Genomic DNA, 53515 nt, shown 5'->3' with positions numbered 1-53515 from the left:
GGTATTAAACAGTAACAGAAAAGAATAAAACCAAAAATTTTTGTAAAATTCAACAAATAATTTATTTCCCTAGAATAAAAAGTGAAAATTTAAAAAGAACTAACAGTATTGTGAATCAAATCCCAAACAGTCCTAAAAGTTCTATCACAAGCTGAAATGTATAGAGTTCCAAATCTATTCCAGTGATGTTCAAAATAAGTTCAATATTTTGAATGTACTGATGTGCCTGTAGTCTCAAATGTAATAATGTGCCAGTGGCCTGGGATGTGGCCATGTGTTAACAGCCTCACAATAATATAAGCCAAAAAGTCCTTGATTGAATTCACTATAATTCAAAATTAATGACTTAGTCAAATAAGTATTAATGACCACTTTGTAATTCCAGTGAATAATTTAAATAAATAAATTCATCCAAACTAAAAACTGAACTCAACAATAAGGCTGATTCTGCTTTGGATGTTTATGATTGGAATGAATAATTTTTCAAGTAAACAACATTGATTAATAAAGCTAAGGTACAATAAGAGAACCAGGATGAAAGTCAGACCTAACACATTCAAAGTTAAGTTTAGGAATTTCCAAGTGAAAAACTAATGGCCTAGAACGAGATTCAAATAAACATGATTACCTCCAATTATAATGATCTCAATATTTAATCTATAATCAAAGAGAGTGTGTGTGTGTGTGTGATTTGGATTTTTAATGTAGCTTTAACAATTTTTCAGTCATATTTCTACGATGTCTGCAATGTGACAGTTTATAGTATTGTCTAATAATGGGGCATCATTCTGCAGACATGTAGCATGATGTCTCACCTAGACCCATTATCCTGACACCAGGCTGACCAGTCCTAACACTAACCTATTACTGCTAAGCACCAAGCAAGGCAGCTGTTAGGACCAGCTTTGCAAGTCATTGGTATGACTCGGCCGTGGATCGAACCCACAACCTCCTGCATCCGAGGCAGACACACTAACCACTAGGCCACCAGAGTGGTGACAAAAAGATTATAATCATAAAGAAATATCAGCAATGTATCATGTTGTTTACAAAATAAATGTCACTAGTTCTGTAGACCATTAACTTAATTTTGGACTAAGGTCAATTACAAATTACAGATATCCACAACATATAACCAGCAAGAAATGCAGCAAACAATACAGATCAAAAATATCTAACACCAACTAGGCACTATAAAAAGTCTTTTGATGAAAAACCCCATGTCAAAATGACATACCATTTAAGAGAAATAGAGAAAACAAGACTTTCAAAATGGCCACATATTGGACATCAGATCAGCAGCATTTTAATTCAAGATAAAACAAAACATTATAAATGGTCTTTCAGTGAAAACCCCCATGCTGATATGGGCATTCATTCAGAGGTAGTGATAATAAGATTTTCAAAATAGTCAATGTGGCAGCCATAGTAGCAATCAGAGTGGCACCATTTTCATTTAGATCTAACTAGGCATCGCGAAAAATCATCTGGAAAAACATTATGTAAATATGTGTTTCTATTCAGGAGTAGCTGTCATAAGATTTTTAAGATCATGACTGTGGTGGCCATTTTGTACCTCACATTGGCAACATTTTATTTGAGGCCAAGAAATTGTCATAAGAAGTTATGTGGTGAAAATCTCATGTCAATTTGACTTTCTATTCTGGAAGAGTAGCAACAAGATTTTCAAGCAGGCTTCTGTGGTAGCCATATTGGATGTCAGATCAACACCATTTTCATTTAGGACCTTTTAGACATAAGAAGCCTTTTAGTGAAAAGCCAATGTTTGGTGGCCATACTGGATGTCAGTTTGGCACCATTTTCATTTAAGATCAACTAGACATCATAAAAAGTCTTTTGTGAAAACCGCATGTCAATATGACTTTCTACTCTGGTGTTGAAATAACAAGATTTTAAATGTGGCTGCTGTGGTAGCATATTGATATCAGATCAACACCATCATAATCAGTCTATCAGTGGAAACCCAATGTTAATATGCCCATCATAAAGATATTTAAGATGCCAGTATGGTGGCCATATTAAACGTTGGATCAGCACCATTTTAATTTTGGGCCAACCAGACATCATAAGAAGTGTTTCAATGCCAATCCCCATATTGATATGACACCAGGTGAAATAGCAATGAAAAGATTTTTAAAATGGCTACTGTGGTGACCATATTGAATGTCTGTGCAGCACAATTTTCATTTAGGACAAACTAGACCATGGATGAATGTGTGTACAGTTTTCATTTAGGACCAACTAGACCATGGGATGAATGTGTACAGTTTTCATTTAGGACCACTAAACCATGGGATGAATATGTGTACAGTTTTCATTTAGGACCAACTAGACCATGGGATGAATATGTGTACAGTTTTCATTTAGGACCAACTAGACCATGAGATGTCTGTGCAGCACAATTTTCATTTAGTACCAACAAGACCATGGGATGAATGTGTACAGTTTCATGGCAAGTAGTTTAAGAAGAGTAGCTACAACAAACTTGTGCCAACAGATGGATGTACAATGGACAAAAGACCATTATGACTTCTGGTCTATAACCAACAGAGCTAATAAAAACTTGACAGAACTGAACATTTACCATAACAAAGTCTTGTGATACCAAATAAGGTACTTGTAACAAGGATGAACAAATAAGCCTCAATCAGACCATCCTGGAGCAAGGTCAGCTATTACAATAGGGAATAGCTGTTTGTATCAGCCAGAATCGGCTTAGCAGAGATGTGCCAATCAAACACAAAATAATGGTAAGGTTAGAGAACAAATCTGCCATATGCTTTCAAGTGCACACAAAATTCCTTAAGCTGGTGCATGATCAAATTTTTCACAACATTCTATTTAAAGTAATTTTCATCTGCATCTTCTAAGGATTTTCTTGCAAAAATATGCTTGGTCGAGACCAACTGCAAACTGCACAGACCCTGATCTGCAATTGAATAATGTGCCAACAGATCTGGATCCATGCTGTTTTTAGGAGTAATCAGTAATCAGTATAACAGACAATATAGACTTTGATATGCTAGCACATTATGCCAAAAAAGATCAGTAAGAATGCTTTCTGACTTATAATTGAGCACATACAGTAGCTCAGGCTACATGGCATATTATAAATTGCAAGCTTTAAACTTTGAATGTCTTGCATAGCCCCAAGTTGCACAAATTTTACAGCCTTTAAGTCAGTTTGCTTTCTCTGAAATATAGACACATTCTGTTCAGCAGTATGAGAAGTACTTTCAACGTTGTTTGAATGTTCTTCTTATTTTAGTAATGCTGACTATATTTTACGGTGGACTGTTATGAGTTGAACAAAGTTGAAACTCTTACACATCTGCTATGTTTGGGTTAAACTGATCCATAGATTTTGAGATGATGAAAACAACAATTGCTGACAGACAATACAGACCACACATATATCTATATCTTAGGCTCAAATGGCCTTATAGCGAGGTGACGTAAAAATTGTTCAAGGTTTCTTTATTTTTTGGTATCTTCATACATATTTGATGTTATAGGACATCACTTGTCAAATACTGAAAGGCCTTTATGCTAAGATGCTTCCTGTCAAAATTCCAACAATGTTTTTGGGGTACATTAGCTACAATATCAAATATGAAGTTATTCTGTACCTTGCAATGGAGCAAATAAAACAACTGCAAAAGTCAAAAGGAGAATCAAGTCAAAATCTCGTACCAATGTAGAGCTGTATTTTTCTGGCATTTTGGCTTATTAAAATGATATTCAGCTATAACAAGGTAAAATATTTAGCATGTTTACATCAACCGTACTTTATCTTCCATGACAGACAACACAGCTAGGTCAGCTAATGAACACCAAAAATTTATTTGTAACCAGAGCTTCTCCTTAGATATATTTCAGAAATCTCATTTATCAATTGATAACAGTGAACAAATGGTGTGGTTTCACCAATTTTTATGGATTTTATTGTTTGTCCTCAACCATGAATTATAGACCCCATGAACAATTAGCCACATATGATAAAGTCCCTACCCATCTCTTCTAACTGTATTTCATACCTAAATATCAACAAGGCTACTTAATAAATCAATATCTGGTAGTAAATTAGCTTATAAACGTTTTGTTTATCCCTTTAAAAAATGCACTGACTTAATATGATCTGTTGTGAGATAAGTAAGCATAGAAAGAAGTAAGAAAAAAGCATAATGCATTGAAACACTAGTATTGCTGAAAATGAAAGAAAGAACAAATGACACTAATATCTGAAAATAAAATTTAATACTTATTTAAATTGATTTTTCATTCAAGTAAACTGTTGTCAAAAAATTAAAAACCTAAAGAAATTACAATTCATATTATTCACACATGCTTAATTCCAATGAACAGCATAACTATAAAATACCAGAACTATTGCTTGAAGCACAGTTACTAAAGAAACACTATACACTGTATACACTATACACTGTACACTATATACACTAATTGCAGCAGAGTAATGAAGCTCATACTTCCATGATTTTTGGAGAAAACCACTAAATAATCATCATGTCAATCTAGTCTGTGAGTGCACATAAATGTTTGTGAGGTATATAATCCTGAAAATGTTTAAACTAAACAGCTTTCTCAATGCCATGGATAATTTGGTCTGGTCTTTCACATTTTTGCTTGAGCTGTATCTATCCATTCAGCATGAACTGGCTTGACATTTCAAGGTCCAATAATAGGGTATACTGATCTTCACCTGACATCTTCCTTTTCCTGATGGTCTCCATGATCTGTTTAACATACCAGCTGTAAAATGTCATTTTAACTCTTCTTTGTAGTCTTTGTTTGTTGCAAATTCTAATGACTGAAGCTGGTTTGTACACGAGGCAGGCTTAAACAAAGGAGTGAGTCTATGGTTTTTCAATTTAGTTAGCATCTTTGCACTTTGATGGGCCCTGAAAACATCAAATGTTCACCTTACTTACCTGAGCAAAAGGCAGCTGGTCACATGTTTGGATTATGTGTGGAATGATGACATTATCCAAACGGACTGGATCTAAGTTAGACTGTATCACTTTTAAGCCAGTATATTAATACCATGGTCACCTAAAAGTACTGGTGGCGACACTTTATTGCTTCATACAAAGTTGTTGACTACATCAGCTCCCACTGATGTTGAGTGTAAGTGAATTATCTGGACAAGTGTTTGATCCATGCTCACACAGGTAAAATAATTGTTTCAACTACTGAAACAACTAAAGATGTTGGCATAAATTTGTTCTTTTGTATTTGTTTAGATTAATCCATGAAATGAAATACCTACAAATACACAAACTCTTATGAGCAAAAGTACAAAATATATAGCAAATATACAGTTTATTGCAATAACTTGAAACATCAAAAACATAACACAAAACAATGTTTTCAGGACTGTAATGTTTCAGTTACAATTTTCATAATTTTATTGAGAATTATTTCCAAACTTAACAATTACCAATAGGAAGAAACAGTCCAGCAGGAAAATAAAAGAATGTACAAATTACCTCTCACTAATTGTTTTGAAATCCTTAATTTCTTTATATAAATTGACATCATATAATATGAAATACTGTCACTGGTCTTGAAATAATTCTATTCAATCTTTGTTAGTTCACTCTTACTTTCCAAAATGCCCCATCAATATTATTTAAAATTAAAGACAATTTTTGAAATGTCAAAATCATATGACATAAATATGTAATATTTTCTCAGAAAAAAAGTGAAATCAAAATTGTCCAAAGCCTCACATTAAATTTGTTTTCAGCCCATAAGTCCTTCAAAAATTAACAGAAAATTCAAATGCAGTTAACGAGCAAAGTTTTAAGTCAAAAGGGTTTCCTTACCAAATTAAACTTTGTTGACTATGATTTTAAAAAATCCCCAGTAAAGCTTTGTCTCAAGTATAGTAAGCATTCATTAAGTAATTCAAAAGCTAGTAGCCAGAAATGAAATTCAATTCATAGGAAATGACATGCAGGGTAGTCAGGCACAAGACTATAGGCCCATCCACAGATATGGTAAAGGACAAATAAATACAACAAATTATAACTTTCAGATTAAATATAATTCATGAAACATTACACTGCCATGCATGAGTCATTAAAGAACTTGATCCAAAAACAAGATATCCGTAAAACTTGGGCATGGCAAAATCTGTCATGGTCTATTTTTCATTTGTGATCTGTTTACTCTTTAAAATATTATTCATGTCAAGTTTTATTTTACATGCAGGTAAGTGATTCCTCCAAGCAACTCGCCCTTCATCTGTCAAAACATTTTTGTCCTTCTCCACTACTGTTTTAAATCTGCAGTCATTTCTTTCTGATGTAATCCAAAACTTTTGCCTGTTATTGGTGAGATGATGGGATATACTTTTAAGTAATGCAGTTCATAACTGTTATAAAATAGATTTACCTTGAGTAAATCTGCAAGCCAAAACTGAAGGAAGAGACTATCTGAAGTCTTAAAATTTTACAACAATCCCTAAATTACACACAACCATCCCTCACTTATCCTTCCTGCATGCCATAGTTTTACTGCTGTATCATGGTAACTGGTGATAATAATTGTTCTGAACCATACAAATATACATCCATTAGTCTTCTATGGAGTGTTATTCAAGATAATCAAAATCAGCTGGAATCTCAAACTGTTTATCTATCACTTCTTCCTCAAATGCAAACTTGGTCTTGATCCATGACTTGATAGAGAACACATTGTCTAAAAAAAGAAGAACAAAATTACCACTTTACATACTGCATATACCTGCATGTAAATCCAGACCAACTGCAATCATATAATGCACTGGTATATCATGGTCTATTTTGTTTAGTCTCAACAAACTGCATAGACCCAGATCTGCCTGACACATTATGATATCAAATCTGTGCAGGCTACACTTGAATCAGTCTTATAAGCAAGTATATAGGGTAGGTGCATTATGCTGAATGCAGTATGCACTGCTTCCTGAGTAAGTAATTGGAAACGGGGGTATCTGTTTATCTGTTATCTACATGAACCAACTTTCATTAAAGAAATTCTTTTTTGGAATCAATTTTTCAGGCAATTGTCACAGCTCTTATTTAAAAAATTCATCATATAAGTTTACCATTCAGAAAAATGTTTGAAAAGGGTTTCACTCATCACTTTCTTCAAACTTTCCCCCCATCCATCTTGTACCGTATGTAGTATGTTTGACTTAATCATTCAGCAATTATAGGCTACTGCATTTGTATGGGAAAATACAAACAGGTTTTTCGGATGGATATATGACACGACCTTGGAGTGAAGTATATCTATCTAACAAAATGAGCTTATATTTCCCATACAATTGCAGTAACATTTTTATTATATGCTCATTTTTAAAAATTCTACCTAAGGCTTAATTATATAAACAAAACTACACAACAGGAAACAAAGTAACCGAATTTATGCTGTATTCCAAACTAAATACACAAGCACAGATTCATCAGTACACAACAACAACACTTAATGCAAACATAACTCCGCCCAGATGAATGTGAACTTAGTCGCATGCTAGACATCACTTTCAAAAGAAAATGACATTTTGGTCAACTTAAAATTGAAATTTAGATTCACATTGTGAATGAGTGCACATTGCAACAACTTTTCCATTTATTCTGGAATGAATAGATTTTGGTATTTTTGTCTGTTCTACGAAAATTCATGATTACAGACTGGATTTATATGTGCCAATTCTACATGAAGTACATCTGATTTCAGCAGAATGCTAACACCTGCAAGTGTGTTTCTGTTCTGTCATTGAATGTTTGAAATCACAATGTGGGAAAAATATGAAGTCTTTCAATTGCAATTATCAAAAAGATGCTATGGAATATAATGTTTATTTCATTTTGAGTGCAGTAAGGAGGATGTAATTGCACTTGGAATATAGTCGAAATTACAGACAATTTCGAAATGTGTAATCACGCATGAGAACCCATGAAATGGCTCATGTAATTCAGTGTGTGTGTGTGATTTGGATTTTTAACATATTTTTAACAATTTTTCAGTCATATCACTACGATGTCTGCAGTGTGGCAGTTTATAGTGATGTCTAGCACTGGGGCACCATGCTGCAGACATGTGGCACGATATCCCACCCAGTCACATTATCCTGACACTAGGCCGACCAGTCCTAACACTAACCTCTTAATGCTGAGCGCCAAGCGAGGTAGCTGTTAGTACCATTTTTGTAAGTCTTTGGTATAACTCAGCCGGGGATCAAACCCACGACCGCCTGCATCCATGGCGGATCTCATGTAATTCGGATTTGCAAAGCAAAGAAAGTACATTTTGAGGAAATTCAGGATGTAAAACTATAAGTATATTTTTTGACATTATTAGTACCAGCTAAAGAAAACAGTTTATGCCTTGTCACTTGCATGTTATTTGTAGGGACACAGCAATTTTATGACCTGTCTGGTATCTCTTGCTAGCCTAAATCCCAAACATTATACAAAACATTTTAACGCAGAATGTGGCAAAGCAGTGTGTATGTGGCAGTCCACAAAACATCTGCTTTACTTCATTCAAAAACACACTTAATCAACCAAAATGTAAAGCGTCTACTACGTGGGTGTACATGATTTGTAAACAAAGTAGTTCCTAACACAATAATGGGCACACAAGTTGTGCACGTGAGTGCAATATGAAGTGCATGTGAGTGCAATATCATAAAATACTGCACAATTCTAACAATGTAATGTTAACGGAGAAAAAAATGAGCACATACTAATAAGGTAGACAGTTCAGCTGCTCATGCAGACCCAGGTCAAATATGTCAACCCAATGACTGACAGGTCACCTTTGTTTAAATACTTGTGATGTCTTTTAACCTGAAACACTCATACCATCATGTATTTATGTCTTGATTCCCCAAATATTGTGCTGGAACACTGAAAAAACTTAAATTTGTCAAACTTGATAAATGAAAGTATATTCTGTTAAATTAGGTCTCTATTAAAATTTCCTGATGAATACATTTAGTACAAGTTACAAGTGCATCCACAATAACGGGGGAGGGGGGTGCACCATGAGAACATAAAATTACTCTGATCAACAATTAACTTACTTCAAAGCAATATTATGTCTCAATTCCTAAAATAACAATGAAGCGATGAGCAACTGAAAGCAACACTAACAGAAGTTCATATCTGCATGCTGAATTGACAGAGTACTACAGCAGAAAAACAATTTTGTGATACACATTTCATTTGAGCAATATAATAAGATATGTGCTGTGAAGAAGAGAATGACAAAGTAGTGAAGAAAAGAGAACTAAAAAAGGTAAGATGAATATTATTTCTGAACTGAATTAGTCAAATATCTGTTTTACACATATTTAATCAAGTTCCCACAATCATGAATAAGGCTTCAGTGAATGGCATATTATATACCTTCCCTGTATTTAACAGTCATCTGTGCAGACACTAGTAGTGTATGACTGACTAACAAGATTTTCTATCAATCAAATTCAATAACCTGTACTTCTGGCATGTGGTCTTGTACTGAACTTACTGTGCAGAAACCAGTATTTTCTAACTAGACTTACCACGCCAATGACCACTGAACTTTTAGACCCTAAAATCATAGTTTTCTTTATTAATCTAAGTGTAAGCCATCCACAAAATCTGGTCACAGTACATGATCTAGAATAAAGTTTGGTTATGGTACATACTCTAGAACAAAAGTTATGCTGCAAAATCCCATTTTACTTTGAGCAATAATGGCCCCAAATCAATAGGCCTTTTCCAAACTTAAGTTCAAGCCCTACACAAACTTTGGTCAAGGTACTTGGTCTTGAACTAAAGTTATGTAAAAACCATTTAGCTTTTTTGGTCAGTGATCAACAGGCTACTTCCTTACTCAACATGAAAGTAATCCATAAACTTTGGTGAAGGCAAATGGTCAATAACTGAAATTTGTGTGCAAAAACCATATACTTTCTTTTACTCAGTAAGTAGGACCAAGACAATTGACACCTGAATCAACAGTTCTTATTCTAACCCAATGTGCAAGGCATACACAAAAGTACATGGTCAAGAACTTAAAATCTTTGTGCAGAAACCATTTTTCTCCTTTCAGTCACAATGACTGAAATATTATGAAATATTATGTTTTTTTTTACTTTATGGAACATAAATTAAATATAGTGATGAGGAAAAGTAGTGAGAAAAACTCTTCTAAAGCCAAAAAATACAGAATGCTTATCTAACATGAATATTTAAATTTAAATTCCTGTAACTATTTATCTTTTTTAATTTAGTTTTTGAAAAACAGAGAAAAAGTTCAGATCTCTAAGTTTAATGTAAACATTTTAAAATCATTTTTTAAATATTTTGTTTGATTATTTGACAGGCAGGTGCAGCTTCAGGAAGCAACCTAGCGACAACCTGTGTTTAGGTAACATCATATATCAGCCAGTTCACTTTAAAACTACCTGTCCAGCGGTTGGCTGCCTCTTTTGCTGTCTGTGACTCTGACTTCACCTGCTCGATCACCTCTGGATCACACTCCTTGTAGCGAGCAATCTCTGCTAGAAGAGCTGCCTTCTCCTCTTGTTTTCTGCTCAACTCTACCAGCAATTCTGTTCTAGCATCCTACAAGAATTTTATATCATTATGCACAACAAATCTGTTAACACAACAAATCTGTTAACAATCAAAAGTTTTCTTATCTTTTATATATTTGTTTAAAAGCTGACACTTAATCTGAATTCTCTTAACCCAGGCAATCATCCCTGAGAAGGGCTACAATTCCATTTGGTGGACATAAATACCATCCACAGTCTCCAGCTTTCCAAATAATAGGGCCCTTATTGACCTCATAATATGGTTTATACACCCTTACTTTTTTCCTGGTAGCCAAAGCAATTATTTCATCATTTACTATGGAATTAATACTTCCTTATTACATGACCATTATGGTGAATAATACTAGTATTTCAAGGTGACACTATGTTAAATTTTCACCTGTTCATATTCAGTATTAAAAAAAATGAGCCCTGACATGAATTGCATGCAAACTGTGATGTGAGTACCTGGATATGTCTGCATTCATGTACATCATTCAACACTGTTGTACACAAAAGTTTTATGTAAGAATTTTAAGTTTTATGCTACATTCTGAGTATTCCTTCTGATGACTGCTGAAATATTGGGACATACAGGAATTTGTATGGTTCATATTTTGGACTAAGTTTGATCCTGTTTGTATTTTGAAAGTTCTTCCATTTAGCTGGTACCTCTGCATTTTTCAATTTTTCTAATCATATTTTTTGACATTCCTTTCTGAAAAAGCTACAGAAAAAGAGATAAGATATTTAACAAGAAAATTTTCTGAACAAACTCTTAGGTATAACAAATTATGGGTCAGATCCTTTTTGCACTCTTGTCTTTTTTTCTCTACCTATATGACCTTTTGTTGTTGTAATAAGAACAATAACATGTACGTCTAAGGTAACTTATGAATACTTGCTGTTTCTTCCTTGCCAATCAGGGCTTTCATTTTGGCATCAGTGAGTGACTTTTTCTTGTTTTCCAATTCATTCAATTTCTCTGTCAAATCAGCAAGTTTTCTTTTTCTCTGAAAAAGAGGAATGCATACACAGCTGAAATAAAAATTGAATTCTCCTGCAAAAATAAATGAACAAATATCATAAAATAACAAAATCTTTAAACCTTAACATTTGCCCTGATAAATTCCACTGTTTTTGAGTATCACCAATTCAATGATGCATTAGGTAATACTGAAGAAATTAAAGCATTAACATAAGAAATATGAGCCAACACACAGTGGTCTGAAATACTAGCTCCCAATTTAAAAACAATAAACTTTTATCAAACATAATACAGATTAGACACAAGATGGGGGGGGGGGGGAGGTGCTTTTAATATCAGCTTGGTACATATTTTATTGTGACTTCAAATTCACGGACTAGCTTTATCTATCACAACAATAAAAACTGATACCACATAAGTTTACAGTGATTCACTGTAGCATTTATTAATTGTACCAGAACATGTGTCATTTTTGTTTTGCTGCTGTTTGAGTATTGGTATCATCATTCCATGTAGTTACAATGCTTATTTTAAAAAGCATTTTTTTTTTGCAAAAAATATCTTGTTATGTATATTTAATTTATATTATGTACTCGGATCAGTATACAAGTTTTATTTGACTGTTCACACTTCAAATGATTGTCACGACAAAAGTCACATCAGTAGAGGTATCCTAGCACTTGTTGCAAAATCTGTTTTCTTCAGGTAGACAACTATTTACAAATCTGGATTATTCAGCTTCACATGAATGGTTTTAAACTAAATCTGATTGGCATATTGGGCCCTGGAACAAGCATTATGTTGTAGTTTAAACCTTGCATCAAGGAGTTTTACAAAGTATTCTTTAAAATACAGACTATCTAGTACACTCAAAATAGCTGATTCCCAGCATTGTTTATTTTCAGATGACGATTTCATTCAACCCATACTGGCTGTTCATAGTGATGATGACAACATTTTTTAAAGTTATGAAGTATATCAGATTAGTGAAGCTGGGAAAGTGTTATTGGAGAAACCACTGAATGATTTTGAACCAGAAAATGGTGTTAAATACAAGTCCGAAGTGCATGATGGAAGAAAATTAGACAGCATGGCAGTCAATCTCCTTTTCAGCAGTATTTTGAAATTAAATGTAGGAAAGGTAGAATACAGAGCCTAATTAAAATACATACAATTTATAAGTAAAATGAAATTTCATTTCTTTTCTCAAACATTTAGCCCTGTGGGATCATGTAGTACAAAACTATGTTCCTATCAGGGTTTTAGATAAATTAAATAAAAAAGGAAATTAAGAAGATAATTATTTGATCAAAATACCTGTCTGAAAAAGAAGACTATAGCACTGATGGACTTAAAATCCTAATACAGCACTACGAAACAAAAAAGAAATTTGATGCAGTAGTCAGTAAAGCACAATATTCAAGAAAGTGAAATTTGGCAGTGCTTATGTTAGCAAAAAATCTTGTTCTGGAACAGAATTATCCGAAAGATAATCCTTGTTGAGCTGTGGAAAATTCTACATAACAACCATATAGAATAGTTTCCCAACTTCCTAAAGCTGACTAAGCTAGGTAGGTATATGCCACTTCAGACAGAAGCAAAGAATAATATTCATACACAATCAAGGAAGAGAGAACACTCAGAAACAATCAAAAGATTAACGCTTATACAAGTAGAGGTGATATTTTTGAGATTTTAAGTTCAATAGAACTCTAACAGTGTCTAGCAGGAATAAAGAGAGATGGATATGCAAGAGTTATGTAAATGTTCATCTCTAAACATTTCCTCCTCCCCCTCCTTTTTTATAATCCCCTTACTTGGATGATGGGGGTGGGGGAAGAGGCCCCCCATTTAGATAAAATTCTGGCAGCACCTCTGCTTAAATTATACATGGCGAACAAATTCAGGAATGTCTCTTTTTAAGCAAAGATATTTAACCAGTGTGTGAAAATGCCAACAGGGTAAATTAAATTAGCAGAGAATCTGCAAGGATACATATTCCAAACCACATGAGTTTGTTATCTTGGGTAAGTTTTTTTTATTTTCTTTCATTGAATAGTAGTGGGTGTACTCAATCGTTTTCATTCTTCACTAAAAAAGACAAGTACCTGTGGCAGTGTTTTACATCTGCAGGATTTGATAGATTTTGTTATTCATTCCCGTACTCATGCCCCAACTTGATAAAAATTATAATTTCTTATCACAAGGATAGTGCATTATTTTTTCTGTTTTGAAGATAGCATCATAATGGCTTCTAAATTGAAGTGAGACATTAAATTGTTATAAGATGTTTTTAAAGCATTAATGTAATGTAAAACAAAGGGCGTGGTGCTTAAAGTGAGTCCTGCATCTGATCACATGGAGACTGCATTAAATGGCCTAAAAACTCACTGACAACTAACAGGTAGTTTGTTTAAAAGTATTTTTTATATCTTGTCATCTATGAGAACGGCATATAAATGGATTCCAAGTATATGTCTGTCTGTAACCTGCAGTCTGGAAATACCACCAGTATGTCAACACATATAAGAGCACCACCTATCATTGACAGACCGTCTAACAATGGAAAAACATCAAGTTCATACATGTATTGATCATGTGTCATATTGTAGACTGTGCATCGGGAATCATATCAATATATGGCACAGGCGCACCATTTCACCACACTTCTGCCCCTCATCCTGGTCCTCTTATTGAGTCTTAAGTTACTCATTCCAATCTTTAAACTCAATTGTGTTCCGATTTAATTTAAGGAATCTTTTATTTAAATTATCCATCGGAATTAAAAAGTGCTCATTAACCTTAGGACTAAATCGCTATTTTGGAATTATTGTGAATTCATTTAAAGACATTCTGGAACATATTGTGATACAGTATGAATGTTAGCACATCAACAGATTCAAGGCATTTGGCACACAGTCATATTCGAGATTGGAGTTTTTCAGAACACCACTGGAATTCATTCAGAATACTCTATACTTTTGAACTTGTGATAGAACTTCTAGGACTATTTGGGATTTAATTCACAATACCATTTTTAATAAACATTCACTTTGTATTTTGGGAAATAAATAATTTGTAGAATTTTAAGAAACTTATTGGTTTTCGCTCTTTCTGTTGCTTAAAGACCAAGGAGTCATAACAATACTATGTAATTTTAAAGGTAGCATGTGCCGACACACAGCAAAACAAATGAGTTAAAAAGCAGCCGGTGTGAGGGACTGATATTTGATAGTAGAGACCATCTAACAATCATTCAATTATAGAATTTTCTTAAGTCCAAGATATGAGTTTTAACATTTCTTTTTGTCTTTTGCTTTGTGACTATATACTGTTTTAACAGTTGGGAAAACAATGACCAAACAAGCAAAATAATTGTTGAACACTGGAATAACAGGTAAACTTGGCCTAGTCACCCTGGAATTAAGCTTAGTGACATCTTTATCAATTTTCTGACGAACAAGTAATCTGTAACCTAGACCTAATGACCTCTGAATTTTACATCATTAAGGTGAGTATCTGACAGTTTAATGCATAAAAAAAATGAAAGACAATTTAATATGATGATATCAGAGAATTGTTTGGTTGTTAACATTATGTGCCAGTCTAAACCTCTGCCAGACATATTTGACTGATACAGTGATTTTGGATCACTGGTCTGGAGACAACACTGAGTTATACCTCATAACTGTGTTTCTCCGTTGACAAAGGTGGTCAAAATTGTCAGGCTGCTGCAGTATCACTCTAACACCTTGCTCACACCACACTGAGATTAACTGATCTTGAGTTAGAAATTCAATGTAATTGATAATGGTGTCAAATTGTTTCTTACATTCTGACTAGCCTTGCTGGGAAAAGCCCAGAAATAAACTGATGTTCCAATCTTTTCTGTATCTACCATGCCATCGTCCACTAAACTTGTCAATATCTCCTTGACTGACATCGAGGTAATTCCTTTCTCCTTTTGACACAGACGCTCAAGTTCCTTCAACTGGAAGAAATCTTTCTGAAAATAGAAAAGTACCTTAATGATCATTTGAAGGAATATAGATAGGAGAGTTTCAATATCACTGGGTTCTAATTAACCATGAATTGGAAACTTAACATATTACAATATTTGCCAGCCAGTAATTCATCTGATATTCTGAATAGACTTAAACATGGCTTATGACATTCAAATCACTTTATTGTATGTCATGTAATTTTTCATATGTAAAACAAAATCTCCAAAATTATGCAAGACAATGTGTAAAAAAAATACTTCATTTTGGGAAATAGATCATTATACAAAAAAATATAGGACACAATCATGAGAAGGATTTTAAAATATTTACATGATCATCAGAAACAAAATTTGAAGTACATCAGATGCAATTGTGCTAAAGCAGCATCAACTAGTAATATACAGTGTTTAAATTTAATTTCATATATGTGTAATAGAAGTGACAAGTTAGAAAATGAATAACCATGACAAAGACAGGTAATCCATGTTTTTCTTCTTGCACCTCATGATCAAATAAATTATGCCGTGATATGAGAAAGATAGAGGGGTGGTGGTGGTTTCAGGATGATTGTAATTTATATTGTTTAGTTACTTGGCAATTGGGATCTTACTTGTGCACAAGTGCAATACTATATTCCATTATTAATTAATACCAATGGGTAAACAATTCCTGCTGGTTTTAGTTACCAAGTCCATTGTCCAAGAACCACATGTCATTCCATTGTTATTTACCTATTATATATGATATAGCTGTGGTCAAGTCACCCATGCTGACACCTGTTCAATATCAAGATTCTGCAGACCAGATCAAATAAATGAGGTTACCAGTAGGGAAAAGAGGCTACCTATAGGGTATTATGAATATGGTACTGTGTAATGAAAGGAAATGCCTGGTGATTACTAAATTTCTCAATCAATGACATCTTTTGAACTTGATGACAGAACTGCCTGCAATTTAAATGTTACTAGCAAAGATAAAACAAATGCAGAATAATTACAGGAATAGTACATACACTTATACAAAATTCTTATTTGTTGGGGATGGAGAGGTCATTGTACTTGCAAAGAAAATTAGACAGCATGCAAAAGGATCATTCTTGGGATTCAACCTAATAGGAGTCTATTTGAATATAAATATTGTAAATATTAAAACTTTGAAACTGAATGTGCATTGTATGTGTATTTTAATAGTTTACAATTACTAGTACTGTTTTTTCTCTTTTACAAAAGCTTCAGCTAAACAAGGGTAGTAAGGTACAAAACAGCATGAAAAAGGGCTGAAATCTCTCTCTCATATTGAGGCTTATTCTATTTTGATCATGAGGTACAAGAAAAATGCAATGGAATACATATGCTTCCTTCTCTCTCTTCAAAACAAAACTGGAAAAAGCATTTTAGCATCAGTGATGTAATTTCCCTATTGCTGGTAATATGAAACAGTATATAGTGATTGCTTTAATATTCATGAAACTGGAAGTTATTCGAGTTTCATTCCACACAGCACTACCAATTTCTCCTATCTGTAACTTGATAAATTATCAGATCAGTGTCATTAAATTAGCTAAAAGTATATAATACATTTAAAAATACTTCTTGTGAAACAAATAAGGTACTTTTAGTTACATTTATTAAGCCTGACCTGAAAATTTACTGACTTACTGAAAGGATACAATTTCCAATGCTGTGTGGAACAAAGTGAAAAGAACGAAGCTGAGGTACTGATCTGGCCTTGTCTTATGCTTAGTATCTACTTATGTATGGATGAAAGATTGAAAATTTACAAAATCTGATTATTCAAGTTGTACTCTGCATGAACTTATAAGCCAGCAAATTTCCTCAAAACTCAGAAGTGGAAAAGAATGGAGTCATATCTGAACTATGAACCTGTAAAAATAATGAGAAATTTTTAATTTTTATTTATTCTGATAATAGTAGTAGTCTATATATTTATGTGATTTATCTATTAGCATGATGTCATACATTATAATGTTAATTTCCTAATTTAAACAAAGTTAAGTGTGACATTATGTCACCTTATTCATAACATAAATTTAGACACAAGACTGATAACTAATTTCTGAAAACTTGGGACAAGAGGCCCTCAAAGGGACTGACATTTTATTAGCTAAAAAGAATTTTCAGGAACACAAGATCATTTCATTCTTTTAAATGCAAAATAATGAAATCACTTTTCAGCCATAATGAATGTAAGATTGACACCATTTTAATTTAAAATCAACCAGACATCATAAGAAGTCTTTTGCTGGAAACCTCATGTTGATAAGACAATCCTTGTAGAAGCAGGGGTAATGATAACCTAATTTTCAAGATTCAGTGGTATCAAGCATGTGTCCTAAAGCAATATCTATGCTACAACACTATCAAGACAAACTAGCATTCATTGGTGTCTACCCCATGTTTTAAGATGCAATACCTAGGTTTCATTATCTGCTAACATCAGTAAGACAAACAAGTGTTCAGTGGTGTCAAGCTTGTTTCTTGAAAGTGATACCTATGCATTATTATCTGCCAACAATGACATGACAAACAAATGTTCAGAAGTGTAAGCTTGTGTTTCCCGAAATTATTACACGATTCATTATCTGATAGCATTGACCAGACAAGAGTGTAGGTGTCAAATCTGTGATTTCTTGAAGTGATACCTAAGCTTCATTAGCTACTAACTCCAGCAAGACAAATAAGTGTTCTGTGGTGCCTAGCCCATGTTTCCTGAAAATGATAACTGCACTTCAGCTGTTACAATCAATTAAGTGGTGTCAAGCCCATGAAGAACATTATAATATGTTTCTGTAAGACAGTATCTACAAGACAGGAACTCCTACAAAACATCATCTTTGCCAAGGTTCCGATATGATAACCCTAATTATATCTTGGTGAACTGAACAGATATATTGGTACTTTGTCGTAATGACAGCTATTGGATTTCATGAGTTGCCTCCCTTAGTATGTAATGCCAACTAACCAATAGCATGGTACATTCTACACTGCCATTCACAGGTAAGATAAAACTCTAAGTCACAGACATAATCAAGGAAACAAAGAAAAATATTAATAACTCGCCATTCACAGGTAAGATAAAAATCTGTCTAAGTCACAGACATAATCAAGGTGACAAGGAAAAATATTAATAACTTGCCATTCACAGGTAAGATAAAAATCTGTCTAAGTCACAGACATAATCAAGGTAACAAGGAAAAATATTAATAACTTGCCATTCACAGGTAAGAAAAAAATCTGTGTCTATGTCAAAGACATGATCAAGGTGACATGTATAAATATCAATATCTCAATATTCACACGTGGGACCTGGGGTAACTGAGTGGTCTAAAGAACTCAGCATTACCCATCAATACCATCATACCTCTGCGTGGGTTTCAGTCTTGGATCAGCCAATGTGGGTAAGCGAGAAAACTTGCCAGTAGCTTCCCATACATAGGTCAGGGGTTCTTCCTCCACCAGATATACTGCCCACTATGCATAGTTTATCACAGTGGTCCCAGCCCTTAGGTCGTGACCAAAATAAGGGTCATGAGGACATTCTGCAAGATCACAAAGGGTCACCAGAACTTTTTTTTAGGGTGGTAAAACTTACTGAAATGTGGAAATGGGGTTGTGAGGCTCAGAAAATCTTTTATTGGGTTGCAGTCCCAAAAGACTGGGAACTACTGGTCTCTTATGTGCTGAAAAATGGCATTTAACCCAAAACAACAAAACTATATACATTTAAGAAACAAAATGATGTAAAAGCAATTTCATACTTTTTCATAGAAGAACTCCATCATTCTTTTCCTCTTTTCATCAGCACTCAAGCCCTTCTTCTTCGACTTAAAAATAAAATAAGACAAACAATAAAAACAGATTTACAAAAAGAATAGTAATTTCAGAAAGACATGTATATATCTTGATAAACTTTACCCATTGATAATGTCAAAAGACTGCAAAGTAACTACAAGCAAATAGCCACACATATAAGATTGGCGCATACTCACATCAGCTTTGTCGATGGTAAAAAATAACCATTTGAGAAAGACAATTTCAAGATACATTCTTTCAAAAATATCAACAGTATTCCTATTTTCAATGACCATTCACATTTTAAACTTGTCTGACCATTCACATTTTACACTTAAACTGAGCTCTGGACAAACAGAATATCTGCAACTTTTAAAGAATTGGCTAAAAATATATAATTTTAATGCATTAAAAAAACAAAGCAACCAGGCACCAAGGAGGACTCCAGAGCAACTACATAATCACCAGCATTAACTTTACATACATTCAATTGTGCTAAAAGCATGATGCACTGGTCAATTTCCAATTTTAGATTCTTAGTAGTCAATTTCTCTCTTGGACAAGGTAGAACTAAATTAATCACAAAATTTGCTTTGCTGGTGGGGCATCAGAAATTTATCCCTTATTGATTTTGTCTAAATTCATTCATCTCTTACCAAATAAATCCACAACATATAGGCAGTTAACTGAATACATTCTTCCAGTTAATTTGGAGCATTAAAACTGAGAGGGTTAAAACAGACACTCTTGAAGCTTCTTGTAAGGAAGGAGCATCAAATAGGATTCAACTGCATTCATTTGTGTTATAAAAAACATTTTGGTATAGGTTTCTTTTACAAAAGGAAGATGGCTTATGGCAAAAACTGATTTTTGAACAAATATTTGTTAAAATTTGGAGGCACACTATTAGTTAAATTAGGAAAATATTGAGATTTTTAAAAAAATTACATGTAACATTTTTGGGGGGGTGAGATTTATTAATACTTTATCACAATGGAAAAATGAACCATCTAGTATTTATGATAACTTGACTCAAGATATTCCTAATTTAGTTACTGCAGATAATTTTAAATGATACATAACAAACGCTGTTGTATTTATTCAACATCTTTTTTACGCACAAGGATCTCTATTAAGTTTTGACGAAATTACACAAATAACACAAACTAATAATTTCATACAGTACCGGTACTTTGCTCTATCTCAAATATATAACTGAAGTAGAAAAAGAAAACTAAAATTGTGTTTATAGTAGAAATAGTTTTCATGTAGTTTTTGACAAAAATTCATTCCTTAGATTAAAAGATTAAATTGATTTATAAAGATCTGATAAGAACCAAGCTACAAAAATAAAATGGTCAACATGAAGTTTGGTCCAGGTACCTTGAGTGCGCAATTGGTGCCAATGGCACAAACTTTAATTTTAGAATTCTCCACAGAAATATTGCCACAAACCAGTTTGTAAAAGGATTAAGTGTCAATATTAAGTGCCCAGTTTGTAAGGAGGGAATATAAGAACGTGAGCACTTATTTTATGACTGTTTAGTTACTGAACACTTTCGGAAATATATGTAAAGCATATCCAAACTAATGACCTAAAATTAAGAATTACACGAGATGTATTTATAGGAAATAACTTTCATGATCCTATTTTGAATTCCAAATGTTATTTACAGATCATGCTGTGCATCAAAAATCCAAAATCCCACCTATTATAAAAAATTGTTTTTCATAAAAAATGCTGGAAAAATGTCACCAAAGTGAATGACAAAAGTGATGCATTTAAGAAAATGGGAACCCTGTGGTCAATGTTTGGTGCATGATTTTTTTTTTTTATAGCTTTGTTTTCTATTTACATTTTCTTTACTTCTATTGAAGGTGAAAAAAAGAAAACAAGATTACTGTCTTATATTTATAAACCACTTTTGTGGTTCGTATGCAATCGTGTCTTTGTCTGCAATACTTGTGAATGTATGTGTCTTTGTGTGTGTGTGTGGTGTCTAAGGGAACATATGTATAGATCAGGTTTCAATTCAATTTAAAGTAATACCTCTTACACCAGGCCAGGTGGTGATGTAGGGGAACCAACCACTTTGCCCTGAGAGAATTTAAGTGTTAGAAATGGCAGCTCTATTGCCCTTGATATTTAATACTGAACATCTTTTGTTCTTCAAAGAAACAAAAGGAAATCAGGGACAAAAGTTATAGAGGGACAGCTAGGATAAACATGTTTCCTAATGCACCAATCACACAAGATTCTCCACCTGGCATCATGTAACTTGGATGTAAATGCTCTTGTGGCCTGAATGATGAAACAGGCAACTAGTCCGAATAACATGTTTTGGCAGATAGATCAAATGAGTTGAGCCCAGCATGAAAAATGGAAAATGCGCTGTGTTGTAGGGAGTCACTGTCTAGAGATACAAGATCTGTCCTGTAGTAAAGAGACCAGAGTTGATCTAACTGGTCTAGAAGATCAATGAACCAAGTTTATACTTTTTGTAGAACATGAGGTACCAGTTGGAATGATGGGAAGTAATATGTGAACAGATTACTTCAAAGGAAGCTGAAATGTGGCCACTGCTAATTCTCTGAGACTGAAGAAAATAAAAAGGGAAGTCTGTTATTCAGCCTAGTCTCAAAGAAGTCCAACAGAGGCATTTCCTGCAATGTGAAAAGGGTCTCTGTTACAGAGCAGTATAGAAACCATTCTGTGAGGATTGTTTTGCATGCCTTGAAAAGACTGTCTGCTAATATACTCATCTTCTCTGCAATGTGACAAACTTGGAGAGTGATATTCTCCTAAGTTTGCTCAAAAGTGTAGCTTTCAGACCTCCACACAAAGAGAAGGTGAAAGTGTGCTTCCTTTATGTTGGAGATTCACTATGACAGATGTGTCATCAGAGGAGACCATGATACATCAATTACTTACCGCAACAATGTACCCTTGCAAAGCTAGAAATATGGCTTTCATTTTCAGATTGTTGATGTGGAGGGACAATTCATCCAGAATCCAACAAATCTGGAGAATTGCACTCTCTGGAGTCTGACAGAGCCATAAACAAATAGGAATGGGAGTCAGGTGCATGCACGGTGACCCCGGTTTGGAATCTGTCCCAATTCATCCACCAGCACAAATGGTGATGAAAATCTGGTCCTAATGGAAGCAGTGCTGATAGAGAATCTGTGTGATTTCCACCTTGTGAGAAGGAGAAACTGTAGAGGACGCATTTGAAGACACCTATAGGAACCAGATCCACAGCAGCAGTCAAGGTGCCCAGTAGGGATTGTTAAAAGACAGCAAAAAATAATGTTTTTACTTGTACTGACCGAGAAGCACCAGAATTCTATCTATTAAATCCAATGGGACACAAAGTTCTGATTTATGAGGAAGTTCATCTCCATGTAAACAAAGTCCAGAGATGAAATGAGCTCTGACTCCGCATGATTGGGTACAAGACCCAACAGTGTTACTGTAGACGAACAATGGAATAGATCCTGTTTGAAAGGCTGTACATGAACATTGTGGATCAGCCAATTATAGAAATACTAGAAAATCAGAGTTCCCAGTAATCAGAGGTAAGCTGCTACTACTCCACAACTCAGGTGAAGACTGGGTGTGGAAGCAATTCTGAACAGCTGAATTCAGAATTAGAAAACTTTGTGGTCCATGCAAAACCACAGATATATGCAATGTAGTTGTTGTTGTTTTGGGGTCTAATGAGAAGCCATACATAGCAGCCAGCATAACTGGTGGAGGCAGAACATGGGAAAACTCCAGTAAGAACTAATGACCCACGAGAAGCTTCAGGCAGCTTTCTCACGTACCCACAATGGCCAAGTGCAAGTCTCAAACCCACATGGATAGAGGTGAGATTGCAGTGATTAGTAAAGGAGAGCTATTTAGACCACTCAGCCACCCAGGGTCCCTCTGTAATGTGGAGAATGCAATGCAATGTCCAAGTAGACATCATGAAAGTCAAAAGAAACATTGCATTTCGGATTGAGGAATTGGTCTCCGTCTTGAAAAGTTCCTCCAGAAGAAACTAAAGGGGAGAGATTACAAGACAAAAATTCCTGCTTTACTTGGTGACCAGAAGAATTTGGAAGTAGAATGTGCGAGAGATAATTCAGGACCCTCTCAACTGCCACTTTCTGCACAAGGGTATGCAACTCTTCCCTTAACATCACCAGACTGGATTGGTGAAAGAAATAGTGGCCCTTGACAAAGCACTGTTCCCAACAATGTAGTCAGTAACCCTCATTCACAATGTAAAGGACCCACTCATCACTGTGATGCTTGACAAAGCCTCTGGAAAGATGCATACACAAGCACCTACAGGGATATTTGGAAAAGGAATGCATGTCAGGAAAGAATTCAGGTCCCTTAGGCTGTTCCCACCCCTTCCTTAGGAAAGAATGGAGAGTTATTGAACTTATCCTTGAGGCTCTTTAACAACCATGCCTTAAATGCAACTGTCAAGGTGCTATAATTTTAGGCTGCATGGATTGAGGCTGCACCTTAATGGCTGATGTGGGGAAAATAATCTAATAATTTAAATATTTCTTATTTATATGTTGCAGATCTGATAATGCAGAGGTGATCTGATGCAAGGTCATGGGATACCAGGGAAAACCGTAGAATGTTATCATCAGGTCTTTGAAGAATCCAGTCTAAAATGTGACCATGTTTATGGGTGCAGCAATTTCTGTTCTTTAAAATTTGAAAAGTAAACAAAATATTGTTAATATAGATATGTTTATTCAAAGCTCTAAATATTTCACATAATGTAATATTTTCCTCCTGATCTAATGTCTTATTGCTATATCAATATCAGTGTTGATGTCTTGCTGTCTTTTTCTCTTTACACTTTGGATGTTGTTCATAGGTGCTGCTTAATGTTTTAACCAGTGTTGCATTACTTATCCAAGCATTTCTGCTGAAATCATTTTTGTCAGTCTTTTCTTTTTATCTCACCTCCATCAAAGGATACCCAATTTCTTTTATAAAAGTCTTAGAAGTTTTCATGGACCATCTTTGATCCCTTTATTACTTATAACACCCACAAAATTCCCATATTTGGCTTAAACATTCCAGACTACAAGAATAAGGTAATCTGCAGTTTTGTTTATGTTAGCCTTAATCTGATTATTAAGCCATGCACCACTGCACTAGTTGCAATGGCCACTGCAACAGATCCTGTCTGGGGTAGACTGGTTTCTGAAATGCATGTATAGAACATGTAAAAATATCTGGGTTATTTCCTTAAAAACTGTGTTTTGGTCCAACCAACAGTAGACTTACATGAATATTAAAGCAATATGAGCACCAACTATGGGTAACTCAGGTAATCTGTTCCCATTTCAAAAGTCGCATGCTTCACTTTGTATACAAAGTTTACAGCTTTCAAAAGAAGTACAAAAAGATGTTTTTCATAAAGGTATGGGTCAAACATGTACATAAATAATAATTCATAACAACTTAAAAATAAAATTAAAACTTACAGGGCAATCATAGTTTTCTCAGACACATGAGATTTTTTGTTGTTTCTGACAGCCTAGTCCTACCTGTATGATCCGACGCTGATATTTATGTTGTGGGCGTCAGGGTCTTACAGCCTAACTAATGGCACTGTGTAGTGTGTTTTTTATGTTAACTAACATCGTTACGACAGTAAAATTTTCAGGAATATTTCACACAACTGACAACTAAAATAATGACGTTTTTCTACAAAGTAAAGTTATATTGTTTTAGTCAGACTTTACTTACTATGATGCCTTTTCTCTAATAAATTCAAATTCTCACAAAAGAAATGGGCCCGTTTTCAAGTTTTTTTGGCCTACTTTTCATTGGGCTGGAAAGCAATGAAAGCCGAGAATGCCGAAATCGGATAAAGTTGAAACATTATTTTTTAACGAAACGAATAAAAAATATTTTATGTCTATTTCAACTGTAAGCAACGTTTCGTTTCGTTCAAGAAACATATCCTAAACATCAACCTACTTAAACTTACTTCGGCATACCTCGACTACCGTCGCATTGCAACCAATTCAAATGTATGTCAACGGAACGTGAAAATGCATCCATTTGCTAGTGTCATATTTTCATTCCACCAAGATAAAGACAGCACAGTAAGCATATTAATTACACATAAATTAGTGGGAAAATGTTGATATAGGCTGCCAAATGTGTGAGATGTTCCTGAAACTTTGATTACTCATTCCGATGTCAACGACATCGGGACACACTATACAAGGCCTTTATTTGGACAGTAAGACATAGCACCTCAACAAAATCAAAATGTGCTATGTCTTACATGTAGGACTACTGACAGCCCAGTGGGCACTTCACTTAGAATATAACAGAAGCCAGTTCTGAAATTTGAGAGGCCCCTGTGTTGGGCTATGTAATGTATAAGCTACATGAAAAGGTATACACAGTAGGTCAGCACTAAGTTTTCCTAAATTCCTTAAAAATGCAATACACAATTTACTGTGGGTTGTCACAATTACTCTTCCTTTGATCTTTGTGAAAATTATATAATTTCAAAGCAAGTCCTGCCAATGTTAAAATTCATAAAGTTACATGGACACTGCTTAACAAAATAACATCTATAAGTTAGGGTTTGTCCTCATTAAAAAATACAGGCTAGTCCATAAATTAAATTTTATCATGTCAAAATATATACAAATATAAAAAAAGATTGACATATTTTGATCTAAACGAAAAAAAAACACAAGATATTTTCAAGATTAAACTAATCATACTCGCGTAAAAACTGAACTAAAATCCTTAGTGAAAGTCCTGTTTAGCAAGCTTTGAGATTATTAGCCACTAAGAGTCATTTATGTTTCTGAAGTGAAGAAATATTTATGTGCATAAATATTTCTGAGCCCAGTGCAGACGTACGTTGATATCGTATGTAGTTTTGATTGTTAAATTTAATTGTTATTTTATTGCTTATGGCCGGTAAAATAGCTCCAACGAGCTAATGTTTCTCATGTAAATGCAAATCGACTTCGACTATTATCTCGTCCTCGGAAATAGGTGACGTTCAAAACGAGCCCCCCATCAACAGTATATTTTGCGCTCCAGAAAGTAACATAATGTTACTGAGGTGACGTAATCTGCATAGATAAACTTTCACCACAGTCCACCAGACCAGCATGAGTGAAGTAAAAAGAAATGAAAACAAAAATAACAAAAAAGTGGCGTGTGCTTCACCATTTCGATAGCTACTAAACTGTCAAAGTTGGCGGCAAATTGTGCGTATAACTCATGTACAAAACCAGCGCTGGAACCGAGACAAATATTTGTACAATACTTTATTCCTAGGTGAACGTGTGCACTGGTTTGAAATCACTTTTCATTCTCAGTTTAATTAGGTTATAAAATATATCAGTTTTAGAAGAAGAAAAAAATTTTAAATTTAAAACAAACTTAAACTATCTTGACATTTTAAATATAATGAGCAGCAGAGGGGGCGAATCCGACATTTTGTCCAATCGTTATTTTGCTTAATTAATACTTTCTGCACTCAACGATCTAGTGTCGTCAGCGCCTGGTAAAAAAAAAACGACGACGTCGTTGGGGGATCGTCGCGTCGTCATTTGGTTTAATTAACACCTTCTGCGCGTCGATCCCCAGCGTCGTCAGCGTCCGGTAAGCACATCGACGACCGCGTCGATGTCATTACCCCCTCTGCTGCTAAGGAGTTATTTACAATGATCTTACAAACAGAGTAACCACTAACTCCTCCTCTTGTAGATCAATTAGGTTATTTGACTGATCGGTGAGTCTGAAATTAATTCTCGTTAAAAACCGATTATGGCATCTCATATAGACCGGATTAATCGGACTCTCAACTATTAAAAATCCGGGAGGGGCTGTTGGTGAAAACGAATAAAGGATATACCCCTGTTGAGCCTGATTTGATTGCTTGGTATTCACCTGGTAACTCCCTTCGATAGCATCACACACTAGATTGATTGCTATCACCGATGCGATATTTACGTTGTATGGGGCAATATGCCTACCACCATCTCCGTTATCGTGTCTGAGGATATTAGTTGATGGACTGAGAAAATCTCTTAATGATTTTCTTAGTTCTGGCGCGTTGTATCCTGGAAACCTAAAATTGGGTAAATTGGCTTCTATAATATTATTCTGGGTTAGAAATTTTTGTTTATTATCATCGCTGTTAGCAGATATTGTCTCAACAATTCGTTTATTAATATATTCCATGTCTGATATAAGTTGATTTAACACCTCAACGTGTTTTCGTGCTTTTGTTTTCCGTAGCTGTTCTAGTTGTGATTGGCAAATATAATTAATCTCGATAAAAAAATTATTGATATCATTTAAACTAACTGTGATCTCCTCGCCGGACGATTTAGGAGTTTCCTTATGCGGAAATATCCATTGCATGGTATTCCTGTTTTGAAATATAAACCTACTGGGTAATAACGTGCTTTTTATAATAGACCAATCATTTCGATACCTGGGATTAATCTCATGATACGATTGCGCATTCGTGTGCAAGTCCGCGGGGATTTCATGAGGTGAATTCTCGGGCCAACCTAGTATGGTTCTTATTGAACTGTTATAGATATCAACCATATACCCCGGTGTGCTTATTTCAATCGTCGACGATAACGTCGGTTCATGAACCGTAATAGCGATTTTTGACTCTTTTCCTGTGATCGATTTTATCCTGCGTTGAAATTCTTTATCGATTTGTTCTATTTGGTATGACCCAGTTGGTACTGTAACCTCATTCCAGTCTGGGGTCCCATTGGGCTTATTTGTCCATGCAAAAACCAGCGAGTTATTAGCTTGTTGTCCGTTAAATGCTTCCGCTCGGATATTAGGCCAACTGTGATATACTCGCAATTTTGCCAGCGCTATTTCCTTCACTGGAACCGGCGATGGGAAGTTCACACTAAATTCGGGTTTCGTTGACGTTATTGATATCATATTTGTTTGTACCGGAGTGGTGTTCTCCGCGATCCGCTGAAGCAACTGAAACCCTTCGGGGTTCAGTGACATTATTATTATTCGTTGTCTTTAGTGTCTAATTTCAACAACCAGGTGGTTCCGGCTTCCAGTTGAAAATCCTCGATTTTTGACATCGCGGAGCTATACAACTGGACCATCGTGGAGAATTCAACATCGGATACGAACAAATTATCAATCGATAACGAGATCAACCCGGATAATTTCGAGTACGCGTCGGATACTATTTGATGTTTTACTGTGTACTCGTTGAGTTTTTTCTGAAAACACGATGATATCTTCCTAGTGATTGCGTTGGCGACTCCAGCAATTGTTGTCATCGCGGAGACGGCGATTGGAACAGCGATCGGGGCTATCGTGGTCACCGTGGATAAAACGACGCCGGTACCGGCCACTATACCCGACACCGAGTACACGACCGCGTCGATGGCGGTTATTTTTCGGCGGTATTTTTTTATTTTTGCACGGTATTGTTCGGAAAGCGTTTTCAAGTTCGCGGAGAATTCTTTTGCGGTATCGAATCGATATTGATGTGACGTTGGTGATGCCTCTGATTCAATTACCCTGGTGGTCATTTTTATTCTAAAAGAGCTAGTGTTTTTAATTACTCACTTAGATTCGCTACAAATTCCACATACCATGTAATGTTTGCCCCGGTTAAATTTCTATCGACGGCATAAATTGTGAACGGTTCAGTTGCGTCCTTGTCTATAATTGTTGATATTGTATTGTCAAACCCGGATGAACTCGACGATAATATATTAAACTGCATCATTGAAACCAGTGTCAATCGATAAATACCCTTAACAGTTGCGGTGATATTTACTGTATTCCGTGTAGGAGTCCAAGCGAATGATCCATGCCGAATCGTGTATACTGTGTTGACGGTGTTCTCGTGAGGGATTTTTATTTTTTCGAGTTGCTCTGTCATTTTAGGTAGTCTGTCTTTAATCGCCGCAACATCAGTTTTAATCGTTCCTATTTCCTGTATATGCGTGTCCACATCTTTTTTGTTCGCTGCAACCCTAGTAATGAGTGTATTTATTTCCTGTATATGCGTGTCTATACTTTTTTTGTTCGCTATAACATTAATTTTGAGTACTTCTATTTCCCCTTCATGCACGTCTATACTTTTTTTGCTCGCTATAGCATTAATGTTGATTGTTTCTATTCTCTGTCCATGCGCGTCCACATTATTTATGATCGTTGTAACATTAGTAATGAGTGTATTTATTTCCCGTTCATGCACGTCTATACTCCTTTTGTTCGTTGCAACATTAGTGTTGATTGTTTTTATTTCCTGTCCATACGCAGTGATATCATTTATAGTTATTGTAATCTCATCCGGTTTGACATTTTTTTTACCAAAGAATTTATCAACGGCGTTATCAACCCTGTTAAAATTTTTTCGTATCGAGGTAAATTGACCCGACAGCGTCGTAAACTCCGAAATAATATTCTTTATTGTTGCAATATTTGGTTCGGTTACCGGCGGGGTCCCAAAAAAACTAGCGGTAGTGAGTTGTATATCGGTTACCAATCTATCCAACCTTATAAAACCGTTCTGGGCGGATATTATCCTATCCGTTATCATCGATATATCTTCACCCGGTTTGAGTCGTCCGTCGCCGGTATACAACACGATAGCGTTCTCGGCGGCATCACGCTGTCGTATTAAAACGTCATTCAGTGACACATTACCGGATTTCAATTTACCCTGGCGGTCTTGAAATACAACTATTTCGCCCGGGTCAACACTTGTTAGATTCAACATATCAGCGATTTCATCCTCAATTAGTTTTTTTATGTCGGCGGCGGCCGTTCCCGTGGATTCTTTCAGCGCCGAAACCGGTCGTCCCCAGATATCAATCATTATTATTGTAAATGTTATTCTCTAAAATCCGTTGAGCTTCTACGACCCCACTAGTGTATTCGTTTACAACCACATGAGGTGGTTTCCGCGATGATGAAATCGCCGCAAGTACGTTCAATACCTCACGGCCACATATCGGTGGGTCACTTAACTGCTGTGTTGGCAGCGTGGAATAAAAAACCGGGGCTGAACACGCCCGGGCTGAACACGCCCGGACATACCGCATGAACTCTTTCGGCGGGGCTAACCCGTATGAATCAAAATAGACGATTGCACGCGGATCAATCGCGTATGCAACCCAATGAGTTCCCGCTCCGGAGGACCCATCGAGGTTAATTATGCCTGTTTCAGTATTCCTTGGGGCCGCCGGTAATTGATCCCTCATAAAAACACCTCTGAAGTTTTTTATCGCTAGCGCGTTTGCGGCGTCTATTAAATCAAAATTAGACATGGGAGTCATAGACTCAGGAGTCATTGACTCTCGAGTCAATAAACGGTTCCCGGTAGTCTTAGACCCTTTCCCGAGTACCATGAATACGGGGTTCCCGGTAGTCTTAGACCCTTTCCGGCCACGGGTCGTTTTTTTTTGTAGCCTTTCCCGGTTGCCTTCTTCAATGCCATCCCCGCCGCGGTACCAACGGCTCCTAACGCCGCCGCCTTAGCCACTGCTGGGGCCGCCGCGGCAATCAACGCTGGAATCGCAGCTAACAGTGGAAATATCCCACCGGTCTTTTCCATGTTTTTAATTGCTGCGGCTGAAAAATCTATTTGAACACCCTTTTTATTCTTCATCGCATCATTGAAATGTTTTATTTGACGCGTCGTCAACGATATCTTATGATTACCACCTGCCATCTGTGACGGCTTCAGCGTTATTGTGGTTCCGCATTGTTTAGCCGACTTTGATCGTAATTTCTTGACTTGACCATCAGTCAACTCTACACTGACGACACTATACGACATTTATTGTAAACGCGTTTTGTGCTTTCAATTACATGTTTTCCACTGGCGCATCAACGATTCTCATTCGTCCACCAACACCTTCTAGCAGCATTGATTTATCGCTGAGAATGACAGCAACCGCTCTATAATTAACACCACCCGGGGCTATACGAGCTCGGAAGTGTATATCAACGACGGATTGTCTCGTTAAATCAAGATGTTCCAACGAAAAATAATAAATCGGATACAGGTTTTTAAAATCAAGTTGTGATATTTGCAAACCAGTGTCGACGTTTTGATCACGACCCATATACGACAGCAATCGATGGTACACACGTGCGATATGGTTGTCGCCGTAATTAAGCTGTATATCCTCGGATGGTTCCTGTTGTCCGTTTATTCTCAGCGAAACATCCCTGACTCCTAATTGATCAAATATCATATGGCTGCGTTCTTGACTGCCCAATCGTTCCCTATTCTGTAGCGCTATGAATATATGACGCGGGGCTGAAACACCCTGTTTTGATGCCAGGTGCCATGTAAACGTATCGGCGACGTTATCCTCTTTAGCATCAGTTGTTACCGCTAGCCAACTCAACAACGATTTCCCTCCCTGTTCCATAAATGCTAACAATCGTGCTTCCGTGGTAACTGATGGAGTCAGCACCGGCATCCACAATGCCATTTTAGTTAAAACAACCTTACCGGCAGCGACGCCAGCAGCACGCCATATTGCATTGTTATCATCGCCCCTTCGCGTTAGCGCGATTGTATGCTTAGCCCCATAGATAACCTTCCTGACATTTCTGCAGAATCCAAATATGTGATGGAGTGGAATCGCGCATGAAAACTGTCGGCGTGGTCCTTGCAACATTCCTACTCGTGCTGCGAATCCTAGATTGTAATCATTGTTGGTGCTTTTTATAACAGTGAAATTAGCGCCTGGTCTTGCTCTGCGGTCTGGGTTATTTGCTTCAGCCTGTGGGTTAACTGCGGTATCTCTTTCCGCCAGCACGTTGATGTACTGAATATGGTCAGCGTTATTAGTGGTATCCTTCGCAAACATCATAGATGGGCCCGCCGATCTTGTATAATCATCCGAGTATCTCGCTAACCCAATTATCGTCGTTGCAACATCAACCTCGCGTTCTATTGATTCAATTTCTCGCCCGTCAATAAGATATCTGGCGCTCTCAAATAACGCCATGATACCGTTGTTGACGAAGCCAACTCGAACACGATGGTCATCTGCGTATGGTGCATTATCGGCAGCATTTGTCACGAGTTCTCCCTCAATTTCGATAAACGCTTCACACGGCAGAAAGTATTTACTGGTATCTTGGACTTGAAGTTCAATTCGCGATCGTAGGTCAGGTTGCGCTGCATAATAAGAATAAAATTGATAATCGCGGACAGAATCATCCCTGCGCACTGGGGCGTCCATATCAAACGCGGGGTCAGCGGTACGCGCAAACATTCTATTATTTATCATGTTGATGTTTTCAATTGCGATTTTTTCGTCGTAGACCACTTCCCGCTATCGCGTTCATGAGCGCGTTGGTTGCCGCATCGGCGGATGGCGAAGTCGCCAACGACGGAGTCGCCGCCAACGACTGAGTCGTCGCCAACGACTCTAATTTTTCTTCCACGGCGTTATTTATTACTTTACTGACATTTGCAGGCATCACTGTCGTTGATGGCATTACTGGTGGTTTCTGTTTTTTTCTTGAAAATCTCTTGGATTTGACCAACGACATTAGTTTGTTCCTCGCGGCTGAAAGCGCCTTTCCGGCAACATCTCCAATAGCACTAATTCCCTTATCACGAATAACATCAATAGCCTTCATTCCTAATTGTTTGGCTAACGGCGCTACTTTTGGAGCCATTCTTGTAAATAACCCCGCAATGGTGCTACCGAGACCATCTCCATAGTACGCACGGTAAACAGGCAATCGCGAGTTTACCACGTAGACGAGTACTGGTTTATCATGGTTGTAGTGTATGATCATCCTTATTAAAAGCACCAGTTTTCCAATTAGTGATTGTGATCACCAGTGATTGATCACCCCCCCCCCCCACCGAATCAAAAACCGGAATAAATTTTATCAAAATTTCCTTGGATTTTTGCCCTCGATAAAAATCCGGTTTTTTTCTGGTTTTTTCTTGATTTCTAGTCATTTTTGGTCGTTTTTTGTTGCCTATAGTCGTTTTTTTCTCGATTTTTCAGAAAAACATCGATTTTCTCTAAATGATTTCCTTGGGTTTTTGCCCTCAAAAAATGGCCAAAAACAGTCAAAAAATGGCCAAAAACAGTCAAAAAATGGCCAAAAACAGTCAAAAAACGGTCAAAAAATTAACAAAAACGATAATTTTATAATTTTATAATTTTTTTAATCATCCACGAGCTCGTCTATGAGCGTTCGATATGCACTAATGTCCATAATACCGCCTGTAAATAACCGCTTGCAAATATCAGCGGCCTCATTGATTATTTCCGTAGAGTTATTTCCGGCTCGTTTTCCTCCGATTAGTACTTCCAGCCGTGATATATCACTGAGAACACTATTAGGACAGGTAACGCCATAGGATTCTTTACCAACAGAGTATCCTTTTCCTTTTTTTGGTGTTATACTCTTAACTTCCTTGTGGAATGCGTCGTAATCGGATTTACTATGATGTGGTAATGCATCTTTATGTTTACTTGCTAAATACACTATTCTTGCCCAGTCCTTTAACGACTTTATATTTTTCTCGTAACCGCTATTGATATGCTTCTTATCTCGTATGCTCTTAGCAAAATTGTTGGCAGTAAAATCAACTAATTCTTCCCTGTTGCTGAAGCCTCTAATTTGATCTATTGTGCTCTTCTTGAGTACAATACGGGGTATAAATCCCCTCTTTTTCTTCCGGCATTTCTTCTTTTGGTATTTCTTCTTCTGGTATTTCTTCTTCTGGTTCTTTCGCAGTAGCGCCTAGTTCTTCCTCGTCGGCCATTGTAACATAAGGTTCTTGTGGTTCGGTTATAGCGAGTGGTGGTGACCTCCGTGTTGTAGCAGCCGCTATTTTTGCAGGGAGTGTTTCTAAAGACCTTTTTGTTTGTTTTGTCTCTGCCGCTATCTTTTCAAGCGCACCAAGAACGGGTACAGTTACCGCCGTAACATCCTTAGTCGCTTTAGTTACCGGGGCAAATAACTGTTCACTTCCAACAGCAAAATCAGTTTGCATTTGTTGTCGCGTTTGAAGTTTCTCTCTCACTCTGTCTCGTAACGGTATAAACTTTATAAGCGCTGCTAGCCGCTCTCTGGCTAGCCGAGTAGTAAGTGATTCACCTACCATTATTGTAAATTGATCTGCAATTTCAAATAAAATTTTCCGCCGGGTCTTTCCATGGTGGCAGAAATATATCGTGTCATTATGTACATCACATATATATAATGTTACATTTGTATGCCGACTTCGTCACGCGACGTGGGCACAGGTAACTTCAAGCTGAGGCTCCCCACAGGGGTTTCGTCTATGATCCTCCTAATGTTTTTAATCTTACTAGAGATCTCGCGGCGTTTTCCATAAAGCTGCCCGAGTTTTTTTCGTATTGTTTCAACGGCAGTGAATAACCCAATGAATACGCTTACGTCATTGCCATACAGGTTTTCATTAATTGTATGTTGTAATCGTTTTATAAAAAAGTACTCGCGGGCCAGGGTAAAACGCCCCCGTTTCGACTGTTCGTTAATAATCTCATAATCGGATAATATTTTTTCACTGTCGAGACCATCAGATAATTCAATTCCTTGATTTTTTAATTTTGAAATCTCGGCTAATATATTATTGATGTCTTCGATATTCATTATTCTTATAAAACATCTTATTTCTAATATCAAAAATTTTAATAAAATTTAAGTTAAAATTTAATAAAATTATTGGGGTCATTTTTGACCCCGTTTTTTGTATGGACAGTACAATGCCGTAAATCTCCACTCGAGTGTTGTGGCAGATTACAGGCATACATGGACAGTACAATGCCGTAAATCTCCACTCGAGTGTTGTGGCAGATTACAGGCATATACATATACTTAATTAAGGACATTCACATCTTGGAACCCCAAAGCATACATCTCCGGGAGGGAGGCCTAGGGTGACAAACGTCATCGTAGACCGCCCAGAAGATATGCTTGGGGGACATCACTACATGGATGAATATATTTACAATGAAATGATTGATGGATGATGGGACGGCACAAGACAGCACAAACATAAAACGGCGGGGCGGAACTCTACGGCCAATTCAACCAATCAAAAGCAACCCAATTAAATTAACCCGGTTGCATGATTGTGAACAAAAGACAACCACACGCCCGGGTCAAGAGCGTGGGTTAGTTTTGATTAGTTGAATTGGCTTTCGAAAGCCCCAGGCTTATAACGAGTCATCTTATATATAAAGTGACTAATACAGCGGCGTCAGTCACAAGGTGTGTGTTAATTTGAATTCCCTTGAATCGTTAAACCCTTAAATACTTATTAATGGTGTTTCACGGCATTTAAATGAAACCAAATACTCAAATAAAACATTAAAAAAAAGAATACAGCTGTTAGATAATAGCGTGTATTTCATTAGTTTTCATCGTAAAATGATTAATTAATCGCAACATTAATTGGACTTCAAGGGACATAACTCTTGTCATGAGACGCTATCACAAAACGAGTTATCTCCCTTTGATGTTATATATGAAAATCGAATTCTGTGACCCGTCTTTTTTGAGATCGCTGTTTTAGTTATATTCTCCGCAACATCTAGAACTGATTTACTACAAATATCGAAGTATTTACCAGCCGCATTCATAGAGCGAAATATTTTTTCCTCGTGTGTTATTGTATCAAATGACTTTACGGGTTTTGCCTTTCTCATCCCTCCTGTTTTTCCAAATTTGGAATTTTGACTCGGTGTAACAGCTCTTAGATTACACAGTTTGTTATTTTGAGGACATCCATCAATGTGATCAATAACGAGACCGTCGTTGATCAGTCCGTTAAACGCTTCATACACCATCCTGTGAATAAGACAGATTTTTTTCCCAGCATTAAATCGCAAGTATCCGTGATTATTTACGGTACCAACCGGCTTCTTCAGTCTGCGGTTTCTAACAATACCGTCGCGAGATGCCTCATAATTAACAAACACAGGGTGAGGTCTGAACTCTTGGTCCATTTGTATAATAATACTACTTGTCTAATTTATTATTTGGTTTAATTATAAACATTGCAATGTAGTCCTGAGGAGTTTTGATGACGAAGTCTGCGGTGGGGTCAATGACGGCGTTTTTAATTCGCTTGTCATAATAGCGTTTTAGTTCCCTGTATCGCTTTTCGCCACAATTGATACACAACTGCGATTTTCCTCTTACACCGACGTGGCAAACCAAGCACGGTAGGGGACCAAGAGAGCCATTACGAACGCTTTGTAAATGATATCCGCAGAATTCACCTCTACATGATTTATTGCACGGGGTTGTCGACCCAATCATCAACCATTTGCATTTATTCATTATACTATATTCTTTCATTTAAATACTTGTTTTAATTATATGGATGAGTTCGAGAGATTAGCAGTAATTAAGCCCCGGAAAAATATTAAGTTCAATCTCGATAGAGTCCTCAAGGACACACCAAAAGCGTTAATAAACGATAAAACCCTGTTGAATAAAATACGCGATTGTATCAATGAATTCAAGCGTGATGGCGCATCTCACAGTTGGTCAACATTTCGAATTGATGGCATTGTTGATGCTACCATGAACGACAACCGCGCAGCAATGATAATATCACAACTTGACGGTAAAAGGTATTTCTTCAGAGTAAAATTCATTGTCCGGGTGAAATCAGGCGATTGGATCATACGTGATAAATTTGAACCAGTTCTCAGCGACAAGAAAACAGTCACTGTCAGCCGCGACTCCAAGCCGGGGTTGTTAACCGGAATTGACAGACCATACTATGAACGAGCGTATCCTGAAACAGCAGTTGTTTATGGAATATACCCGTTAAATAAGAAACCTGATATCGGAAAACTGAAACCGATGAAACAGTCAACGGGGATAAATTGTGTAGCAGAACGAATAATAGAGCATTTTACAAATGCATGTCGAGGAAACAAATTGACTGATTTACGACGTAGCAAAATCAACCAGTGGGAACTAACCGTAAAAGAGCGTGGAGCAACCATCAGCGACATAGCGAGATTAGAAACGTCGTTGAGATTTCCAATAACCGTTACAACGATAACCGGTGAAGTATTATACGAATCAAAGTACAAATCAAATGGGGCCCCAATCAAAATTATTGATCATAACGAACACGCATGGACGCCCGCGATCACAATATTTCCACGGGATAGAACAGTAAAGTATATCCCGGGGGAATTTTTAGGAGAGGACGGTTTTCTCGCGGAGAGGAAACTATTTGATGCTATTGCTTGCTTGTGTAAAAATGACCCTGTATCAGTGTGGTTACTTCGCAGCGCTGAAAACGACATGGATACCTTTGATCAGTTTGTAAGACCAAACGGCGAATTATATCGCACTGAAGCATTTCACAACAGGATGAAAAAAACCGCCATGGAATTTGAAGAGCATGATGAACAACTGCTAACAAATTGTTTTACGATTCCATCGGTTGTAGCTCATGTTGCAGCAAGGAAAAATGCGTGGAGACCAACGCGCAAGGAATTTCTACCGGATGTACAATCCAGTTGTTTGGAATACTATCACGGTGGACTATGGAACACTGAATACAACCGCGACGCTATGATCTCGGTTGATATGGTTGCCTGTTATCCAGCGAGTTTTCTCGGGTATGGATCCGCCGCTGAATATTTCAAACGATTTGGACACCCCAGTCATGAAATGACTCGTGTTGCTATTAATGGACCACTGCCTGATTTTGATTTAACCGGATTCGCTCGCATAGTATCATTTGAGTTCGCGGCAGGACTTCATCGCTGTTGCTATATTTGGATCGGTAGACACATGGCTGAAAAGAAGTGGTTGCCAATAGCGCTGCTACGGTATATGATTGATTGTAGCATGCTAGTTTCGTTGATTGTCAGTGACGCGATTATATCATACCGGGCGCAGACTGAAGTCTGGTTACCAGAACCGGAGCGTCTAGATAGCATAATTGACGAGTCCAGAAAAAACATTGATGCCGACGAGGAATATATCATCGAATGGTCCAGGAGGATATTTAACCAACGAAACAGAGAGGCAAAAGATCTCGGTAGAAGAATAATTGGTAAGTTCACACAAGGTGGAAAAAACCACGACTACAAACGATATTGCTCACGGCTGATTATAGATGACGCAGAATATGATTTCGTAATCAAGGACGCAGTGGCAAAAAATAGATACGTGAACTGCAAAACAGCTTTCTTGTCCAATGGAACAAAGTTGGGTACAGTTGTTACCTACGGCGATGGAGACAGCCCCGCGTATCCGCATTTGAGGGCGTCTATGCTGGGTTATGCCGCTATCAATTTATTCTCGATGATAAATAGATTCCCCGATACCGCGGTTAGAGTAGCCGTTGATTCGTTTTATGTTGACGTAGCGTATAAGGAAAACGTAGCCGGGTTTACTAATCCGGACGAGAGTTGGGGTACATGGAGAATTAAAAATGAAATACGACGCGATTATTCCCCGTCAGCAGATGTCACCGTTGAGAACAACTACTTACGCGGTGATAAATTGTCAGAATGGTCTAATGCACCATCGTGTTCTGATCCAATTTGTAGACACAAAACAGTTTATTTAAGCGGCTGTGGCGGGTCAGGAAAGACGACTCGGGCAATTGAATTATTTCGAACGCGGGCAAGTATAATCGTGCTTACACCGACTCATAGACTAGCGCGAGAGATAAAACAACGAAATGTTGACGCCGTTACTTATCACAGCTTCTTTCGATACAGCGGCGGTGAGTGGACTCCTGATCGAATGGGTGAAAAATTTATTCCCGACATTATCATCTGGGATGAGATATGTACTGTTTCGTTAGATACTTTACAAATGTTTCTTGAGTGGCTGCTGCGCGCGAATACAGCGGTGATCATGTGTGGCGACCATGGCCAACCACCACCATTTGTCGGCGAGGGTCCAAATGAGTGGTTGAGCGGGTTCGTAGACTATTATGAAGAAACCGATACTGATTACCGAGCACTTGATGAACAACTGCGCGAGGTTAAAAAACTAATCAGATTACAGCCGGATAGAGTTCAGTGTGAAATAATCCGCGAGGTGATTCCGGAAACGCCGTTGAATGAATTCTGGGAAACATGGAGACCAAACGATTTAATTGTAGCGAGTAGAAAGATAGTCAGAGACACACTTCAGCGGAAGTTGTTTACGTTGCATAAGGAAAAGTTTCCAACGCGTCCAGTGCCGTTATGTTATAGACCCGCGGACACACGGCGGCAGAACATTGAAGTTGAAATTCCAGCCCCGACAGCGTCGGGGACAAAAAAACAAATTCTCGTGCTGAATGATATTGTGCTCGTTGATATCAGCGTCGTCGAGGACGCGCTACGTGCTGATAAATCCCCGTGGACGCTAGGATACGCAACAACAATACATTCCTCGCAGGGACTAACCATCACGGACACAATTGTTTGGATAGTTGATAATCGCATCGAATGGTCGAATCTAGTCTATCTTGCAGTGTCCAGAGTACGAAGGATAAATCAGCTTCGAAGAATTGTTATTGACGAAGCCACCGACGAAGCCGGCGACAAAGTCACCATCGATGCAAGCGTCATTGATAGAAAACTCTCGGGTTACCGCCAACAGGATAAAAAAAAACAGCGGCGTTTTGATATTGATGCCGAATTAATAATCTCGCTACGACAACAACAGAATAATCACTGCGCGAGTTGCAATTGTATAATGAGTTGGCGTTATTCGGATAAAGACACTCGCCAATTTACCGTGGATAGGATCGATAACAGTCTCGGTCATGTCAAAAACAATGTGAGGTTGACCTGTCTTGAGTGCAATAGACGCAACGGCGCTAGTTAAGACCACGTGGGGGCAATTGAGTATCGTTAGGTATCACTTGTAGTTGCTCGCGTGTAAATCCGCGCTGAGGAGCAGTTGAATCCAGTCTATAAATCGGTGGTCTACCAGTTGATCGTGTTATCGTTGATATGTTATGTGTGGTAACACTCCAAATAGGATCAGTAGCTCTTTTTTTACCGCCTTCAAGCTCTCCTGGTTCATACAGATATCTGACAGTGACATCGCCGAGAATCGGCTTGGAAACGCTATCTATTTTTGATCTTCCGGGTATATACTCGTATTTAATCGCGTCGCTGGGCTTCATGTTGATTGCTCGGGTAATCTCGTTATTTAACGCTGCAATTACACCTGGCAACCTTTTAACCCATTCACGAGATCGTTTTTCTTGGATGAATTCCTTCGCGTATTGATATCCAAATAACCGTTCAGCGAGAGTCCGATTGAATCGTTCAACAATTGCCTGATCACGATGTAGCGCAGTATGACCTCGTCGTATCGCGACGCTATGATGTTTCAGCGTTGATAAAACAGCGCCGCGAAATTCACTACCGGGATCAACTTGTAATAGATTTGGCCAGCGCAGAGGGCCTCTTCGATAAATTCTTTCAAACGCAGCGGCTACTTCAGTTGCCGACTTTGTTTTTAACGGCTCCGCTTGTTTGTATCGACTCGCAACATCAATTACGGTTAGCGCGTATTTGTAACCGTTGTCATGCGGCAAAAATAGTATATCAGCCTGATGAACTTCATTAGGTACGCTGACATCAAAGCGCGAGAAGTTGATTTGTTTAGGCGGTGGTAGATAGATTTGCCATATAGCCTGTTTGGATAACCAATTAGCCGCAGTGGCCTTTGTTACCTTTGCAGCGCTTGCAAGCTTACCAATTGCGGCCTTCCCCTTCCAGTATCCTCTCGGAGAATAATAGATGGATTCCATGTTGTTATTATAAACGCTATCGTTTTCAATTACCAGCGCCAGAAGCTCCGCTTCCAATCATTAATTTACCTTTCATAGCCGATTTTACCAACCATGAGGCCAATTTTTCTTTGACGGATTTATCAGGAATAGCATTTAATGCGTGAATTAATTTTACATCCGCGATATGACGCTGTTGCAGATCGCTACTTTTGTAAGCAACATCATGAACATGACACGCCTTATCGATAGCGTTTATTGGATACTCACCGGATTTGGGCTGATTTTGATCATCGAGTCTAATATCTAATCGTGTTCCGGGGCCACAGTAGTTATATCCTGGGAGGTGTTTTTCTCCTGGATACTTTGCCCACGGTGTTCCGGGGAGTTTTGCCAATTTGGCTGCGATGTCACCTCCTCGCTTTTTTTTAAAACATCTCCGGGTCTAATAGAAATAAATCTAAATTTCTTCGTACCGCATTGTACACACTTGCCAGTAAGCGCCGATCTGTTATTTCTTGTTGTAGCGGTTGTCATATCATTTGTGCCAGTACGTACTCTACACTTCACACAATATAGATCCATAATTTATGTATAGAGATATGAATATAATTGATTTTTCGGCGACTAAAACAAGAGAACCAGTTAAGCATGTTGCAGCGTTACCAAACTCGATCCGGATGATTATCATCGGACCATCTGGATCCGGCAAGACGCAATTGTTACTCAATTTAATAATGAGATGGATGAAGTGGGATAAGTTGTATTTGGTTGCTCCTAGCGTAGATGATCAACGATGCTACGAGGTGTTGAAAGATTTCAACGAGAATGCATCAGCGATCGCTAAAAAAAATGTCATTGAGTTTATTACAGATATCAATGATGCACCGGGTATTGATGATATTGATGGCGACGTTAACAATCTAGTCGTGTACGATGATGTTATGTTAGACAATCAAAAAAACCCAGCTAGGATATTTTCCAGAGGCAGGCATAAAAACACTGACGTGATATATGTCACTCAACGATACACTCAGATTCCAAAAGTAATTAGAGACAACTGTAATATTCTTGCTGTATTCAACGGCGTTGATACACACACGCTACGAAATATTTGGCAGACATGGTGCGGCGGTGACATGGACTTTAATGGTTTTCGAAACTTTTTTAGTCATGCTCAGTCGACCCCACATGGATTCGTAACGATAAATTTACATGATCCTCGGACACGATATCGTATTGGACTTGACCAAATATTCGGTTAGTTGTAAATAATTTTCATTGTAAATAACCACTTAGCAGCAGAGGGGGCGATGACATCGACGCGGTCGTCGATGTGCTTACCGGACGCTGACGACGCTGGGGATCGGCGCGCAGAAGGTGTTAATTAAACCAAATGACGACGCGTCGACCCCCCAACGACGTCGTCGTTTTTTTTTTACCAGGCGCTGACGACACTAGATCGTTGAGTGCAGAAAGTATTAATTAAGCAAAATAACGATTGGACAAAATGTCGGATTCGCCCCCTCTGCTGCTTAATGTGTGCATAATGTTTTATTCAGCAAGAATTATTCTTATAAATGAACAATTAACTGTCATGTACGGGTCTGTAAATAAGTAAGTCCACTTATGTAGGATTCTTCTCTTCCATTAAATACAGAGATTCTTAGAATTACATGCTCTGTAAAGTAAAAGGACAGAGTATGTTTCTGTAGCATTAGCTGAATGTTGTCTCATCTTCTTGGTCCATAGATGCTGCTTCCACATTTTTCTCTATGTTTTGCACTTTTTTTTATCTGTATACTGCATCCAAATCTCAAACGTTTTACCTGCATGACACGGATCTACTGATTTTGGTGTCTTCTACGTTTGCCTTCAGATACCATCTTCACTTGGGATGGTATCTTTTGTGGCTCTATGTATAGTAGTGTCAGAATCTTGTAGAACTTGATGTTATTTTTTTTCGCGCTTTGCTGTTCTGTCGATGTATACGCGGATATTTCATTGTCTGAACTTCCGAGAAAGAGACACACACAATTACACTGTAACTCTTAACGCCCCAAAATATTACACGAAATAAGAATCAACAAGCCAAGGAAGCAATAAGTATGTACAATTGTACGACTTGCGTAAAAGAAAAAGAAAAAATAATTCGGTTTTTTCTATGAGTATACAGGCCTACGCTCGACACACATTAATCAAAACACCAGTTTGAAGAAAATGTCAATTAGAACATGTAAAAACAAATCTTATAGCCCCTTTGAAGCACTTCCATGAAAGTCTTAATGAAACACATATGTTGGGTTTTAAGGGTCTTTGATTTTCCACTGTTGTCGCCGATTAATAAACTTACAGATCGTCTAATTGATTCCAAAAAGGAAACAAAACAAGTACGTATCCACTGAAAGGTAATCACAAAAGAGTGTTTGAAGTATTCCTATCAAAGTCGGATTAGTGTGTAAAGCTCCGGACCTACACTTGTCGTTAATTTCTAACAAATACATCATTTATATTTTTTAAAGTTATGTGTGTTTAATATGCAGCACTGTTACCATCGACTATGTTTAATATTCAGCACTGTTACAATCTAGTGTGTTTAATGTGCAGCACTGTTACAATCGACTATGTTTAATATTCAGCAAAGTTACAATCGAGTGTGTTGAATGTGCAGCACTGTTGCAATCGAGTGTTTAATGTGCAGCATTGTTACAATCAAGTGTGTTTAATGTGCAGCACTGTTACAATCGACTATATTTAATGTGCAGCACTGTTACAATCGACTATATTTAATGTGCATCACTGTTACAATCGAGTGTGTTTAATATGCAGCACTGTTACAATCGAGTGTGTTTAATGTGCAGCACTGTTACAATCGACTACGTTTAATATTCTGCACTGTTGCAATCGAGTGTGTTTAATGTGCAGCACCGTTACAATCCAGTGTGTTTAATGTGCAACATTGTTACAATCGACTATATTTAATGTGCAGCACTGTTACCATCAACTATGTTTAATATTCAGCACTGTTACAGTCAAGTGTGTTTAATGTGCAGCACTGTTACAATCGACTATGTTTAATGTGCAGCACCGTTACAATCGAGTGTGTTTAATGTGCAGCACTGTTACAATCTAGTGTGTTTAATGTGCAGCATTGTTGCAATCTAGTGTGTTTAATGTGCAACATTGTTACAATCGACTATATTTAATGTGCAGCACTGTTACAATCGACTATGTTTAATATTCAGCACTGTTACAGTCGAGTGTGTTTAATGTGCAGTACTGTTATAATCGACTGTGTTTAATGTGCTGCACTGTTACAATCGACTATGTTTAATATTCAGCACTGTTACCATCGAGTGTGTTTAATATGCAGTACTGTTATAATCGACTGTGTTTAATGTGCTGCACTGTTACAATCGAATGTGTTTAATATGCAGTACTGTTATAATCGACTGTGTTTAATGTGCATCACTGTTACAATCGACTATGTTTAATATTCAGCACTGTTACCATCGAGTGTGTTTAATGTGCAACACTGTTACAATCGAGTGTGTTTAATGTGCAGCACTGTTACAATCGAGTGTGTTTAATGTGCATCACTGTGACAATCGATTGTGTTTAATGTGCAGCACTGTTACGATCGAGTGTGTTTAATGTGCATCAGTGTTATAACGTGAAGCCTAAAATTAAACATGTTTGTTATAATATCTTACGGACGGTGTTACCAGTCTTAGAAAAAATTATAGGTAACCTGTAGAATATTGTGCAAGTCTATTTGAATATGCATACAAATTAAGTATTTTTGTTTCATAAATTAATATTGATAATTTGACCGGAAGACTTAAACTAAGAAGTTCGTTTTGCGGGTGCAAATAATTTTTAGCATAAAAATAAATATATAAAAATATCTTAAAAAAGAAGGCGCAAAATATGTAAATTAATGTTTTCTCTCTCTCATACATACATACATACATACATACATACACCGTTCAGAGCATCTACTTGATTTTTTGGGGGGAGGGGAGGAAAACAAATCTTTTTGAAACTATTGTCACAGTTGCCTTGTTAAGTTGGGCCTAATTGTCTTTCTAGTTGGGCCAAAATATCTTTCAACTTGGGCTGAATGGTCTAATTTTCGGTCCAAGTTGGGCCGAATTGTCTTTGGGATGAATTGTCGATTAACCGTTTACTGAGATAGATTGCCACTTTGTGCGGCTGGTCCTGATGGTCTTTGGACTTATAGACCACATTTTATGTTGGATTAAATTTGGGGTCATATGATCTGGGTGTTTTCTATTTTGATTGCAGCCTTGTGCTGCCGGGCCTGATGGTCTCTGGTGTTTAGACCACCTTATAAGTGCTAATTTAGGGTCTTACTTTCCTTTTGATGGTAATTAGATTGCCGCTTTGTGTGGCGGGGCCTGATGGTCTTGGGTGTTGGACCACCTTATATGATCTGGTTATAGGGACTTATTTGATGTTTTTAGGTGTTCGATAATCCTTACTAGAATTATAGCTGTCACCTTCTACTAGAGTGTTTCCAAGTCCTCAGAGGTATTATGTTATAAGTGCACATGCTGAGATGTTGGTGGTTGTTAGATAAGAAGGGGGGATCAGAGTAGAATCAGGAATAATTATGACTAAAAGAAATATAATTAATTTGTTAAACACATTTGGGGAGTTAGGAAATGCAGCTTGTTATCCCCCTGTTGGTTGGTCTGGGCTAGCGAACAGGCGATAACCATGTTAGAAGGACATGCATGCCTTCGCTTCTCACCAGTGAGTTCACACTCTGCTTCCCTTACAAGTCCTTCCGTGTGTTTATTTTCCCTCCTCCTAGTTGAACATATTTATGTTAAGATATCTGATTGTCACGGAATTAAACTCTTTTATTTATTGAATACATGGACTCGGGTTTCGTTTTCTGTGTACAACGATACCTGAGGGTGATTTATGTATATTGTGTCGTATTTGGAAATAGTGAGTTCGGTTCATCCCATGACGCACGTGCGATGTTCTCTCGATGGGACGAACCGAATGCCTACGTTGCACAGACTGTCTGTGTGTAAATACCTCACCGCATGTACATTTCTTTACAATACGAAATAGTCTTGTCAGCGGGCAGTGTGCTTCAAGGACTTGCACATCTTCAGCTGTAGAGTTGCCTGTGACCGGGAATGTCAGGGATGTCAGGGAAATCTACTGTCTAATATCCGGAATATCTACTGTTTACTGTCTGATGTCCGGGGTGTCCAGAATGTCTACTATCTGTGACCGGAGTGTCTCTGTCTGTGTCCGGAATGTCTACTGTCTGTGACAGGAGTGTCTGTCTGTGACAAGAATGTCCGGGGTGTCCGGAATGTCTACTGTCTAATGTCTAATGTCCGGGGTGTCCAGAATGTCTACTGTCTGTGACCAGAGAGTCTCTGTCTGTGACCGGAATGTCTCTGTCTATGACCGGAGTGTCTCTGTCTGTGACCGGAGTGTCTCTGTCTGTGACCAGAGTGTCTAGTGTCTGTGACCAGAGTGTCTCTGTCTGTGACCAGAGTGTCTGTGTCTGGAGTGACCAGAGAGTCTCTGTCTGTATCTGTGTCTGGAGTGACCAGAGTGTCTGTGTCTGAAGTGACAAGAGTGTCTAATGCCTAGACTGTCCGGAGTGTCTAACGTCCAGAGTGTCTAATGTCCGGAGAGTCTAATGTTCGGAGTGTTCAGAGTGTTTCGAAGTGTTCCGTGTGTTCGGAGTCTGTAGCAACTGTAAAGCTGAATTGTAGCGGCAGTGGAGCTGAAACTGTGTACTGATGACGGAGTGTATCTCCGTACATGTAATTTGTTAGCCGTGGGCTAATTTTGGGGTTCGTAAAACCCAGTGTATCTTTCGGGACTGTAAAGATAAGTTGTATATCTGTCCCTCTATTTTTATCACCATAATTTCGCTACCTGAGTGAATGCATTTTACTACATGAGTAAAATTTTACATCGTTTACTACCTGAGTAAACTAGATTCATCGTTTCATATACAAATCGTTGTGAACCATTCACCCCTTGTCTTTATATTTGCTAAATTAATTTATTTGTATTTTTCATCATTAAGTCTGTGCGTTCTTATGTTAATTAAATCCAATATTTTGATTATATATACACGCACATTTTCATAATTAGTTGTTCATTCAAGTCATCCATTATTAAACATTGTATTTATATCATCGTCAAAAGTGTTATGTTGTGAATCCGAAAATCCCACCCGGTTATCTTGTTACATTGGTCTTATTCTGCCCTTATTAATTGCTGGTCTAGATTTATATTTTGCTTATTTTCCTTTGCTTATGGATGAAGTTATTTATTAGTTGTTACTTTTTTTTCAGTCTAAATCTATATTATTAAGACAGATATCTTTGCCGAGTATTCGGATCTCTATGACGTGTCAAAGACATCTGATCTTATTTGTTCCCTAATTTTAGTTTGTTAGCCTGTCTCCTAGTTATAATTAATTGTGTGGTATTTGTTTACTTCCTTAGTGGTATATTTATTTGTTTTAATTAAGAAAGGTGTCTTTGCCCTTTGCCGAGTATTTGGGTCTCTATGACGTGTCGAAGACGTCTGATCTTATTTTGTTTCCTATTTCCTTAATGATAAAGTTTATATTTTATTTGCTAGCCCTGATTCATGTATAAAATTAATTATATTTGAGCATGTAGAGTTCAGGTTGGGGTTAGTATTCATTAAAATTTTTAGGTACGTATCAGGGGATCCAATTTTATTTTGTTCGGTTTTTAGTTTCAAACTTTCTTTCCTTAGCTTTTCACAGTTGTTAAATATATGCGTCAGGTCATCTGGAACCCGGCAGTGGAAACAGTTATAGTTAGTACGTTTGGGTCCTATGTACTGCCCAAAGCTGCTGGCCAATTTAGTTTTTCCTGTGTAAATTCTGTTTATGATCTTTTGGTCATTATTTTTAACTTTGGGTGCCTTCCTAGTTCTGTTGACGTCTTTTATGATGGAGTATAGTATCCTGTCTGTAGTGTTTCGGTTCCAGTTTTCTTGCCATATTCTATTAATATAGCTTTTGGTTATACTTAATAATTCGCTGACACTGTAATTAAGGTCGTTTAGTTTCGGATCCGTTGCTTGGTCAGATCAGCTAATTCATTTCCTTTGATGTTATTGTGGGATGTAGTCCGAGTTTCCTCTTACCTTTGTCACCCCATTTTTGATATTTAGATATTTATGTTGGGGTGTAGGGTCAGAGTCCATTCCATATTGAAAAGTTGGAATTCGCCGACACCATTTTGTCTGCATGGGGTAGCCGCTTACTAGCCGGCCCAGCAAACTTGAACCACCTTTCACTGAGATAAACCTGCATGAAATCGATAGGAAATTACATCGTTGCTGAAATTCGACCTGGATCTGGTCATTTGCAGATCTGGTCCAGGGCATGATTGAAGAGGAAGTCAGCAAGTTACGAGGCTTTACCTCCGTATGTGGGAGTGGGGAGCTTGAAGGAGGCCATTGATGATGTGATGAAAGTAAGGTGAATTTTGGAAGACATACTGCATTGGATAGAGTGGTCTTTTGTGAATGGTGGGGGGGGGGGATGGAACAGCTAAAGAAAGCAGAAGAACTACTGAAAAAGGAGTTGGAAGAAGAAGTGAAGAAGATAAAAGACAGGTGGTCTAAGGAAAGAAAGGAGAGAGAAAACAGAAAGAAAAAAGAGGAGTTTGAGAGACTAAATGAAAACTGGATGAAGGTACAGGAGAAATTTAGATTGATGGGCCATCCTAAATGGATGCCAGAGAAAGAGAAAAAGAAGAAGAAAGGAATGATTGATAAAGTGAGGAAATGGTGGAAGAACTGAAGAAAATAGAAGAAGACGAAGAATCCAAAGGCCATGAGTGTGTATAATTCTACACATGACAGCCTGTCATTCAGGTAGCATGGAACACCTTGTTTCGCTACCTGACGGCTTATTTAACAGCACTCCCTGAATGCAATAACGCCTGGGGGTTGTGGATCTGATTCTTTTCTCCAGGAATAATTAACAGCCTGTGGTGCTTGCATTAACCAGTGGCACATGCACAATTGTGCGCACGCCACTTTAATCCAAAGAATAAATTAATCAATCAGCTTGGTTACCCATCGCTGTTTTGTCAACTTTGAAAAAATGAGCAGCATAATCACAAAACTCTTGGAACTACAAATGCACATGGAGTATGCCAGGCACCTCCTGGACGAAATGGATATTGAGGCCATAGAAGATGGTGCGAGAATAGAAGATGAAGAGGAGAGGAAAAAGAAGAAAGAAAAGGAAGAAAGAACTGGGAGAAGAAGTTACGAGAACAACCACGACAACCACAGCATCCACGGGTCTGGCATAGGAGAATACAGAGGGCAGTCTTCATGGTCCCGGAAACTGAAGCTTGGGATGATGAGGCCACTCAAGCTGCCTCGGAAATCCCAGCAGCTACAGTCAAATGGGACAATGACAGGAGCCGGTGTTGTGTCTGTGGTGCTCGGCCTTGGAGGTGTAACAATTAATCTGGTGCATCTGGAGTTTTTACAAAAACAGCCCTTCTCAGGGTTATCCAAATCTCTAGAAAAGAGACTATTCAAGTTGCCAGTTGGTATGAGTGTGAGTAGTGTGATTATAAACACTCATTCCTTTACTGATGTGATAGTGTGTGTGTGTGTGTGTGTGTGTGTGTGTGTGATTTAGCGTACGTTTGTGTGGATAGTAGAGTGTATGTTTTTTCCCTTCCTTCTGTGTTGTTAGTAGAGTGTGTGTTTGTATGGGTTATCGTACGTTTGTGTGAATCGTATATTTTAAGTCTTTTCCTCTTCCCGTGTGTGGGTAGTAGATTTTGGGTTTGTGGAAAGTATATAATCGTTTTTCTTCATCCCGTGTGCGGATAGTATATTTTGGGGGTTTTCTCCCTCCCTGTGTGGATAGTAGAATAGTACCAAAATGCGCTAACTGTAGGGGGCTACACAAACATCACTCATCTGAATGCCCTTGTGTAATTAAAGAAGGCAAAATAGTAAAACTGATGAATAGCAAAGAAATGCCATATCATACAGCCAAAAAACAAAAAGCACTCAGTTACCTACCCTCAACCAAGAATCAGGTAAGGATCACAATAAGCAAAAACAAACAGTAACCCAAAATGCAAACAAAAAATTTCAAAACAAACAACAAAACCAAAGACCAAGCCCACTAAAACCTAGTTCAAAAACAATTGCACCATCCAAACAGGATAAAGATAAGCATACTCGACAACTGCCACCAGCTAAAGAAATATCAAACACAAATAAGGCAAATTTAGCAGCACCCTCAGTTGAACAGATTATTCAAGAAGCTGGAAAACTACATAAATAGGCCAAGATTTTGCACCATATGCCTGCACTGGGGACACTATGCCCTCAGATGTAGATTCAAACCAAGATGTAAGTACTGCGGAGGGCAACACAAAGTAGAATGCCACACAACTAAACAAAAATATGCAAACTGTAAAGAAAACCATTATCGGCAGAATGCAGATTTGCAATGAAAGAGAAACAAATAGTGGACTTAATGAACGAAAAACACCTCACCTACCATTCTGCCAAAAACATTATCTGTAAAAACAACCCCAACACACAAAAATCTACCTTTGAAACAAGCAATGAGCACCAAAACTCTCCGCGCAGAATCAGAAGGGAAAACATTGCACAGTATAAAACATACCCTCGAATCAGGAAACAAAAGAACCCAAAACTACAACCCACATTGTAACAAACCAAGACCACCCTGATAACACTCCAGATACAAACAAAACTGTCACCCCAAACATCTCCAAACCTAACACACACCCCAACACAGAATTAATACAGGAAGTAATGAACCTAACAACAGGAACCCTAATGCAAGATCTCAGTAGCATAATGAGAACCCTCAAAACCATTTTCACCATACTAGCTGATTGGACCACAAGACTAACAGATAAAGACAACGTCAAAAATGAATAGTACAAAAAATAATAAAATCACCATCTGGCAATGGAACTGCAGAGGAATCTTTAAAAACCTATCAGAACTGCAGAACAAACTGAATAATACGGCCGTAAAACCAGACGTAATCTGCCTACAGGAAACCCACATAACACAAGAACACAAACGCCTGCCCAAACTACAAGGCTATACCCAGGGAATCTTTAAAAACAGACCCATGGGGCAGAAACGGGGTGGACTAGCAATTTTTTTTATGGATACACTAATCTACTATGAAATAACAGAAGTACCCCCTAACCTAAACATTAATAATAGCATCGAAATAATATCATTAATGATAAATATAGGAACCACAAACATTCAAATAATAAATGCATACGACCCAGGGGGTACCTTCTGCCCTACCAACCTAATCTCACTAAAGGCAATCACTAATAACAACAACAACAATCTAATTATCTGTGGCGACTTCAACGCACACAGTGAATTATGGGGAGGTTAAAAGAAAGATCGAAGAGGGAAAATGGTTGAAAAATGGATAACTGAGAACAATCTGGTCATCTTAAATGACGGGTCGAACACTAGATTAAACCCTGAGGATGGCACTCTCTCAGCCATAGACCTAACCATCACTACCTCAAAATTGGCTCAAATCACAAATTGGTGGGTGGATCAGGAAGATACGTTAGGAAGTGACCATTTCCCCATCACAATCAATATTCAAACAAAAACTCAACACATTCCAAACGAAACCCCACCTAAATGGAGGTACCAACAGGCAGACTGGGACCAATTCCAATTATTACTAGCTAGAGTAAATCCAGATAACTTAGAAAGCCCAAGTATTGACATGTATTAGGATAACATAACAGACACAGTTATAGAAGCAGCTAACCGATGCATCCCAAAGACAACTAATATCCAAAATAAAAACCCTGTATTTTGGTGGACTAAACAGTTCTCTATAGCACATAAAGACAAAAAAGGGCCTTAAATAAATATAAACGCACCAAAAATTCTATCTACTTCCAGCAATATAAAGATAAAGAAAAAGCACTAAAACAAATTATAAAAACTGCTAAAATTAATCTATGGCAAACCTTTTGCTCTAAACTGAGTCTAAAATCAAACTCAAAACAAATATGGGACAAGATAAAAGCCATAAAATGGAAAGCAACTAAGCCCCAAAAATTAAAAAGCCGTAACAAATAAAGATAAGGCAGACCTCCAAGCGAAGCATTTTTCGAATATCAGTAGCAACAATAATCACACCAGAAACTTCCAAGAACACAAAAAACTAATGGAGGGAACCCAACCTCAAATGTTTCAAGACCAAGGAACAAAAGAATCTCACCTAAATAGCGATATCACAGTACATGAATGGGAGATAGCCCTACGATCCAAAAACGAAACATCCCCTGGTAAGGATCAGTTAGGTTACATTATCTACAAAAAAAACTACCTATCAATATAACAATAGCCATAATCAAACTCTTTAATAGGATATGGGATAAAGGCTAACTACCCACGAAATGGAAACAGGCCATAGTAATACCAATCCCCAAGCTAGGTAAAGATCCCAACAACATAAATTCGTACCGACCCATCTCCCTTACAAACAATATTTGCAAAATAATGGAGACAATAATCGCAAATAGGTTAAAACACCACCTAGAAACCAATAACCTGCTCTCCATAAATCAATGTGGCTTTCGGAACAAACGGTCCATCACTGACCAACTTCTCAGATTGGAAATAGACATCAAACTCGCTTTTAACGCACATAGGAAAACCGATCGCAACCTCATAGCGGTTTTTCTAGACCCTAGAAAAAGCGTTTGAGCTAGTATGGACCAATGGACTAATGGCCAAATTAAACCAATTTGGAATAACTGGACGCTTGTTTAACTGGATTGGCGATTTCCTCACAGGCCGGACAATTACCACAAGAACAGGCAACACCCATTCGGAAGAATTTTCACTTGAAAATGGAACACCGCAAGGCAGTGTAATAAGTCCCCTACTATTTAACCTAATGGTAAACGACCTTGACCTCAATGCAGCCTCCGCAGAAATAAACTTGTTACAATTTGCAGATGATAGTGGCATATGGAGGAATGGAAATCCTGCCAATAACACAGTAGTTAAAGAACTCCAGCAGACCCTAGACAACATAGGGAGATGGGCGGACAAATGGGGTTTCAAAATATCTCATGAAAAAACTGTGGCAATCATATTCACCCCCAAACGAAATAACAACCTAGTCTATCCAAACTTCTATATACAAAATCAATTAATCAAAT

General features: G+C 37.5%; 1 protein-coding gene across 1 annotated transcript; it reads right to left on the bottom strand.

The window, feature by feature from the left end:
- Positions 1 to 4261: 4261 nt before the first annotated feature.
- Positions 4262 to 26688, bottom strand: LOC149775762 (meiotic nuclear division protein 1 homolog). Its single transcript, XM_089943353.1, has 6 exons — positions 26648 to 26688; positions 19389 to 19454; positions 15439 to 15612; positions 11524 to 11631; positions 10487 to 10646; positions 4262 to 6744 (listed from the first exon to the last, which is right to left on the bottom strand). The coding sequence occupies exons 1-6, from the start codon at positions 26648 to 26650 to the stop codon at positions 6638 to 6640; spliced, it is 618 nt and encodes a 205-aa protein (XP_089799479.1). The 5' UTR covers positions 26651 to 26688; the 3' UTR covers positions 4262 to 6637.
- Between the last annotated feature and the right edge of the window lie 26827 nt (positions 26689 to 53515).

The sequence above is a fragment of the Sinohyriopsis cumingii genome, chromosome 19 (assembly GCF_028554795.1).
Source record: "Sinohyriopsis cumingii isolate HCF-2022 chromosome 19, ASM2855479v2, whole genome shotgun sequence".
In the NCBI taxonomy this organism is placed as follows: Eukaryota; Metazoa; Mollusca; class Bivalvia; order Unionida; family Unionidae; genus Sinohyriopsis; species Sinohyriopsis cumingii.
The sequence above is the reverse complement of the archived record's forward strand: the minus strand, read 5'-3'. Positions and strand labels throughout refer to the sequence as shown.

Coding starts and splice junctions, on each gene's coding strand:
- LOC149775762 (XM_089943353.1), bottom strand. Junction 15,613..19,388: donor TGGAGTTCTTCTATGAAAAA/GTATGAAATTGC, acceptor TTCTATTTTCAG/AAAGATTTCTTCCAGTTGAA. Junction 11,632..15,438: donor CCAGCAAGGCTAGTCAGAAT/GTAAGAAACAAT, acceptor CCTCTTTTTCAG/AGAAAAAGAAAACTTGCTGA.